At 35.5% G+C, this 72,089-nt stretch overlaps 3 protein-coding genes across 11 annotated transcripts; 1 reads left to right on the top strand and 2 right to left on the bottom strand.

Moving 5' to 3' along the window:
- Positions 1–4,357: 4,357 nt before the first annotated feature.
- On the top strand, positions 4,358–13,939 carry LOC133304998 (SUPPRESSOR OF ABI3-5). Of its 6 annotated transcripts, none has more exons than XM_061505097.1 (16): positions 4,358–4,542; positions 4,896–5,017; positions 5,242–5,282; positions 5,558–6,374; positions 6,457–6,528; positions 6,622–6,714; positions 6,792–6,871; positions 6,987–7,122; positions 7,340–7,427; positions 7,501–7,592; positions 7,707–7,775; positions 8,668–8,838; positions 10,638–10,809; positions 11,573–12,493; positions 13,064–13,242; positions 13,570–13,939. In XM_061505097.1, exons 2-16 carry the CDS (start codon positions 4,970–4,972, stop codon positions 13,753–13,755), a joined length of 3,165 nt encoding a protein of 1,054 aa, XP_061361081.1. In that variant the 5' UTR covers positions 4,358–4,542; positions 4,896–4,969; the 3' UTR covers positions 13,756–13,939. The 6 variants fall into 6 exon arrangements, with proteins under 6 accessions (XP_061361081.1, XP_061361080.1, XP_061361082.1 ...); XM_061505096.1 differs by having other exon boundaries at positions 6,984–7,122; XM_061505098.1 differs by lacking the exon at positions 4,896–5,017 and having other exon boundaries at positions 6,984–7,122.
- Positions 13,940–28,673: 14,734 nt separating this feature from the next.
- On the bottom strand, positions 28,674–32,321 carry LOC133304999 (ubiquitin-conjugating enzyme E2-17 kDa-like). Its single transcript, XM_061505102.1, has 5 exons — positions 32,197–32,321; positions 31,826–31,905; positions 31,009–31,136; positions 29,128–29,232; positions 28,674–29,055 (listed from the first exon to the last, which is right to left on the bottom strand). Exons 2-5 carry the CDS (start codon positions 31,893–31,895, stop codon positions 28,912–28,914), a joined length of 447 nt encoding a protein of 148 aa, XP_061361086.1. The 5' UTR covers positions 31,896–31,905; positions 32,197–32,321; the 3' UTR covers positions 28,674–28,911.
- Positions 32,322–39,134: 6,813 nt separating this feature from the next.
- On the bottom strand, positions 39,135–49,514 carry LOC133305005 (uncharacterized). Of its 4 annotated transcripts, none has more exons than XR_009750711.1 (3): positions 49,331–49,514; positions 47,980–48,053; positions 39,135–39,536 (listed from the first exon to the last, which is right to left on the bottom strand). XR_009750711.1 is itself a non-coding variant. In XM_061505108.1 (3 exons), exon 3 carries the CDS (start codon positions 41,945–41,947, stop codon positions 41,186–41,188), a length of 762 nt encoding a protein of 253 aa, XP_061361092.1. In that variant the 5' UTR covers positions 41,948–42,505; positions 47,980–48,053; positions 49,331–49,514; the 3' UTR covers positions 39,135–41,185. The 4 variants fall into 4 exon arrangements, 2 of the variants coding, with proteins under 2 accessions (XP_061361092.1, XP_061361093.1); XM_061505108.1 differs by having other exon boundaries at positions 39,135–42,505; XR_009750710.1 differs by lacking the exon at positions 39,135–39,536 and adding an exon at positions 47,218–47,407.
- Between the last annotated feature and the right edge of the window lie 22,575 nt (positions 49,515–72,089).

Below are 72,089 nucleotides of genomic sequence, written 5' to 3'. Positions count from 1 at the left end.
CTGGTTCTTTTCATCACCTCTGGGCAATTTTTCTTTTAGTGTCCCTTCAGTCTGCACTTGAAGAACTTGCCTTGCGGCTTTTTCATAGCAACTGGTTTGACAACTGATAACCAAGTTATTTTGTTCTTGTTACCACCCTTGGGTTTAACAAGACTCTTAGCAAAAACTGCACCGACTGCATTCTGTCTACTCCACTCTTAATCATGTACACTTGCTTCTGCAAGTATTTGGAAAGACTGACAATAACATAGCAGCGAACTACCATATATGCCCTTTCCCAATCTGAGAAATGCATCTTAGTTTCCTTAGACGTATCCTCTGCAGGTTGCTATGGCCCTCGCATTGTCAGGACAAATTTTAGCTTCCATGTTTTAGAACAATATCAAAAATTTTCTTTTCACTTATTCATAGTTGGTACCATCTAGAGGTTTTCGACTCAAAATCATTTCTAAAATATTTTCTGAAAAACATATAAAGCACACAATTACAAACAAATAATGCAATAAACAAACGAAGTGCAAGTAGATTCTCATAACTACTCTTGTTTATTGTTAACAATCCTTCAGTTTATCTTTACAAGGCTTACGATGGGCAAGTCACTTGTAAAAACCAAAATTATTATTTGGGCCTTCAGTGCCATTGCCAGAGCCTCGATGGGAGGGTTAACAATTTTACCAAAGTTGAATGTAATTAACCATTGTTTAATTTCAAAATTATCCTTAGTGTCTAAGCATTGCCGACGATGGGCCGTACAATACTTTACTAAAATTTTGAAATTGTTAAGATTTAATCTAGTGAAATCTGATTATCCTTATCCGATGGGGCTTCAGCGATAACCATTTCACTAATAAACCCATAAATGGAGCCCGCAGGTTTTAAAATTAATTAATTTTTAAAACCTTCACCCATTCAATATTTTTGTTTGAGAATTTTCATAAGCCCTGTCGAATTCATTGTTTAATTTCAAAATTATCTTTAATAACTTAGTATTATCGACGATGAGCCGTACAATACTTTATTAAAATTTTGAAATTATTAAGGCCTAATAAAATCTAATCATGCTAATCCGTTGGGGCCTCACATGATTATTTTATTGATAGGCCCACAATGCGCCTGGAGGTTAAATTAATTTCATAATTTAAATCTCCTCCCATAATTATTTAGGTCCAATCTAATAAAATCCAATCATGCTTATTCGATGGGACTTCACATGATTATTTTATTAATGGTCTTTATAATGCGCTTGAAAGTTAAATTAATTTCTTAATTTAAATCTCCTTCCATTCAACATAAGCAATATTTTCCAATTTCCAAGAATTATTTAATTGAGAGTATCCTTTGTTTGATTTCAAAAAACTATGTAAGAAAGAGTGCCGATGAACGTGCATCACTTAGCTTATCTGAATTTTGAAATCATTGAGGTCCTAAAATCCGGTCATGATAGGCAGCGTAGCTTATCTGAATTTTGAAATCATTGAGGTCCTAAAATCCGGTCATGATAGGCAGCGTGTGCTTCACGCAATCATGATACATGATTGTAGTATGCAGCGTGTGTTTAACACATGACCATTTTAGTAGACTCACAAATTACTCGCAAAATAAAAGAATTCTCTTAGGAAATTTTCTTACTAATTGTCTTGATTTTAAACTCCAAAAATTAATCAATTTGATTATTGTAGATTTTACCAAAATCATAATAATTAAATTAATTTTCAAAATTAATATAACCATTAATCTAGATTTTGTTTCCAAAATCATAATAATCATAATTTTATTTTACCGGAATATTTAAAATCAAAAACTACGCGCATAAACTATCATACTAGTCGGTAATGACATAATAGTAAATATGCACGTATGACATGTGATCATGCAGCAATATGGCACCTTCCTATCCTATATGACATGTTATCGCAAATATCATGTTAATCGCACATATAATTCATATCACTCAATAAAAGCATTAAATAATAAATCCTAATTACTTTAATCCACGACCTTCCTATTTTTTTTTTAAAAATAAAATAACAATAAAATATTACAACTTTGGAATTCAACTTTCGCCTAGCCCATAGTATCTGTCTCAAGCCCCTTTAGGGTTTCCATGGGCCCAAAAGCTCAAAGACCCAATCCTTTGGCGAGAAACCCTAGGACGCGAAAAAGGAACCCTAGCCATCAGGTCTGCCGCGCCGTCACCCAAAATCAAATCAGGCCGAAACTCCAGGGGAAGGACCGCCATATAGAGATGAGTGCACCGCCGCCGGAACCACCCAAAAAGGTTGTCGGACGCTCCCTCACTCTCCCATTCTTTTCCGGAGAGTGGCAGCCACTCTCAGACACTTGTGGAGGCGCGTGGAGGAGCGTTCAGACTCCGATGGCGGCGATCTACCCACCGTTGCGTTCGTCTTTCCGTCCTCTTTCCAACCATATATAGATCTCCCCATTCCGAGATCGGGAATTCCTCGAAAAGTCTTCGACAGTACTGACTGCGCATTCTTACTCGCGGTTTCTCGATCTTGAACTTTTACAAAATATTGGAAAAATACACAGAAATTCCGAAAATAAATAAAAACAGCAAGGAGGAAACCTAATCATATGGGATTAGGGTCCTTGTTACAAATCGAGAAATACACGAGAGACCCTAACCATGAATTAAAGTATTTTTACCGATTAAAATTTAAACTTTTATGAAAAAGAACTATAAACAATCAACATGAATTTAAATAACAGATACAGAATAAAGGTGCCATATTTTCATAAATCACATAAAAAAAATGAATAAATCAAAACTGATCTTAATCCACATCACAATCCGGCTCTGATACTAATTGAAGGTATATCATCAGAAACGCGGAAGCGCATCGTACCGATGTGATGAGGAATGAAGAACACCGCTTTGATTACCTGAGATGAAGCAGCGAGCGTGACAATTTCTCACGTTCTGTTCTCCTCCTCAAGCCTCACGATCTGCAGCAACGCACCACGAACGGACGGTCGCAATTCCGCTCTACGGTTGATCTTCCAGGCTATGACTCAAGGGGATCAGGTGGTCGTGTGGGCAACCATTCAGATGATGAACGTCTGCCTCTTTGTGTTTCTGATGTCTGTAACCCTTGGAGGCACTAGAGAGAAAAGAGAGTTTATATACTCTGCCCAATCCAAGACTAACCCTAAGCTTCATGGGTTGAAATTAGTCTTTTTGGGCTCACTCTCACTAAAGCTATTGGGCTTAAGTAAAAGAGCATATTAAACCCAACACTGCCAACTATGCCGGGCTTTGTTGGTCATTATTTTTTTCAAACACTTGGTAGAAATATATATTTTAATATGACATTAAATATCCTTATTTATAGATGGACTAATCCACTTTAGTGCCATCTTTAATAGTACCATTGTTGCAAATTTGAATTGTGTTTATGAGAGATAAAATATGTCAAATGCGATATCATTGAGTAGATCTTGAAAAGTTATGCGGAATAAAAAAAATTACTTGATTCGGATACTCGAGTCAAAAGTTATGACCTTATGAAATTTTGCGGTTAAACTATTAATTTTTTGTGCCACGTGTCAACATCAGACGAGTCACGTCTAAATTAGGCGTGAATGTCACGCCCAACTTAGGCGTTAATGGTTACGCCCAATTTGGACATGAATGAATGTAGTATATTCGTAATTAGGTTCAAAACAATAATTTATTGGTAATTATTTATTAAAAAAACAATATTTTAATATTTTTCCCCTATCCTCTCATCTATCTTGAAAATTTAGACTTTTCTTGAGAAAATATAAATTATACACTTTTTTTTTGGTGAGGATAAATTATACACTTTAGTTCATTTTAATGTGAACCTCTAGTTAAAAATAACTTTTCTTTGAAAAAGAAAATAACTTTTATTGACGAGAAATTTTGAGTTCATGATGATCATTAATGATTGTCCATTAATGTTAATTTACACATTTTTTTTATTTACAATGATAAGTAGTTTTTAATTTATATATCTAAAATTACATGAATTTAGAAAAGTATCTAATGCCCTATATATACAGAATCATACCTGTATGGATATGGTATTATGGTAACACTCGTATTAATGGTTAGGCAAAATCAGATATTAAAACAAGTGGCGTTTACGTCTTGACTCTTGACTTTCATCACACCGCATTTGAAGACTGCGAACGGGTTTGTAATTTTAAATAAGATAAGTTATGTTATTTTAAAAAAAAAATAGACACGAAAAATAAAAATCTGATCAAGAACAAATGAGTAACTTTTTAATTTAAAATTTAAATAAAAAAATTATTCTGTGTCTATTTATCTCTCGAAATGAAATGAGATAACTTAAACACTGCTATTAATCTCTTCCTTCTCGTTTGTTCCAATTCTATTTTTTCTTCTTCTTACTCTCTTTCTCTCTCTCTCCATAGTCCTATTGTCTTTCTTCTCTATTCTTTGAATCTGCGAGCGACCAAAACCCTAGATCTCTGTTCTGGACACGTCAATCGCGATATCCGACACAATCCTGTGCGGTCTCCAAATCATCGGTAAAATCCCTTCTGTTGTGTCCTTTGGTTTTCGTGAAGCATTTGTATGCAAATTGAAACTCTATTTATATGTTGAGATTATGGCCGTTTGTTTGCGATGTTTGAGATTTGCAAATTGATAAATTTTACTTTTTATTTTTTGTTTTTAAATCATTTGCAAAAATTTAGTTATAGGGCTGATGGATATGTTGTGTGTACAAAGAGAAGATTTGGAAGACGGTATTTATGTTTTTGAGGATTCCATTCGAGTTATGAAAAGGAGAGGCCAAAACACGGTCCAAAAAGTCATGGGAGTTATTGGTTGTTGGTTCATGGTGGATAACTCTATCTATCTGTTTGTGCATATATTACAGGGAGAGGTTTTGAGACCATTTTGCTTCTGAATTCGAAATCTAGAGAGCAACGGGGGGCTATTGCTTGGCAAGAAATGGATCCTGGTCGCTATGCTCTGCATCAAGGCTGGGATAATAACAGCGTAATTGTGGTTTCCTCCTTAAATAATTCACCTATATAGGGATGATTAATCAAAGAAACTATTAGGGTTTCAATGTGATTTTTTACCTGGGGGATTGTCATCCCTTAGAGAATTATGAAAGAAAGCTAGCTGTGGGGGCAGTGAGGATATGGACTGGATTTGCCTAACCTCGTCTCATCATTGATTATTTGTTGCTGACATAGCTTATTCTCTTGAATCCACAGGCTCTGGAGGGTTATGGTGCGGTCCATGAGCCAAATTTTCGGTGAGTGCAACTGCTTGTTGCTTATCATCATCACTACGGTAATATAATGCCTATGGGTAAAAATTTGTGCCTTTGAGGATTTTGTTTTCTTGTAGTTTGGTGGTAGTGTGGTACCTATCTCATCTCATTAAGATTTTGTACAATTAAGATCTTACTTTTGTTTTTTTGTTTTGCATAATGTTTGCTTTAGAATTATAAGGATAATATGTTCATTTTTATGCATAGTATCAAATTTTATCTTTTCTTTCCTCCCATTTTACCCCTTTTTTTGGCAGGGTTGGTGGTTCTTATGATGAAAGACGGTTTATGGATGAAAGGTATCCAAGGGATGCTGTATACCAGAGAAACACTTTCCCCCGCGACATTTTGGATAGGGAGGCCTATCTGCCACCAGGACCTGCTGTTGGCCATTGGAGTCAATCCAAGCGGAGAGGTTATGATGAAGATTATCCAATTGATCGGGATTCTAGACGTTTTCAGAGGCCATATCACGATTCATATAATCAGATTGATCCTTTTGGGGATCATGAGATTGACACATACCCAGAATATGATAAGTTTCGGGATGGCTATACCAGCATTGAAAATTATGGTGATCGAGGATATGATAAACCTGCAAGGTTTGTAGGACATGACCGTGATGATTATGCATATGATGATTATGTCTACAAGTCCCGTGTTTCTCATCATCGTAGGGAGGATAGCCGTGAGAGAGATTATGATCATGGTCGGCATAGTTATGATTCTGATTATGAAAGAGGTAGTAGAAGAGATAGTAGTAGGAGGCGGCATGAATCACATGATCGGGAACGAGATAAGAGATGTCTTAGTCGGGAAGGAGATCTAAGTCCACATAGGAGGCATGAGCGTTCCCGTTCTCGTTCCCGATCCAGATCCCGGTCCCAATCCCGGTCCCATTCTCGTTCCCGTTCCCAATCTCATGGATATGATGATCATCCAAGGTCTGGGTCCCCTCGAGGTCGCAGTCATGGTCGAAGCTATCGAGAAGACAGCTATCCTGACAGTCGATATGATAGAAGTGAAAGACGCAGGGAACGTGAGGATAAACGTCAGCGTGAGCATTATTCTGTGGTATGTGTTGAATGGTGATTTTATTTTAAAGGTGATTATCTTACTACTGCTGGAGAATTTGATGTTAAAGCTATTTTCCTAGGCTCCATCTGCTACTGTTGTTGTTAAAGGTCTTTCACAGAAGACAACTGAAGAAGATCTATATCAAATCCTTGTATGTGCTCCTTAATTTATTTTGTTGTGTTATCATTTACTCGTGTAGGTTTTGATAACTCTTTTTTTACTATCATAATTTATATATTTTTAGGCGGAATGGGGGCCTCTTCGTCATGTTCGCGTTATAAAGGAGAGAAATTCTGGCATCTCTCGTGGATTTGCATTTATTGATTTTCCTTCCGTGGTATTAATCATGTTTATTTCCAATGGTATATATTTTTGTTTCAAAAATGTTATATTGAGAATAGTATTGTGGATTAGGGAGCTGCACAAGGAATGATGGACAAGCTAGGAGATGATGGTCTTGTCGTGGATGGCAGAAAGCTATTCTTTGAATATAGGTAATTTTTACTTTTAGGGATTTGTTAACTATCTTGTGTTTATGTTCCAATGCTGTAAAATCCTGCTCTTACAAGCATCTCTATTGCAATTATGAGTTATATTTTGTTGCAGTAGTAAGCCAACTGGAGGTCCAGGTCCAGATGGTGCTATGAAATCAGGTCATAATCATAAAAGCATTACAGTACCATCTGATTGGATATGCACTGTATGTGACTACATCAATTTTGCGCGCCGGACTTCCTGCTATCAGGTTCATATTTTTCCCTGCGTCATTTGTGTATCTGTATTGCTATTATTGAATTGTAGTGTTTCTTCATGCCTATTGCTTTGAACTATCATGTCTAAATTTGTTTAGGGTAGTCTGTCATTTTCAGTTAAGTTTTAAGCACTTATATTATATGTACATGTGCATGTGTATGTGTGTGCATATATTGAATTGGTTTGATGTTCTATTCTCATTATTGCAGTGTAATGAGCCACGGACCGATGATGCTCCTGCGGCAGATATTTCAATGTCAAATTCAGCAGCCTTAGGAAAGAAAGGTTTGGAGGCAGGTCGGTATAACTCCTTTATATAACATTGATGTTTTACTAATGTACTGCAAATAACAAGTTTATATGTAATCAGGTCCAACTCATGTTTTGGTTGTTCGTGGATTGGATGAAAATGCTGATGAAGAAATGCTCCGCTATGAGTTTTCCAAACATGCTCCAATTAAGGTTTGATTACTAAAATAGTTGAGCAAAATTATTCCTTTTGTTAGGTTGGGGTGGGGTTGATTCTGTTTGTGTTGCCAGTTATGTGCTAAAAATTGTTGTTATTATCAATTACAGGATCTGCGTCTTGTGAGAGACAAGTTCACTCATGTCTCAAGGGGATTTGCATTTGTACACTTTTATTCGGTAGGTACATCTTATGATTAATGATTGAGTGATTCTTGTTGCATACTTTTCTGCTCCTTTTATTTCTGAAGTTTAAAGGTTTATATTTATGTCATGCATTGGCCAATAAGAACTTAAAATTTGTAAAATGCATTTCAACTGCTTTTAATCATTGTTTAGTTAAAGGGCTTGTTTTACATCATTGGATGATATCATCTTCCTGAATATAAATTGGTGCATTTATAAAGTGATTTGAAGAGTGAAGACATAAATTTCTTTTTTGTGGTGACATTGTTGGTTTCTTTGATGGACATTGTTTAGAATCCCGTAATTAAAGGATTTCTTTGGATTTTTTTGTTTAAGTGATACTTTGAAAGTGAATGATATATACATATTATGAGTGCGTTTGGATTGCCTTTAAAAAAAAGTTACTTTTATGCCTTACTTATTTTAAAAGTGTTTTTTATTAAAGTTAAAACTATTTAGATTTTTTTAAAAATATTTATTCTTTGAAAAAAAAAATTAGCTTTTGACTTTTGCTTTTTTAAGAAGCTAAAATTTTTAGCTTATGAAAAAAGTAAGTTTTTGACTTTTTTTTATGACGTTTGCTTTTTTTAGAAGCAGCATCCAAACACACTTTAAAATAAAAGTGCTTCTTTTTGGGAAAAAAAAGTAACTTCCGACTGAAAAAAAGCTCATCCAAACGGACCCTATATTTGTTTATATTCACTGTTAGCTATCTGTTTGTGTTTGCTATTGGGATCATTTGCAAATGATGCTTTTCATTTTAACATTTTTGGTTATTTGCTTTCTTGAAAACGGGGTGGGTAGTAAGGGGGGAGCCTGGCATGGAATAGTTGCCTGTTAGAAGGTGTTTAGGTAGGTATTGACTTGGCAAGACTTTTATCTTTAGGTGGAGGATGCTACCAAAGCTCTCGAGGCAACAAATAGAACAACACTTGAGAAGAATGGGCAGATTCTAAGAGTAGCATATGCTAAAAGTATTCTGGGCCCTGGATCAGGAATTTCCCAATCAAGCAGTCTTGCAGCTGCTGCTATTGAGGCTGCAGCTTTTTCTCAACAGGTGTTTTATTCTCTTTCTTATATATTATGAATTTGTCTCGTAGTTTATATGTATGGTTAAAGATAAACTTAGCCATGTTGTCACTTTTGTTGTCTGTACATAACTTCAGCTCCAACTTCCTGGCATGACAGTTGAACTAAGGGCATGTTTGGTGCATAGTATAGGATAAGGCCTGATAGTATAAGACCTGATAGTATAAGGCCTGATTGTATAAGACTTGATTGAATATTAATACTATCCAGCGTTTGGCACGGTATTGTATAAAGTAATATATTGTATAAGATAATATCATCTGATATTTGGTAACGCATTGTATAATACTATATAGGATAAAAATAAATATTTTTATTAAAAATATCCTTTAATAAAGAATTTATATAATTCTTCAAAAAATGTCATGATATTTTATAAAAATTTATTGATCAGTGTGTCCAAAACATAAATTAATTTTTATAAAAATAAAAATATTCAATGTTTCAAAAATTAATATATTGAAAAATTAATTTTTATTTTAATATATTAATATTAAAGTAATATATTAATTTTTGAGAATTACACTGGTCAACGATGTTAATACACCAATTTCTTATCAGGCCTTATCCCTCCCCCTTAGGCCGGATTAAGTTATACATCATTTTGATGTATTATAGGATCCTGCTGTATAAATTTATACTATACGATGGTCACACCAAACAACTGAAAATTTCATAACGTATAGTATAAGCTTATACTATCAGGCCTTATACGTCACACCAAAAAATAAATTGTAATAAGTAGAGGGAATCTGGTGGAAAATAGCAGGGATTCTGCCTCGGATATTTCACCAGAAAAATGCATTGCGAAGATTGTGAAAAAATATTTGCTTCATAATAAATGTGTTAAGCAAGACTTAAAATTGCTCAAAAGCTAAAGCATCTATTTCTCAAATTTAAGAACAAAAAGAGTGACTTGTTCCAATTTTCTGAAGCAGAAAAGATGCGTGGCATTATGATGGAACCCAAAATTACAGCCCTGACTTTATTATCAATGGAGGCATAGCCTCTTTTTTACACCAATTGACACTAAAAGACACTAAAAATACCCTTCCCAAGCTCACCCTCAGAATCAATAACCCTGAATCAATAACCCTAGGTTCTAAAAGATACCCAAATCCCCAATATTCACTCAATACATGCATACCCCACTCCACACATTCTCTCCTTTTATTCCCTCCTCTAAGAATATTCTAGAAGATTTCCCTATCAAACTAACCAACCTACTCATCACTTTCAAGCCCATCACATTATCGAAGATCTCCTTATTTGACAATTTTTAAGTAAATAATTGTTTAATAAATTCAACATGTTTTTAATCTAATTATTTTTTGGATACAAAGCTTTCATATTTTCTCCTCTACTCAGTTTGAAATTTCAAGGAAAAAAAAAGGAGATTTGTAAAACAATACGGTATTAATAATTGAAAATCAGATTATATGCAATCTAAGCATATTTCTTAACCTGTTCAAGTCAATATGGGTTTATGTATTATATTTAGTTTAAATAGTTCTTAGCTGGTTTTCTGGTTTGACAAACAGCTCCTAGGCGATTTATTTTTCCCTTGTGTTGGGAGTTTCACTATGTGTATTTTCTCACTGATTCTATTTGATTGTATTTTCTCACTGATTCTTAATGAATATATGCCTTATTAATCTTATGTATTTCTTAATGAAGTTGTGTGTTCTTATTCTTAGTTGTAGTTTTGATATACTGTCAAGTTATCCTAAATGTGATAGATGTCTTGTGCTTTTCCCTGATCTTCAGTATGATTCTGTGGGATGGACTCCAAAAGAATACAATCCAGATGACAAACAATCTAAAGGTTCAGAGCAAACTGGCACAGAAGCTGGTGCTCCACAATCAGGCTTTGTTTGGGATGAAGCCTCGGGTTATTATTATGATGCTGCTTCTGGGTTTTACTATGATGGGAATACTGGTATGTATCGTGGTTGAGTTGATCGGAAAAGCCTATATCATGGAACATCTTTAAAGTTTCTTAAAAGAACTTTTTGCTACTATTTAAATAATTCTTGAGTTACTTTTAGATTGTGTTAGTTCCTTTATTCAGACCCCTTTTTTTAATGAGCTGAAAGCAAGTTTAGAGATTACCCAAAACATGCATGTTGAAGTTAATTAAGCTTCTGCGCTTACATTTACTGGTGTGGTAGTGCCAGTAAATTTTCAGGCTATTTCTTTTCTTGCATTCATTCCCCTTTTCTCCCTTTTTGCCTTCATGTGGTTGGGTTCTGTTAGAAGGCAGAAGGCCAATCTCCATGTCTGCCTAGTATGTGTGGGTGTTTGGTGTCAACCAATACATGCGAGCTACCATAAATAAAATTTCCCAGTGCATAACATTTATGTGTTATTTAACATGAACATGTCATGTGGGAGAATCCTAACCATACAATGGTGTATCAATGAGAGAAAAAAACATTGGGATAGGAAGTTACAAAATCATCACCATTGATTTGTTGATTGATGGTTAAGCTCCTCTCACATGACATGGTCATGTTAAATAACACATGAGAGGATCTATTTCCCACTGCACACACTTTATATGCTAGTGTCATGCTGTAGCTCGCATTTATTGGTTGAGCCTATCTTTTGACTGGCATAATGACTTGGAAACACTATTATACTTGTCAAAAAGTTGTTTTATTCTCTCATTTTATTTTTATTTTCTACATTGTGATATGTAGGTCTTTACTATGATGGTAATAATGGGATTTGGTATTCATATGACTACCAAACTCAGCAATACATTCCTTGCACTGATCAAGATCAGAATAAAACAACTAATAACCAGTCTGAACCATCTAAGGCATCTGAAGGTTCGAGCATTAAAAAGGTGGTGATTTCTGCACCAGCTATTACTGTTGCATCAGTTGAGAAGCCAGCTTCGTTGGCAGATGCTGTCCAGGCTGCTGCAGCAGCTGCTTTGGCTGCAGAAAAGAAAGAAAAAGAAAAATCAAAGGAGATAAAACTTGCCTCTAAAAGCAGTATTCTGGCAAACAAGAAAAAAATGAACAATGTGTTGACAATGTGGAAGCAGAGGAGCCATGAGGGGCAGGCTACTCGAGTGGCTCTTGAGGACAATCAACAATCTGTTTCTGCTGATGATAGGTCATATTCTTCTGGACATTCTGTAAAGAACAAGTTAAAAAATGAGACTACAGTAAGGGAAACTAATGCATCTAATCTGGGAACTCACACAACGCTTGCCCAGTCTACTGCTATTGATTCTCTGTCACAGCCACGTCCTGTTAGTAATAGCCTTGGAGGCACTGTGATGGGGGTTATAAGGGGCTCAGGAAGAGGGATTGTTAAATCCGATACTTCATATTCAGGTTCTACAGCTGCTGCATCATCTTCAGCAAATGTTGATATGCAGATGATTGCTACTCCCTTTAGAACAGATGTCTCTGCCCTGAGTTCATATACACCGTCTGTGGCTGTTGGAAGTGGCAGAAGACGGTTTTCAGAAATGCCTCATTCTGCTTCAACTCACAAGGAACAACCTCAAACAACCTACAGGGATCGTGCGGCTGAGAGGAGAAGTTTGTATGGCTCATCATCTTCAGTTGGGAATGATTTGGCTGACCTTGAAATTGGGGATTCAAGTAAGACTGCTTAATTTGTATTGGGTTTCATTGCTTTTGACTTCAAGAACTTTTGAAAAACTGCTGAGGTGAAGAGAAAGTATTTGCTTGACATTAATTAGTTATTCATATTTCAAAACATTGTCTGGTGCCTGATGAAAAGGCACCGGGAGTATAGGAAACTTTAGTTTTACATTAGGTGTTAAGTAAGACACTAGTAAGACATTAGTTATACTTGGGGAAAGTGTATTTGGTGATTGGAGGTGTGAAGAATATTTTTAAGGGAAATTGAAGAAATCTTCACGTAAGGTCATAAGGAAATCAAACTTGATTATGTGTGTGCGCGTGCATGTAAAATTGATATTTTCTATGCTATGTTTCCCCCCCTCTTTCTAAAGACCAAATGCTACTTTTAAAAGTGTTCTTATAGCAAATTATTGATGCTTAGTATCAAATATTACCAAATGTTTGAAAATTTTAAATATCCAAATAGTAAGTTTGCAAAGCCAATAGGTTCACTGGTAAATTTACATCTGATATGTAGATTGACTTTTGAGAAAATATTTGTTTCTACCATATGTATCCTTGAAGATCGAGATTTTGCGTCAAGGAAGGGTGATCCAATGCCTTTTCCTCCTGGGGTTGGTGGAGGACGCATGGTTGGAGATGTCAATCTTGATACTTTTGAGGTGATTGCGGCAGACAAAGCAATTGATGAAAACAATGTTGGTAATCGGATGCTTCGCAACATGGGATGGCAGGAAGGCTTGGTATCATTTCATTCCCTCTGCACCACGAGTTTAAAATTTATTATTGGTATTAATGGGGTTTGGTAGAGCTTGATTAAGTCGTCTGTTTAGATTTGCAATCAGTTGCAGTGCTCCAAATTTCCTCTTTTTGGGGATGTGCTTGTGATTTAATCCTAGAACTAGAAAGTATTTTCCTGTCTTACATATATTTTCTTCTTCAATTTGCACCTCAAGAATTGGATGGGATACCCCTGGACATTTGGTGTTCTCTGACAACATATCTGCTAAATCATTCTAACATTTCCACATTGTGGTTGTTTCTTGTATTATTGTTAATTTAATGCACAGGGACTAGGAAAGGATGGAAGCGGAATGATAGAGCCTGTCCAGGCGCAAGCCATGGAAAATAGAGCAGGACTTGGGAGTCAGCAGAAGAAGTTGGACCCTAGCCTCGAGGTGCAGGCAGGGGATAGTTACAAAATGCTTATTCATAAAAAAGCACTTGCCAGGTTTCGGGAAATGTCAGAGAGTTAAGGTTTGAGCCCAGAATATAGGATTTAGCTTTGAGAATATATTATTTAGGTGTCTTCTGAAATATTCCTACCGTAAAAACTAGCTTGAAATTTAGTCAATATGTCAATTTCTGCTTAAATGAACACTGAAGAGTGTATTGTAATGGCCATTCAATTTATGTTTTGCCTTGATGGGTCGAGTATAAGTGGTCTGGATATTTCTTTTTCTTTTTTTTGGTTCTTTCCTTCTCTTGAATTATTTTGTCCTTTTATTTCTAGGCTATAGGAGATGGTGATTATGGCCATCAACTACGTGCCTGTTTGTTTTGTCTCTCTTATTTACGTTTGTGGCGTGAAAAATGAGGTTATACTGTTAGTTGAGGTGTTGGCTCACAATCAAATTGTAGAATCGAGGAGAGTCAAAAATTTTAAACTTTTTAAACCATAGGATTAACTTTAATGTGGAAACCAAAATTTTGTAAAACTCTTATATTTTACTCTTATTATTTTTTACTTTCTTATCGAAACATTTTTGTTTCAAATTCGTGTTTTTTATAATACAAATTACTTCGTTTAAAATTAATTATAGTGAAATTTTAATTTGAAAGAGACCCTAAACTTGGTCTGTCTCTTAAGTATTCCTGTTAGAAACAGTATGACCGACGACGGGCTTGTGGATAGGGGTGTTCGCAGTTTGGATTAGATCGGTTTTGAAAGTAAAAATTATCCGATCCAATTCTTTCGGTTTGATCATGTAATCATCCATTCGGTTTGGATTTTTTTTTTCAAATTTGATCCGATCCAAATTAATTTTTTTCGGTTTGATTTGGATTGGATCGATTTTTGATTTTATGAAAATTCTAAAATTTGTTTCATAATTATTGTTCAAATAACATCTTTTGTATATATTAAAATTGTAATTTTTTTTTGAAATACAAAAGTATCATTAAACGATATATATATTTTGGGCATGTGAAGTTCTATACAGATAAAATTTTGTTGATGAGATATGACTAAATTTTTTCTTGGGTTTAGTTGATGGATTAATGGATCTTGGGTTTAGAAATTTTTGGACTATAATTAGGGAAATATCCAACTAGGTAGAAAGAAATTAATATATTGGATAAGTTTGGATTGGATCAGTTTTCATCAACTAATTTGAAAACCGATCTAATCCAATTAAAATTTGCAGTTTTTTTTCGATTTTTAGTTTATTCGATTATCGGTTTTTTGATTCGGTCACTGCGGTTTGAAACGGTTGATGAACACCTCTAATTGTGGACAGGCAACAGTCAGGAAAGGTGGGCTTGTCAAAATTTTCTTTAACATGACGATTTATTTCCGTCAGTAAAAGAATAATAAAAATAAAAAATTGGCAACATGACGGTTCTTTAACATGAAAAATTTTACTAACAAATTAACAAAATTTTAGACTTTGCCATTTTAAATGTAAACAAGATTTGTTTTCATCTTTTACCAATGTTAGAAGATTGTATCAAATTAAACAAATTATAACCAATAAACACAATTAAATTTAAAGTAATTTTTTCCCAATATTATAAATTGAAAATATTTTTATGAGATAAAAAAAAGAGCTAAAATAAAGAGTAAAAAAAAGAACTAAAATAAAGAGTAAAAAAAAGAACTCATGGTTTCTCTTATAATCATTTATTCCTTGTGCTTTTGAAGGAAGATGAGTTTGATTAGTCTTATTGATTCAGAAATAAATACGAGGTAGCATACTTAAGAAAGTTATGATTGAAAAGTTATCATTGAATTGCCTTTGAACTAGGCAGAGTAAGATCCCATGTGGGTCATTAATGATAAGCTAATTAGGTTAGCTCACTTTCTAAAATGAAAGTGAATACTCTACATAAAAAGTGCACTAGATTAAAATGAATGGGATGAGACTGGCAGACTTTATAAAAATGCTTGAGGTGGTGTTTGGTTGGGAGCTTTTTAGGGGATATCTATCTTTCTCAAGTATGGCTTTTAGAAACACCATGTTTGTTTCAACGTTTTTCCACCAAAAACCCATCTATCCAATTTGTCTGGATTTATGAGAAACATAGATATCCGCACTGTTTAGAAATCCAATTTGAAGGTGGGATTTTTCGGAAAACCGGTTATCTGGCTTTTAATGTACTGTTGATTTCATAAAGTTACCTAATTTTCCCCATAAAGTTTTTCCCCACCAAACAACTTTTTTTTACATTTTTCTACCTATCTCACTTTATCTATCTTTCCAATCATTTCTCTATCTATCTCATTTTCCTACTATTCCAAAAAAAATTCTTCAACCAAACGCCCTCTGAGGGTCTTAAGTAATGGTGACTGAAGCACTTCTTGAGGTTGCCGAGTTCTACGGATTATTGTTAGTTGCTCAGTCAAAACTTAACATAGCTTATAATCCACGGATAAATGGTCAAGCTAAGCAGACCTCCAAATAATATAGTTGACGTTGAGGGTTACATCTAATAACAAGGTATTAAATGACAAGAGGAAGCAACTTGGGAGTGGGAGGACGAGATTCTCCAGCTATATGTTGGGTTAGTGGACATGTATGTGTTTGATTTTGAGGTTAAACTCTTTGAAAAAATGATGTGAATATAATAACCCACATTATTAAATTGGATAATTGGAAGGTGTAACACCCCGCCGGCCACCAGTTTGTTAACATGCAAAATGGTATAACAACACGTCCTACTTGATTAAAATAGTGAAAAACTTATTAAAAGTATCACAATAGTTCTCTGGAAACTATGTGACTTAACTTTTTCCTTTATGTTTAATTCTTACATATTACCATGTATACTTTTTTTTTTTGCAATTATTATAAACTATACAGTCTCATACTTGCACAGAATCCATACTTAACAAACATGTGGTGAGCATATCTCATGATCAAATCATTATCTAAAGATAATGATAGAAACTATGTCAGATAGAATTCACCAACAACATATCCCACAATGATCTTAAACCTGGAATCCAGAAAAGTCCAATACACAAAAAATCCATATCAATAATTATAGAATCACTCCATGGATTCTTACACAATTTGGCTCCGTGCCAATTCTTAACAAACTTAAATTTACAAATATACCTACATGTACATATGAAATCCAAACATATAACTGTATAACCTCATATACAAATATGTCTCCCAAAGCATATATACATAACATGTCCATCATACATGGACATATATCCTCATACGAAATATATACAAATGTACTAAATTTGCACCTGCCTCTCAAACTACATATCCTACTAAACATATATGCATGACAATAACATATTACGCTCTCAGAACCATATAATCATCACTGCTCATAACACAAAGCATATACATATATGTACATATCCCAAATACTAACTAGCTAACTGATCTTGCTGTGTCTGCTAACCATCCTGAACATGTCTCTTACCCTTTGAAGACTCACCATCCATTGGAGTACCTGAAAATATGACCCCAAACGGGGTGAGATATGAAATCTCAGTAAACTTAGGGTTTATGGAAGGATTCTCCGCCCATGAGTTCACTTTCTGCATGAAAGGTTAGAACACATATTATAGCAGAAAACATATAGCTTGTTTCACATAAATACTAAATACACAACTTGATACACATGAATCCTGAATACACAACTATTCTAAATATCCTTTAAAATTTGACAAAATTCTAATTCATTTCCTCATCATATAACTTAACTTATATATTCCTGAATCTATTATAGGTTATCCCATAAGATAATAACCTGAAGTTGAACCTAGTTTATAGTACACTAAATATAAAAAAGTGATATTTGAGAAATCTCCTGTAAGGTAATCAAGCTTAGGAAGTAATTATAAAGAGGTGATATTTGAGTAAAGAGCAATGGATATATATATATATATATATATATATATATATATATATATATATATTTATGAATTCCACGTACGAGACCATTGAGTACATTGGTCGTACTAGATGAGTGCATCCGGATACTTTGTGTATCAGAAATATATGATATTATGATGTGTTTTGATAATTGTGATTGTGTGATTTTGGCAGTTCTGATTAAAGTGAGTTTCTGATTAATTTGATTAGCATGAATGTCTAATCTTTCTGATTGTTAAAAGTACATGATGTTGCTGATAATCTTGATAGGAGTTCTGAATAAATTTTGAATTAATCAAAGGAACTCTAAATTATCAGAGAAAGAAAGTAAAAGATTTTGTATGTAAATATGTTTGTGTAAAATACTTAATTAAATAATTAAGAGACTGTATGGTGTGGTCTATGTTTTGTGTCTGACATGTTCTGCAAAAAGTGAACTTGTGGGTGGAGACAGCTCTATAAACCCCGAGCTTATTGAGATTCATTCTCATCCCGCGTTATGGGGATATATTTCAGGTACAGTAGCCGCTGGAGAAGGATCCTTAGGCAAGGAACCAGTGCGTGGAGAGTAGAGTCTTGCATGGAGCAGTAGGCTGATAGATGTTTGTTTTGGTACTATCTGTAAATATGTTTTACTGTAAACATCTTGGAGAGGCTTATGTATATATTTATACAGTAGAAGCCGAGATGTATTCTTATTTACTGATTAAGATGTATTGAACTGTTGTCCATTAGGTATAAAGAAATCATGGGAACATAATCCCTAGAAACGTTCAGTTTACAACCGTTATGCTGTTCGTGGTTTCTGTCGGAAATAATACTCATTATTATATTCGGGCAGAGATTTGATAATTGGTTATAATGTTGTTAGTTAAATAAATTTCTATATGGTTATGGGACTCTATAGAATTAAAGTTTAAAATAATAAATGAACCCAAGTAATCACATAAAAGGAAATTAAAAAGAAAAAGTTAAGTCACGTAGTTAATATAAGCTATTGTGATACTTTTAATAAGTCTTTCGCTTATTTAATTCAATGTGTAGCGCTTTTATTACCAAAAAGTAAGTTAACATACTGGCTCGAGACGAGGTGTTACACTTGCCACAAGGCAAGGCGCTGCATCGGATCCTGGGTGCAATGATAAATGGGCTAAGGTCCTTGCCCTAAGGCAAGGCGCAACATCTTCACTCGGATTTGGTGAGAAGTATGTCAGGGTTCCAACATGCAGAGGGGCGAGCGTGGAGGGCAAGAAATACCCAGGGGTCAAGGATGCGGTTGGGAAGCTGGAACATAGGGACCTTATCGATTAAAGTCCTCACCCAGATTAAATGCATTAATGATGAAAATCAAAAACTCTTAATAAGAGAAACAGAGGTAAAAGAAAGGTGGATGAACTACTTTAAAAATATTTTTAATGGGGACGACGATAAAATCGAGGTAGATTTGGAGGACGCTTTTGATGATTTGAATAGAAGATTTTTGCATAGAATCAAAGCACATGAAGTTAAGGATGGTTTAAAGAAGATGAAGACTAGTAAAGCTTTGAGACCCGATGGTGTCCCTATTGAAGTGTGGAGAGGCTTGGAGGATGTGGCAATAAATTAGTTGACCAATCTTTTCAATAAGATTCTTCAAACAAATAAGATACCTGGAGTATGAAGGAAAAGTATGCTTATGTTATCTTTACAAAAATAAGGAAGATATTCATAATTGTTCTAAGTATGGAGGCATTTATTTTATGAGCCATACTATGAAGTTGTGAGAAAGAGTTATTAAACATCGCTTGAGGAGAGAGATAATGGTCTCTATAAATCAATTTGGATTTATGCCAAGAAGATATACCATGGAAGCCATTTTCTTGATGCGACAATTAATGGAAATATATTGAGAAAAAGGAGAAAGATTTACATATAGTGTTTATAGATCTTGAGAAGACATACGATAGGGTTCCAAGAAAGGTTCTATGGTGGGTTCTTAAGAAGAAAAAAGAACCATCAAAGTATGTAGATGCAATCAAGGATATGTATGATAGTGCTACTACATGTATGAAAGCTTGTAATGAAACCTCAAGTTATTTTCCTATCACGGTAGGTGTACACCAAGATTTAGCTCTAAGTCCTTACCTCTTTCCCTAGTTATGAATGAACTAACAAAATATATTTAAGAGAAAGTTCCATGGTGTCTTCTTTTTGAAGATGATATTGTACTTATTGATGAGACCAAGGCTGGTGTTAATAGAAAACTCAAATTATGGAGAAACGTGTTGAGCAAGACTAAGTATATGAAGTGTGAGTTTTCTCTGGAAAGAGATGAAGATCAAAATTTCGTCAATTTGCTTAGATAAGCGGTACTCAAGAAAGATACTTTTAGATATCTAGGATCAATTTTGTAAAAAGTTGAAGAGATTGATGAGGATGTAAATCGTTGAATCAAAGCAGGATAGATACAATAAGAAATTAAGATATTCGAAGAAAGGTAGTAGTAGTACCGGTGGCTGAAAAGATGAGAGAACATAGATTAAAGTAGTTTGGACATGTAATAAGAAGACCCTTGAATACTCCCATAAGAACAAAAATATGTTACCAAGAGCTTGACACAAGAAAGGAAGAGGTAAACCGAAACTTACTTGGGGGAAGGTAGTAAAACAAGATTTAATGAAGTGAGATATAGATTGGCGGACGGTGTGTCTTAGGATGGATTGGAGAAAAGTTATTAGCATGGTGGAGGGTTAGACTCATTTTTCTTCCTATATTTCTAAGGTCCATTTTTAGTTTTTTCCTCTTTATCTCTCTCTTTCTTTCTCTGCCTCTTTTTTTTTTAATTTCTTTTTTCTTTTCAATCTTTTTTTATTTATTTTTTATGTATTTTTTTATTTTACTCTTTTTTTGTCCCTCTATTTTTTTATATTCTTATAATTTTTGTCCTTTTATATATCTTTATTTTCATTTTATTTTAATTTATTTTTTCTTTTAATTGTTTACTGCAATTTTTTATGGATGATGTTATATATATATATATATATATATATATATATATATATATATATGAAAATGTTATACTTACAACCTAAATTGTTTAGAAACTCTAACAACCAAATCTTAAATTTTGATTTCCGTGAATCTAACAGTTATACTTGATTGAAAATTAATAATTAATTAATAAATGTGATCCAATAAATTATAACCGTTATATTGACGAAAATTAATGGTTAAAATTTGATTGTAAGAGTTTGTAAATATAACTCTCCTCATATATATATATATATATATATATATATATATATATATATATATATATATATCGAAAAATATATCTCCGGCAACTTGAGATAAGTTTATCTCCGACCACCCTAAAACTACGTCGTTTTGTTTATCTGTTTCCGTATATTAATTGATTCACCTTTGAATGGTTGTGGTTTCCTTTTTCTCCCTCTTCCTTCATTACCATTGATCCATCTTTGTACGATTATGATTTAGTAGCTGGAGATCAAATTAGGCTTTTTGACCCTTTTGCCCCTAATTAATTAATTAATAACCAATTTGCCCCTGATCAAGAACTATCCACCAACCTGCCCCCTTTTAGTCGACTACCTTGCTGTTTTAGTCGAGCAAATGGTCAATCTTCAGAAAGTGGACTACCGCAAATTTAGTCGACTAAAAAATCATCTTAATCAACTACATTTTTGGGATATTTAGTCGACTAAGTAACGATATTTAGTCGACTAAATATCGACGGATTTGTTTTTTAAAAACCCCCCATTCGGCAGAGGGGGAGTAGGATGACCTAATCGACTAAGGAGGCGGCCCAAACCCCAAATCCGCAGGAGCAGCTGAAGAACGCCCCAAACCCTTCCCTTAGGCGTGTGGATTGCCCCCAAATTTGGTCCAAATCGTGAAATCTGAAGGATAGGTAAGGTTTCTTAACTTGCATTGTGTTTTAGGTTTAGGAATTTTTTGTATTTTTTTGTTGTCCGAATTTGTGAACTGTAATCAAAGCGTTTGTTGTAGGTTTTGTAACCCTAATCTACTAAGGTTTATTTTTTTGCATTGTGTCAATTTTTTTGTTTTAAAAGTTTGTATGTGGCAAAAGTTTGCTTTTGGTTTACAGCGCTTATGTTGCAAGTTTTCATTATCATCATGACATGTTTCATATAGTTAAATGCTGACATGTTTCATTGTAGGTACCCTAAACAAATGACGAGCCGCAGAAGACCAAGCGATGAGGGCAATGAGTCACTTGAGAGACGCACCAAGCATAGGCAAGAGCGACCTTCTTCGTCAAGGCGACAAGACGAAGAGCCTGATACTGTTGACCTCCCGTATGGGTATCTGTTTGAGGACGACCCTGCCGTCCACGCTTCATTCGTACGTGACCATTTGAACCGGCCGTTATGTGCTCCAAAATCTTTGGATACAGCCTTTTTTGATAAGGAGGGATTTGAAATTGTGGGGGTGTTGGAGGCGGCACATCTGAGGGTGTTGGCTGAGACCCTATGTCCGTATTCAGAGCTTATGGTGCGGGCCTTCTAGTCGACTAAATTTGCTTTTAGTCGACTAAATTTGCGGTAGTCCACTTTCTGAAGATTGACCATTTGCTCGACTAAAACAGCAAGGTAGTCTACTAAAAGGGGGCAGGTTGGTGGATAGTTCTTGATCAGGGGCAAATTGGTTATTAATTAATTAATGAGGGGCAAAAGGGTCAAAAAGCCGATCAAATTATCTCAAGCAGCTTGAGAAATGATAAGCCCATATATATATATATATATATATATATATATATATTGAATTTTATTTTAATTTTTTTTCTCAATCTTTTCATAGTTTTCATTTGGGTCTGTCTACACCGACCTGAACTAGTTTTGATTTTAGTTTCTTGTATTGGTTGCTGCTACCTGCTCATAATATGACTGCATAAAATTTATAGGCAGAACCAATTTGGATCGACCCATTTAGTCTAAATAAATGTTCATATACAAACTCCAATTTATTTTCATTCTAAAGTGTCTGACTCTCTAGGTTCATAATAAATTTTATATATGTTATGTTCATGTAAATTTGCTTATTTCTTGATCTTAATATTTGGATGAACCTGATGCTTTGGAAGGATTCTTGAGAAAAAAAGTGTTTGATAACATGTTCTATTTTTATTTCGAGAATGAGAATTGCATTTGATAACAACAAATAATAGAATAAAAAAATATTCCTATTAAGCATAAAAAATTTTTAGATCATCACTTTGGTGGTGTTAGTAGCGATGGTGGCATGGTGGTGATAATAGTGGCGATGATGATGGTGATACGTGATGGGTACGCGAAAAATGGAAAATACTCTCTGTAAATAAATGGGATAGATAAGAGTCCACCACAATTGAGATTAAAGGCTAAGCCACCCTCCCAACTGATAAAGAACTCACTTGCCTCACCACTAACCCAAGGTTAGATAAAGATAACAAGATTTAAGACAAGTTAGAGAACTTGCAACACACTTTTTTCATTTATCAAATCTGTCCTCTGCATTACAAAATATCCTATATTTATAGAATGAATAAAAACATAAGAATACAAAGAGACATATAACTCCAAGAGTTGTGTTGCTTAGGAAATAAAAATAACAATAACTAAACCCAACTTTCAAGAGTTAATAAAAACAAAAAACTCTTTATTGCACTTTAAATGCTAAAACTTTTGATCTTCCTTCATAGTTGACCCATTAAGGCAGCCAACTAATCATAATTTGACCCAAAATAACTTTTGAACCCAATTGAAATTTTGCCTTGAAATCAGAAGACAAATTTTCATATCCTGGACTTAACATTTTAGCTTTTCTAATCAAATGTAACATTCTTACTTCTGTATCATCCTCCCCTTCTTGATTGGGATTTGTCCTCAAATCCTCATGGTCTTCATTACTCTTGGAATAAACCAAGATATCATCAAAATACACCACAACAAAATTCCCAATGAAAGGACGAAGCATTTCATTCATAAGTCTCATAAAGGTGCTTGGAGCATTAGAAAGCCCAAAGGGCATGACTCTCCATTCATTTAACCCTCCTTTAGTCTTAAATGCAATCTTCTACTCATCTCCTTCCTTCATTCTAATTTGGTGATATCCACTGTGAAGATCAATCTTAGAGAAAATATTAGAACCATATAATTCATCAAGCATATCATCAAGGCGAGGGATTGGATACCTATACTTGATGGTGATGTTGTTTATGGCCCTACTATCAACACATATACGCATAGTACCATCCTTTTTAGGAACAAGTAAAGCTGGAACAGAACAAGGACTTATACTTTCTCTAACAAATCCTCTAGCCATCAACTCCTCCACTTGTCTTTGTATTTCTTTTGTTTCTTCAGGATTACACCTATAGGCAACCCTATTTTGTAATGGAGCGCCAGGTCTGAGGTCAATTTGATGTTCTATTCCCCTAATTGGTGGCAAACCAGGGGGCAAGTCATTCGGAAACACATCTTGAAATTTCTCAATTAAAGGCTTAACATCACTATTCATGCTTAGCCATTGTAATTTGTAAGGATGAGGGTGAGGAGTGGTAAGTAATTGAAGCTTCTGAATGAGTAACATAGAAGCAACATTAGCACAACTGCCACTATCCATAATGAGATTGCATACCCTTCCTTTGATAGTGCACCTTGTGTAGAAGATTTGTTCTCTTTGGCTTTTCTCTTTAGGTGCTTCTTTAGCGTGGAGGACTCTTCGTAACATAAGCAGATGCCCCCTTGGTCTGCTCCTAAGATAACTTCTTCACCCGAGATTTCATCATGTTCAGCATGCCAAACTGAACCGTGTTCATATTCATGCTCATTTTCTTCAATTTCTTTAAGTGTCATGACCCGCCTTTTAGGACAATCAGCTTGAAAATGGCCATAGCCTTGGCATTTAAAACATTTCTTTCCATCCAATTTCTTTTTAAATTCTTTCGGAGCTTCCTTGACCGTCTCCTTCTCCTTCTTCTTCTCCTTAATAATTTGTGATGAGGAGGAGTCACCCTTAGAAGAGTAATTATTAAAGAAACTTGATGGCTTGTTGGTTTCCTTCTTTGATTTTGTATGTTTCTGCACTTTAATGGCTAACTTGCACATATCTTCAAAAGTCCAAAAAGGTTGTAGTTCCCCCTTCTCAGCAATATCGATATTTAATCCGCCAATAAAACGAGCAATTTTTTGTTCTTGAACTTCTTGAAGGCCACTAGTCGTAAGGAGTTGTTCATACTCCTAAATATACTCTTCACCACTCAGATCTTCTTATTTGAGAGAAGCAATTTTGAGATACAAGTCTTGTTTGTAACTGACAGGAAGAAATCTTTTATCCATGAGCCTCTTCAGTTTAGCCCAAGATTTGAGCCTTCTCTTGCCTTCTAGGTTCATCTCCATATTCAAGTTCTCAAACCATATTGATGCATACTTTTTGAGTTTGATGCTTGCAATTTTGAAGCACTTCTCATCATCAAAGTCTTTAGCTTCAAAAATTCGCTCAATAGAACGAACCTATTCCAAATAAATATCGGGATTCAAGCTGCCATCAAACTCTGGGGGTTCGATCTTCACATCTCTAAAGTCATCTTAAAATTTTCTCCTTCTTCTATCATGAGGTGTTGACTCATTTGAAGAAGCACTTGAGTCACTAGTAGAAGAATCATGATTGGAGGGGCTATGAGTGCTTCTGGAATGTCTCCAACGTCCATGATGATTTCCTTGGACAAGATTAGCAAGAGTTTGGCGTATTTCTTCAATCTGATTTTCAAAATTTGCAAGTTGTTGGTCACGCCTTATGTTCTGATTTTGCTCACGAGTTCTGTACCTTGGACCTTTGTCTTCCATGTAAACTGGTGCTCTGATACCAAGTTGATACGTGACGGGTACGAGAAAAAGGGAAAATACACTCTGTAAATAAATGGGATTGATAAGAGTCCACCACAATTGAGGTTAAAGGCTAAGCCACCCTTTCAATTGATAAAGAACCCACTTGCCTCACCACTAACCCAAGGTTAGATAAAGATAACAAGATTCAAGACAAGTTAGAGAACTTGCAACACACTTTTTTCATGTATCAAATCTGTCCTCTGCATTACACAATATCCTATATTTATAGAATAACTAAAAGTATAAGAATACAAAGAGACATATAACTCTAAGAGTTGTGTTTCTTAGGAAATAGAAATAAAAATAACTAAACTCAACTTCCAAGAGTTAATAACAACAAAAAACTCTTTATTGTACTTTAAATGCTAAAACTTTTGATCTTCCTTCATAGTTGACACATTAAGGCAGCGAACTAATCATAATTTGACCCAAAATAACTTCTGAACCCAATTGAAATTGAGCCTTGAAATAAGAAGACAAATTTGTATATACTGGACTTAACATTTTAGCTTCTCTTATCAAATGTAACATTCTTACTTCCGTATCAGATGGCATGATGGTGGTAGTGACGGTAGTGGCTGTGACGATGGTGGTGATAATGGTGGCGGTGGCATGATGATAATGGTGGTGGTGGTAGTGATGGCATGTTGGTTCTGACGACAGTGGATGCTGTTGTTTGGTCAAAAGTTGTTGGGTGAAAAATATATTATGATGAAGACGTTCCTCAGTTCACTAAGAAAGAACACAATTGCTCTCTTAGTTTCAACCCAAGTGCGCAAGTGCACACATCAGGTAATAAATGAGAGTGTTAATGCCTAGATTATCGTTCCCACGAGGATAGAACTCTAATTAATGTCTTATACTATTTTACAAAGAATTAAAATGAAAGGAAACGTTAGTAATTAACCTGTCTGGTCAGACGTTCCCTACTATCTTGACAACGTTCCTCAAGGATAGTAGGTTCAATCTGACAGCAAACAGTTCATCACTTCGTTATGTATGATGCCCTTCTTGTTGAGAGAAGGAAAATCAATATTCATGGGAGAGTTATAGATACAAGATCGAACAAATAACAGAAAAATAGTAATAACAGTAATTAAGAGACAACAGGATGGATGGTGTAAAACAGTTTAACAGAAGGAACAGATCCACTGTTCCATTCTTAAATACTTATTCTTTCTTAAATACTTAGTCTCAAGTGGGTGATACAGATGAAGAAGAAGTGTTGTCACTTAACTAAAGTTAAAACTGTACAAAAATACAAAGAAAACTATAAACTAAACTAAGTGATCTCTTCTTAAGGAATTCGATGGTTGTCTTCGTACTGGAACATCCTATTTATAGACAGAAGAGTGAAGGGCAAAGTGGGTAATTCTCTTGGAGTTGTTTTCTTGACTGCATGGAAGGGGCGGTGTGAACAGTGCTTTGAGGGGCGCAAGTGGCTGGATGGGACAATTATTGTTGAGATTTGTCTTTCCTTCTGAACGTCCTATGCCTTGCTTTCCTCCTTAGCCAATAGGAACCGTTTATTCTCTGCTGCGCACGTTTTCTCTTGCTTGATTGCTGCACCGTTTATGCTTTATGGAAACTTCTTTCCAACGTTTCCTACAAAGTGGTCAGAAATATTAAATGAGTGGAGCAGGTATATTTAATGTTCCAAATTCGTTCCCCTTTTGTATATTTTCCAAAGTCTTACATCACCACCTGTTCCCCACTGTGTTTTTGTCAAAAAGATATTAAACATATGCTTTTAATGCTAAAGTTGATCATCAGGTGAGGGCACAGATGACATTTTTCAATCAAAATGGGCTTAGATGGGCACAATTGCTGCTACGATAGTGGTGGTAATGGTGACAACAGTGGATGCTGCTACGATGGTGGTGACATTTCACATTTTGCACCTGAAAATGAAAAAGCAAAAAAAAAATTATTTTATTTTTTTGTTCCCCAACACAGAAATTAAGTCAGTTCATTCCCGAGAACAAAAGAATAAATCAATTTTATCAAACAGAACAAAAGAATAAATCAATTTTATCAAACATTATTTCTATTGCCAAGAACAAAAATTGAAAAAATAACTGAAAAATATTATCATGCAAAGTAATTAATAAGGGTATGCAGGATAACCTTCTAGGAAGCATTTTGTTTTTTAAAATTTCTATTCCGTAGAACAAAAATGAAAGAAAAACTTGTTTGGTAAAACTAATTTATTTTTTTGTTTCCTGATGAACCGATTAATTTTTGCAGTGTGGAACAAAAAAAAAAATCAAATTTTATTTATTTATTCCTGGGCACAAAATGAGACACTTGTCTCTTTCAATCACTCACCACCATCACCATCATCTCGACATTACCATCGCCACCATTGTCGTCACAGTCGCTGTACCACCAGAGTCGTCGTCACCATCACCATCACCACCACGATGCCCCCCCCCCCCCCACCATTATCACCACCTCCACCAATCGCCACCACCACCATCACCACCATCATTACTGTTACTATCTCCACCCCCACCACCATCATCGCAGCCATTGTCACCACCACCACCACCACTACTACCATCATCGTCATCACTACCACCACCACTACCATCGCCGCAGCCACTGTCATCACTACCGCCGCCGCCACCACCACCACACTATATTGAAAGAAAAGTAATGATCCAAAAAATATTTATATTTAATAAGAATTATTTTTTATTATATTATTTGTTATGTTATCAAACACAATTCTCATTCTCGAAATAAAAATAAAACATATTATCAAACAATTTTTTTTCCTCAGAAACTGTTCCCAAGCACAGAAAAAAAAAAGAAAAATTCTTTCTTTTCAGAAACAGTACAAAAGAATATAATAGTCATGCACACTCTAAAATTTAACAAGATATCCTTACGAACTTGCAACCAAGGCCGCATGTACAACTCGTGATTTAACATCACCAAGCTTTGTTATTTTGTATCTCTATTTATACCACATACTAAATTATCTAAGATCTTATACCGGTCTACGCTCGAATCACAAGATCAATAACAGCAATTATTGAAACAGAACTTCAAGATGTTGGACCAAAAAGCCAGACATAGTTAGATCGGTTGCCTTGCCAAGCTTTGCCCCAACAATTGACAATCCAAACATAGAAAAAATAAATAAATGTGAACCATATAAGATTCACACGGATATTCATTTGAAGAGAATTCAATGGAAACCATGCAAAATAGATGTAAGAACATACAGCGACTTCCGCCATAAACTTCATATAGTACGAAACTGCTTCTCCAATATTACAGTTCAAAGTGACAGAAAGGAGAGCAGAGTTTCATATTTGTTTAGATCAATTCGACATTATTTATTTACTACTATGGTAGAGAATATGCAAAACATCTTGAACATCAACTAGTTACCCTAGCCCATTGCATATTTCTGAGTCCATGACCGAGCAGTAGCCTCGTACTTGGCTCTGTCAGTCTTGTACATATGAGCAATCTCTGGGACCAGAGGATCATCTGGGTTGGGATCTGTCAGCAGAGAGCATATAGACAGGAGGACCTGCAAAATTATAACATTTCAGTTTCTCTGACAAGAAAATTCAAAAGGAAAAGAAAAACATTATCAGATTACCTTGGATATTGTGAGGGCAGGGCTCCATTGCTCTTTGAGGATGTCAAGGCAGATACTACCATTACTGTTGATATTAGGATGGAAAACCTTTGTACGGAATGAAACCTGAACGTAATGATAATGAATGTCATACAAACCACCCCCACAAGGTGGAATTATTAAGTACGTTATTACTCAAATCAAATGCCAAATCTAACCAACATCACGAATGAAAAAAATTGGCAGCAATTATTTCTCCAATCCTTAAATATTGAAGGGCTTGAAAGTGGTGAGTGGGTTAATTAGTTAAGGAATTCTTCCATAATATTCTGTGAGGATAGGATAAAAGGAGGGGGAAAAGGTGGAGTGAGGTATGCATGTATTGAGTGAATACTGGGGAATTGGGGATATCTTAGAGTCTAGGTTTGTTGGCTCTGAGGGTGCGTTGGGGTCTTTTTTTTGTTTTGTCAATAGTGTTTGTAAGGAGCTTGGCTCCATTACTGTTTTCATCAATTTCAGTTTAATAAGATTGGGTTCCATCAAATATTCTCGAATCTCTTAGTTTCTTAAGCTTGAAAGATAACGAACTAGCCACCTGTGATTTGGGTGGATAGAGAATTGGGGATTTCTATGGGTCAAAGATATAAAATATCACAAGTTCACAACAAAATATACACACTACAAATGAAAAGGGAATAGTGCTGGGTGGTTGTTTGGTTGCTCGAAACCATGATCCTTTGTGTTCTTTGGTCTAGCACTATACCCAGCCTCTATATTAGCCAAAACAATGGCTTCAATCATGATTAAGCCATCTAAAACAACACCTCAGGGGTTCGAAGGTGTCCCGCCTCGACCTTTGTCCTAATTGTGCTTTGGCCACAGTCTATTAAGACTTTGCTTCTGCGCAATCTTAGCCTGGCTTCATGGCAGCCTTGTGAGAGTTGCCTTCATTGCAGCCAACCCTGGTAGCTTTAATTGCAGCCGAGCACCTTATATGTCTGCACCTTTATTGAACCAAGGACAGCACCTTCATCGCGCTTGCACCACTGGTGAATTTCTCCAATCTCACTAATGGGTCATATCAGCTATAAATTCTCCATAGTTGATGCACACCAACCTCAATTTAACTATTTTAGATCTCCTAAGTTTTCCTTTGGAGCTTCCAAATACTATTCTTGGATGAAAAATACTATTATAAGTGAACTTGGACGAAAATTTTTAGTTCCTGTTGAGTATAATTGCTTCCCAGGATATTTCCGCTGATGATCATTACAATGAAGTCTCTTCTTCCTTGGTCAAACAACATTTCAACCAACTCTTTAGGCAGATGATCATTCCAGCCATATTGCTCAGTTGTCGTTCAAGCAATTGTCATCTCTGCAAAGTCTCTAGCATCCCTAGGAGCCTTCCAGCAATCAACCTTCACTGCTAGACTCTAGGTACCTTCATCGCATGGTTTTTCAACCAGCCGTCATTGCCAGACTTTCCAGCCATATTTTGTGGAGCCCACATTATAAGGTTTGTTTATTTTTCACTCTTAAAAGACTTCAATTAGCTTATGTGAGGGAATTCCCACAAAGACGAGATTTTTAAAAGGGGGGGAGGGGGGGTTGTTATAATTACTTCAAAGGTGGTTGAGCCACCACCAACTATCATTTGTACATGAATAAACAAGGAAGAATAGTAAGATTCAGAATTCTAAGTTTGAACAAAAAAATCTAATAAAAGGATGCCTGCGATGCTAGTGTTGGAAAATATATATATATATATATATATATATATATATATATATATATCATAGTTAACACAAAGCAAAGAGGTAAAGGAAGCTGTCCCATAAAGTGTGCACTTAGATATAGTTAGACACGTCATAAGTTTTCATAAAGAAGGCTTTTGATTTACCTTGGGTGGTTTGAAAGGATAATCTGGAGGGAAGTGAATTGACACAAGAAACACACCTCCAGCAAATGGGCTATCAGCAGGGCCCATAATCGTAGCTTGCCAATGGAACATGTCATCAGCGACTGGGCCTGAACATAAAAATTCAATTCATGCACTGAACAGTCCAAAAGTGCCGACAGGTTCTAAGCAAACGAAAATTATTAAAGATCTTACCACAAATTTTTTTTTAATTATATTTTACCGAAAAAATTAAGAATTATGGACTGCATAATCTGGGGTGCAACCCACATCTAAATTTCAAATGGAAAAAAACACTTCTAATTTTCTACTACCAGAGGAGGGGATTACTCCGGGCACCCATATATTTTATTGTTCACCACACCTTACAGATTTACAATCATTTATTGTGAGACCAAACAACCAACAAATGTTCAAACACAGTAAATTAATTAATCCATGACAAACATACCTACATATGCATCATCGTGTATAAGCATACATGCATATGCATGCAAGAGTGACAAAGTAATGATAAAAAACTTTGTCAAACGTTCGAAAAAAGAAAACTTGAAAAAAGAAAAAGAAAAAAAAAAAAGACTACCAAGTTCATTCTAATGCAGTACAAATCATCATTATTGCAGTGCCTTCAATGTTTAGATCCTCTAAATACATGCCTTAGTTACCACAGTATCTGGGCTCTAATCAGATTTTTTTTTTTTCAATAAAACTACGTCGTCTTAAATCATCCAATGTAAGTGAAAATTTATTGATCAATTGAAAGCACAAAAATCACGCCAAAAAGAGAAGAGAAACATACCAGCACTGCAAGATGCAGGAGGATCTTTCTGCAGGTCCTTCAATTCCTTGTTGATGCGTTTCGAGGCCATCTGATCAACGCTGTTCACAATTTTTCCTTTTTTATTTTCGCAATTATATTTGTTTATCTATATACAAGTATGCATAAATTTATACAACTATATACAAGTATGTAAATATGTATGTATACGGAGATAATTATTACTATAAAAATGACCTCTTGTTCCATTAATTGTGTATATTATATGGTATATGAACACACCCATAGCATTAAAATTTATAAAATAAATAAAAACATGGAAGCAGATGATGGGTGAAATCTGAAACCATAAGAGTAAGAGTTGGAATAGAGAGAGAAAGTGTTTCACTGACCTTGTCTAGGGTTTGGGGTTTGATCGAACTCGTTCGGTGTTTAGCAGAGTCGAAACGCTGAATGGAAAGAAGAAAAGAAATACGCGTTTGGGGAGAGAGAGAGGAATGAGTGAGTGAGGGCGTTTATATCTGAAAAAATATGGGCTCGGTGTGTGGCCTTCACTTCTTGCCACGCAATGGGTTACCTGGCACGCACTCGTTTTGCAATTCAATTATTCTCTTTTCTTCTTAAAAGTAAAACATAAATAAATCAGTTACTGTATTTGTGATGACGAATAAATTTATTTATTTTTATTATGAACAGTTCTTATTAGAGATTATATTTAATTTGATGGATGATACACCGTGGCAATACCTGTAAAAGATATTTCAAGATTGAATAAATTAATGTGATAGAATCTGGAAGATTGGATTTTATTGATTTGATATTCCTAAAAACATTATCAACTTAATTTTTAAATATGACTTGGATTTTTTTTTTTTATTTACTTATTTATTGAAAATCCATATAAACCAATAATTATTAATGATAATTTTTTGTGAATAAAAACTACAGGGTATAAATGAGCCTGGTCAAGTTAGACTTTAACCTAAATAAGTTAAGTAAAATATTTCAAGCTTAATTTGATTTATTAACTTAATACAAGATAAATTATAACTTTTGGTCTGTTTAGTTTTAAAAAAACACAAAGCATGGTTTGATATATCAAGCTTACCAATACTATAAAAATGATATATTTCACACTGTAAATTATAGACTATTATTGCTTTATTTATTTTGTATATTTAAGTTAATCGAGATATAATTTAAAATATTGATAATTTAATTACATTGCTAAAATATTAAAAGAAAATAGTGATAAGTGTAATATTCAAATATAATAAATAATAATAATAATAATATATTTTAGCATCTTTAAAAATATTTTTAAAATGGCATCTTTGACTAAATGATGACTTTAAAAGATATTTGTATCTATACAAAATATCTTAGATATTTAAGATAAGTAATGATTAAGTTTTAGATTTTTATAAAAGTAATGATTAGATTCCTTAAATTTTTATAAATATAATGATTAAGTTCTTTATATATATATATATATAGAGGTTTACATTTCTGCAGCTGCTGTACGTGCAACAATCAAATACTTGCCATATATATACTTGAAAGCATTAAATGATGGTAATCATAACCATACAAAGGATGAAAGCATTAAATGTGGGAAATCATAACCATACACTTGTCGTTGTTGTACGTAAAGCGGCTGCAGAAATGATTTTACCATATATATATATATATATATATATATATATATATATAAGAAGAGATCGCTTTTTCTGCAGTTACTGCAGATAAGTTATCAGCAGTAAGCTCAATAGACATCTTTTTGGGACGAAAATCATGGTGCTTTTATAAATTTGATTTATTTCAGGATTATAATAGTCTTTATATTTATAATTTTTTAAGATTTCAATACCAAAACAACGTTGTTTTGAGAATAAATGCAGATAATTTATCTGCAGTAACTGTAGAAATATTTTTCCCATATAAGAAACACCCCACCCCACCCCCCAAAAAAAAGTTAAAGTCATTTAGAAAAGAAAGAGAGAGATAAGGAAAGAAAGAGAAAAGAGGAAGACAAGAAAACGAAGAAAAAGGAGAAAGAAGAAGAAAGGAAGGGAAAAATAAAATTTGGAGTAAAATCTCATTCTCCTAATTTTATTCTTGTCATTTATTTTATATGTAGAGTTATTTTGAAGTTATATTTTTTAAAAAGCTATGAAGGTGTCGTTACTCTGTCCAAATATTTTCTTAGGAATCTTTTCCACTCTTTTGATTTATCTTTTATGTTTGAATTTATGATATGTATCTTAGGTACCATCAAAGTATGTAAAGGCAATCAAGGATATGTATGATGAGGCTACTACATGTGTGAAAGCTTGTAACGTTACATCAAGTTATTTCTCTATCACGGTAGGTGTACACCAATGGTCGACTCTAAGTCCTTATCTCTTTGCCTTAGTTATGGATGAACTAACAAAAGATATTCAAGAGGAAGTTCTTTGGTATATGTTTTTTGCAGATGATATTGTGCTTATTGATGAGAGCAAGGAATATGTTAATAGAAAACTTGAATTGTGGAGAAGCACATTGGAATCTAAAGGATTCACATTAAGTCGAAGCAAGACTGAGTATCTGAAGTGTGAGTTTTCTCTGGTAAGAGATATAGACCAAGATCTCGTGCATCTAAGTGGTCAAGAGGTACCTAAGAAAGACGCTTTTAAATACCTGGGCTCCATTTTGCAAAAAGGTGGAGAGATTGATGGGGATGTAAATCATAAAATCAGAGCAGAGTGGATGAAATGGCGCAGTGCATATGAGTTTTTGTGTGACCGCAAAATCCCCCTTAAGTTAAAAGGAAAATTCTATAAAATAGCAGTAAGACCTGCAATGCTATATAGAGCTGAATGCTGGCCAGCACATAGGCAACATGAGCATAAAAGGGGAGTAGCAGAGATGAAGATGTTAAGGTGGATGTGTGGTTATACGATGATGGGTAAGATAAGAAATGAAGATATTCGACGAAAGGTAAGAGTACTACCGGTGGCTGAGAAGATGAGAGAACATAGATTGAGGTGGTTTGGGCACGTAATGAGAAGGCCCCTGGATGCTCCCGTAAGAATAGAAGTTTGTTACCAAGAGCTCAACACAATAAGAGGTAGAGGTAGACCGAAACTTACTTGGGGGAAGGTAGTAAAATAAGATTTAATGATGTGGGATATAGATTGGCAGACGGTATGCCTTAGAACGGAATGGAGAAAAGCTATAAGTATGATGACCCGTTGTTATTCCTATGTTCCAGATGGTCCTTTTTTAGTCCTTTTCCCCTTCGTTTCCCCCTCATCTTCTTTTCCCTTTCTTTTTTACTTATATATATATATATTATTACTATTCTATTTATTAATTATTATTTTTACATGTTTCTTTTTTTTCAACCTTTTTGTATCTTTTATTTGGGTTCATCTACTACCGACCCCAATTAATTTGGGATAAAGGTGTTGTTGATGTTGATGTTGATGTTGTTTGAATTTATGAATTTGATGAATTTATTAATATTAGTTATGAGAATGATTTAGAAACAATAATATAGAATTAAGGAATTCCTTTGGTACCAAATGAATATTACGGAATATGTTACTGGCTCACAAGGAGATCAAATGGTTATAGGGTAAGAGACGTCTTATCATGACTTGAGCTCCACCATACAAAACCTTTCACATATAGAACCCACAAAAGTTTGAACTTTAGTCATTTTAGTTTAAGAGTACACATTTCTTTATATGTTTGTATGTAGAAACCCACAAAGGTTTGGGTAGAACCTACAAAGGATTGAGTATGTTTGTATGTAGAAACTCACAAAGGTCTTCACTTATATTTATGATCTTATTTTCTTATTATAAATATGATCTGTGAGAATGATATTTTCTGCTAAAACGGCTGGATTGATTATAGTTCGAAAACTCCAATATTACTGAAATTTATCTCATGTGTATTTATGTTTAAGCTAACCTTTCAAAAAAGAAAAAATCTCTTGTCTATGGTTGATAGTGAAGGTTTGGGAATAACAATGTACTTTTATGAGGATCGTACAGAGGTTTACATCATGGTTGGTGAAGAATGAGTGACTGCTATTTTCTACCTTGACAAAACAGAGACTTTTACTCATAGAGAAGACTAATGAGACTTGAGATACCTACTTGTGGGTCTTATATAGTTTAGATGCTTACTACCTCCGCTGATGTAATCTAGTTTAATTCAGATAAACTAGTAAATTTGACTTTTTTGTTAATGTATAATTAAATTTTAAGAACATTTTATCATATGCCTTATTTTATATCCGCGGGTTAGAATCTCATATTCTTTAATATTTTATAATTCTAATTCTTTCATTCAAAATAAGATTTAAGAAGTGATGTGATATCCTCTATGCTAGCCAGTTATAGGGTATGTTACAATAAGAATACAAAAAGCTTAATTAAATTTTAAAATAAAGAAACATATTCACTCACTCATTTATTATATAATTTCACTCAAAAAATATATATTACAACCACACAATTTATTATAATATATATAATAGATCGTTAATAACATTGTCTTATTCCATTAAAACCAAATTCATAGGAGGAAGGTTAGAAAAGATAAAAATAAAGTATAATATAATATTATTTTATTAAAAAACATAGATCAGGCCTAAAGGCTTACAAATCAAGTCTTTTAGAATAGGCATGTTATAACCGCCCTCGCAACCAAGTTAGGTCAAATAATAAAATCAAGCAAGTGTTCAAGAGATCAAGTTTTGTTCAAGAAAATTGTGACAAGTAATGGTTCATTGATCATGAAATACAAGTATACAATTCATGTCAAGTAAGTCAAATTGGATTAAATTAAATGTATGAAAAGAATTCAAGACGTATATGTCATTATAGTGAAAGTTGTGGACTATTTGGTAAATAGACAAAAAGTGGTCAAAACTTGAATTGGATGTTATAATAAAATTGTTTAATGAATTTAGTGGGTTAAAAGTTATCTTCGTTTATTCTAATTATGATTAGAATAATTTAATTAATTAGGTCAAGGTTGGTTTAATTATAGACCAATAGTATTAATTTAATTTAAGCAATTTAGATTATGTAATTAAATTTTATAGCAAATTCTATGCGTTTTAAGTGGTCTTAATTTTATCTATTTATGTTTAGAAAAATTAAAAGAAATGAGCAAAAGTGTTAGAAATTAGTAGTCAATAGGATTCTTTATAATTGTATAAGGTCAAAGTTAGTAGAAAATTTATAAGACTAAGTTATATTTCTTTTGTACAAGTCGGTTGCCTTTTCTTGTGCCACTTCCACGATGCTTTTCTTCTTCCTCTCTTCTTTGAAGGCTGTGAGCCATTTTTAAGCAAAGGGCAAGCTTGAACATCAATTTCCATTTAGTTCTTAACAAAACTTGTAGAACTTGGTCTTGTGAGTAAATCCCAAGTGATAGAACCTTGTAAGAAGCCTTATTTTGATAGATATTCCTCTATCTATTCAGCGACTACATGCTGCCCAAGAAGCCATGATGGGTTGTTTTGCTTGTCTACATTATGAAGAATGATCTAAAGCTTCTAGAGAAGCTATTCAAGGTAAGAAACCCCAACTATGCTGGCTGTTTTTAAGGCCAAAAATTATGTTTTTAACATGTATTTGATGGTTTTTATGAAGATTAAATGATGGATTATGTTGGGGTTTTAGTTGGTTGATGAGTTGTTGTGATTGATTGATGTTTTCTTCTACAAAAAAGAATTGAAATCTAAAAATAGATGAATTTAAAGAACCCTATATTATAATAACTCTAATTTCATAATTTCAAAATTAGAGGATTATTAGGAAGACCTTAGGGTCATAAATGGAATGAGGATGAAATTCTAAGAAGTTTGATATCCATATTAAGGGTATTTTACACAAGTGAATTTTCATATGTTATTTTTGACTGTTGACGCAGTAACAGTCAGTAGAATATTTTTAATTGAGCAAATTTGAGTTAGAAAGCTATTTTGATGATATGAATATCATAAATGAGGTTAGTATATGATTTGATGAAGTTTGATATCCATATTGGGATATTTTGGAAAAATCACTTCTGCCAGGTATTTTGTACTGTTGTAGAAGCACTCGATAGAATCCCGGAATGAGAAAAAGATGAGAAAATAGAAAGAAAAACCAATATATGCCTAACAAGTCATAATTAGACCAATAATATTAAAGTTAAGAAGATAATAAAATCTGGGTACAGTTAAGAATACTGGTAAAGACTACAGAGCAATTAAACAACAGTAAGTGGATTTGTGATCTACTAATCAAATTTTTAAGTTAGGAACATGATAATTAGACAAATTTAATATTAATTCTTAAAGTTAGAGTTTTGGGTGTTTCCGGGTAAAAATTTGATAACCGTTCAAAGAAAAATTACACCGGGTGTCACTAAATGACAGAAAGTCACTTAATGACATGGCAAAAACCCTAAAAACATAAGGAGACCCTTCCCCTCATTCTCATCAATAGCCCAAACACTTCTCTCTCTTTACCTTGGAGGTTTTCAAATTTTCTCCTCCTTCTCTCTAGATTTTCGCATCCAAAACTCCATCAAATCACCAAACACCCTTCATGAAACTTGTTCCCCTCATCCTCCTCTTCAAGAACATACCATATTTGTTCTTGAAAACTCGTGGTGAATATTGATGCTCAACGACAAGTGTACCGATCGCACAAGTAATATAGTGAGTAAGTAAAGTATCGTCTCTATAGGGATTGTAAACCAAATACCACAATAACTTGTCCCCTTAAGTTGGAAAATCTGGTTGTTTTCGAAAATGGTGAATTGATAGTGAACTAAAGACAGAAAACTAAAATGTAATTCTTAATTTTCTAGCAATGGTAAAGTTTGGATTTTTGAGAGAATAATAAAGAATAAACATTACAGCTAAGGTACACGCATCATATGATCCCCACTTTAAACTCTGGATTAATTAACAATGCTCATTTATTTTAATAACTCAGACAATTTATCATCTAGAAATAATTAGTTAAATCCCAATTCCTTGGTAATCTAACCCTTTAATCCAATTGAAACCCTAATTCCTTAGCAGTCTTACATGAAATTAAGCATTAACCACGATAAATTAAACGACTGCAATTCACACAAGTCTATTCCTAAAGCATGCATCAATTGTTACTTTACCCCCTTTCAGAATCAAAACCCCAATATTCCTATTGCGAGCCCTAATTCCCAAATTATTATCTCCTATTAGGTTGATCAAGTCTAACAGAAATAATAAACAATACGCACTGGGTAAAATATGTTAAAATAAACGAGCGAAAATAAATCAATCCATCGTGAAAAGGGTTCACATAGGGTTTGTGACCCTAACTACAATAAGAGAAATTATCTAGCCATAGGCTTAGCTGACATACAATTATAAAAGAGAAAAGAAAAGAAAATTACGATGATAACTAAGAACGATGATCTGCTCCCTTGATGTTTTCCTCCTACTGGAACTCTCTGTGCCTTTCTGTCGTAATCCCCCTTTCTTTCCTCGTTACGTCCTTTTAACGTCTTCAGAAATTGATTTCCCGAGAAAGTTCGCGCGGGTTGCGCGGGGTTGGCGCCGCAACCGCGCCAACTCTCTGGAATCTGTATGGCAGACGCATCTCCGCGCGGGTCGCGCCAACATCCATGCGTATCGCGTGGATCCTCTTTTTCTTCTTTTCTTCAATTTCCTATTTCTTCATATTTTAACCTGTAAAACTATAAAAATGTAAGAAATAAACTAAAATGGAAAAACTAAATAATAAAAGCAATTAATATACAGAAAATGCTCTCCTATGACTAAATCTTATTATTTTTGGCTTAGAAAATATCACATGCCAGAGGCACATCAAATCATTCTCAAATTTAAACGTTGTTGTTCGCAACAACGAACAAGACTCAATCCAGGAAATAAACAATTAATCTAGCATAACAATACACAGGCAATCTCAGACACAATATACTAAGCATGACTGATCTAACATCACAAGTTTCCAACAATGCCATCAGCTTCTCAAAGATACAAGTCTACATTAATTACCCCTCACAAAGATAAATAATATTCATTCAACACTTAGTGTTTAGGGTATCATGAGCACTCAATCCAACACAGTTATAACACTACCATAGGCTTGATCATATTCTCAAAGTTCTCAAAAATGAAGAATCAGATACATGCATCAATTGATCAAAAGGACTTCACAAGTTATATCTTGGCCGGGTTAAAGTGTAGGAATATATGGATAGCAACTCAAAACGACAATAAGATTGAAAAACTGATACTCTTACAATTTAGCACATTCATTTCAATGGTCTTGCTCCACTGACATTCCCACAGAATTTCGGGAATTAATTCCTTTCAACCACCTTTTATGCAAATTTTTGGTTTTTTTTTTGGGTATAAATAGAATATACATCCCCTAATCACTTAACCTTTGTGGAGCTTACCTCAATTTCTTTATTTTTTTTATTTAACACATCAGTAATTCAATCTCAATTAGGGTAAGTCACATGGATATAAGCTAAGCCATTAATTTGGCCAACAGGTAATTTATCAATAACATATGTTCAGTCTCAAGGGGCTAGCCATGGAAAAATTTCATACAGGTGGGCTATTTGGCCATAGGCTAACAAGAACAAAATGCCTTAATCATCTCAACCAATGCATGCATCACAGAGAAACAAATCAAGTTTTAGAGTGTTACAACAGTGAGGCTTCTCAACAAGAAAAATCAGTGTTTAAGCTCAAATCTCACAAGCTGTGGTATCAATCTAGACTCATGAAAATTAACCTCAGACATTATCAGAATTTCACAACATCAAATTAGACAAACGAGCAATCATGTAATCTAATTATACCTATGCAATGTCATGCCAGAATGTCATACAAACATGCTTCCCATGATTCAATCAAGCAAGTTAATTGGGTAAGCACATTTAAACCTGAGAATTGCTTCAGAAATATATTTCCAATTTTTTTTATAAGAGCAACACAAACTACCAACTAACTAAAAAAATGTAAAGAGTTTAGAATTTCTCCCCTGATAGAAAAAAATTGCAGTTCCAGAGTGCTTCCCAATGCCTACAATTCCCAGATTTAAAGAATTGCTGTTCCCAACAATATTTAAACCCAAGGATTATCGAAATATCTGCACCATGGAACAAACAACAGTATATAGAATGAACTATAATCCGCACAATAAAGACATCAGAGTGTATGGGACATATACAAACCCACATAATCTAAATGACCCTAACATCAACCTATGGTCATAATAAAACAACAAAAGTACTAAAAAGATAAACTAAAATAATAGACAAAATGGAAATAAAACAATCTCCAGCAGCAAGGAGATGTAATCAATCCTCCATGTCATCTCCCTCAGCAGCATGAGATGACTCAGCAAATGGAGGAACTGGTGGTACTGGATGCATCGGTGCACGAGTAGCGTCGGGTACTGGGTAATATGGAGCTGGGGACACGAACGGATACTGCGGCTGGAATGATGCATAATCCATGCCCCCAGCCTGAGCTAATCCCTCAAGGACGCGAGTCTGGTAAATGTGATGAATGGACATGAACTCCATCTGCATCTGCATGCGCAAGTAACTCGGTGAGTCCTCATAGACTAGCTCATGTGGTGGAATAGGTACCCTGGAAGTTGATGCAGAGGAAGCAGCAACTAGTGGAATCTCAAGAGCACGGGGTGGAAGAGGTACTCGGGGTGCTCTAGGAGATGCAGGAGCATTAAGTCCTATAGTGCCAGTCTTGACCACTAGCTCTTGGTCAGACTTAGCACAAATATTGGCATAAGTAATGAAGTTCATAAGTGCATCAGGAGCAACATCTAAATCTTCCTCTTCAGGGATCTCCAAACCCACCTGGACACAAAAATGAGATATCAAAGAAGCATGTGCCAGAAGTTGCTCCTTCCTGCTACCCCATACCATATGGCAAATACGGTTAGATAAAACAGCTGATATATCCAACCTCTCCAACCCGGTCATAATATATAAGAATGGAGCCCGCTTCATATTAACATCAGTGAGATTAGAAGAGGGAAGGACATTAGAGTTCACAAACTGATGCCAAAACCTACACCCACCAGTCAACTCCTTCATATGTAGCTTGTCAGGAGTTAGCAGACTTAAGCTTCCATTTAGAATAGGGAGTAGTGATCCCTCTCCTAATCATGTTAGCAAGCATAGGCATCTCTTTTTTATATAATAGCCGCCCAGTTGTAGGCATCATCCTATTGAACAGATCAACATATTCACAAGGACCAGCAACATGGTCATAATTAGTTGCAGGAATCTCTCAATAGCCTCAACAAAAAATGACAAATCAATCTCTCTAACCCGGGACATCCTGGTATGATCCAAGTCTTCTAGATTAGCATTAGCACAAAATTCTTTAATAATGGAACTAGAAGCAGACTCAGCATAAGTTACCAGAACTTCCCATTGCCTTCTTCTTATAGTCCTCATGATAAAATTATCCTCAGGCATGCTCACACTGATGTTCCTTTCTCTAATGAATCCTTTGCCCTCATATTTGTCAAAATACCTTTCCTGGGCCTCCGCAGAAACAAACCGAAAATCATCAAAAGATGAAGAAGCAGAAGTCTTGGCTCTTTTAGTATCGCCAATTTTTTTCTTAAACTTTGTACCTTGTGCGCCCTGAAAACCAGAAAAATTTTCCAATGCAAAAAATATGACAATAGAGCAATTAGATCACAAGTAATCAAACTGGAAGTATATAGCAAACCACCATTCCCAGATTTGATTCCAACTTTATCTAAAGAATAAAACAGAACAAACCAACAGTTGAAATCAAAATCAGAAAATAGGGTATCAACACATCTTAGCATACAACTCAGCATTTTATACCAGATAGTCAACATAGCAAGAGGTTCAAGGGAAACAAGTAACTAACTAAAAACCAGGCATTAAATAATACTAACTAACTAGAAAATAAAATAACATAACAGTTAAACAAGTAACTAATTAGAAAACTAACTAAAAGAAAGAAATAAAGGAGACTTACCCGTGAAGCCATGTGAAGAAAAGGAAGAATAACAATTGAAGAGAGTTGGGAAGAAAAGGAAGAGAGAAATGGGAGAAATGAAAGGGATGAGATGCAAAATGAGAGGAGCAACCGCTCGACCCTTTATATCTGGCGCGACTTTCTCCTCTTGGCTTATGTGGCGCGGGTCGTGCCATACTGGTGTGACACTCGCGCAAATTCTCTGGTTTCTTAGATTTTTGGCGCTGCAACCGTGCCATACTAGCGCGGTACTCGAGCAAATTCTCTGTTTTTTACAAACTCTGGTGCTGCAATCGCGCCATACTGGCGCGACTCGCGCGAGTCAATTTTTTTTTTTTAGGATAACATAAAACATTGAATAAAACTCTGAATTAGGTTGCCTCCCAATGAGCATTTTTTTAACGTCACGAGCCTGACAGTTACCTCTTTTAAGTATTGTTTTCTTTGAGAGACAGAGTCTCGGTGTCTCTTATGGCAGGTCCTCCTTGGTAGAACTTGAGTCTAGCTCCGTTGACTTTGAAGGGTCTATCATCATCCAAGGGAGATATCTCAACTGCTCCGTAGGGGAATACTCTCTTTACCACAAATGGACCAGCCCACCTAGACTTGAGCTTGCCAGGAAACAATCTCAGGCGAGAATTGTACATTAACAGTTGTTGGCCTGGCTCAAATTCCTTTGGACTGATCTTTTTATCGTGCCACTTCTTGGTCTTTTCTTTATAAACTCGGGCACTCTTATATGCAGATAATCGAAAATCATCCAGCTCATTCAGTTGCAGCAATCTTTTCTGAAGAGCTTTTGTTGGTTCAAAATTCAAGAACTTAGTAGCCCATAAAGCCTTATGTTCCAACTCCACAGGAAAATGACAAGACTTCCCATACACCAATTGATAAGGAGACATACCTATTGGAGTCTTGAATGCAGTTCTATACGCCCAAAGCGCATCATCAAGCTTTCTTGCCTAATCCTTCAAGGAATTACCAATAGTCTTCTCAAGGATTCTCTTCAACTCTCTATTTGACACTTCAACCTGCCCACTAGTCTGAGGATGGTAAGGTGTAGCCACCCTATGATTCACTCCATACTTTGCAAGCAAACAATCAAACTGCTTATTGCAAAAGTGTGTCCCCCATCACTAATAATAGCTCTAGGGACACCAAACCAAGTGAAGATGTTCTTCCTCAGAAAGTTCACCACCACTTTAGCATCATTAGTGGGAAGAGCAACAACCTCATCCCACTTCGACACATAATCTACAGCCACCAGAATATATTGGTTGGAATAAGATGATGGAAATGGGCCCATAAAATCTATTCCCCACACATAGAAAAGTTCTACCTCCAATATGCTATTCAGAGGCATCTTATCCTTGCGGGAAATATTTCCAGCTCTTTGATACTTGTCACACCTCTCAACATAGTCCCTAGCATCTTTAAACAATGTAGGCCAATAATAACTGCTCTGTAAAACTTTTTGAGCAGTTCTATTACCTCCAAAGTGACCTCCGTAATCTGATGCATGGCAATGCCACAAGATCTTATGCACTTCAAAATCTGGCACACACCTCCGTATAATTCCATCAGAACATTGGAAATACATGTAAGAGTCATCCTAATGAAATCTCATTGCATCTTGCAGAAACTTTTTCTGTTGTTGCCTAGTAAGGTTAGGAGGCAACTCTTTTATCACCTTGTAATTGGAAATATCCGCAAACCAAAGAGGCACAAAAATAGCCATCACCCTCTCATCAGGGAAGGTGTCATTTATTTCTTTTTCAGGACCATCTTGCAATTCCTTCTCCTAAATTCTTGACAAATGATCTGCTACTTTGTTTTCTAGCCCAGACTTATCTCTGATCTCCAAGTCGAACTCTTGAAACAAGAGCATCCACCTTAGGAAATGAGGCTTGGCATCCTGCTTAGTCATGAAATACTTGATAGCAGAATGGTCAGTAAAAACAATTACCTTGGAACCCAACAAATAAGATCTAAATTTGTCCAGTGCATACACTACTGCTAGCATTTCTTTTTCGGTTGTGGCATAATTTACTTGTGCCTAATTTAAATTTTTGCTAGCATAGTATATGACATGTAACAATTTATCCTTACGTTGGCCAAGGACTACACCAATGGCATAAGCACTAGCATCACAAATAAGCTCAAAAGGTAAACTCCAATCAGGAGCTACAAGAATAGGAGTTGTAGTGAGCTTTTATATCAACAAATTAAAAGCTTTCAGACATGCATCATCAAAGTTAAATTCAGAGTCCTTTACTAAGAGTTGGCTTAATGGTTTGGCTATCTTAGAAAAGTCTTTGATAAATCTTCTATAAAATCCAGCATGTCCTAGAAAACTTCTAACAGTAGTCAAATTAACAGGATGGGAGAGTTTTTCAATCAACATGAGTTTTGCCTCATCAACCTCAATTCCTTTCCCAGATATTTTATGGCCTAACACAATCCCCTCTTGTACCATAAAATGACATTTCTCCCAATTAAGTACAAGATTAGTTTCTTGGCATCTTTTTAAAACATTAGTTAGATTATACAAGCATAAATCAAAACAAGAGCCAAATCCTGAAAAGTAATCCATAAATACCTCAAGATTTTTCTCCACCATGTTAGAAAATATGGAGAGCATGCACCTCTGAAACGTAGCAGGTGCGTTGCATAGACCAAACGACATCCGTCGATATGCAAATTGTAACGTCTGGCAACTTGCAAGGATCAACGACTGTCCTCACACACTAACACGAGACTTTTCAGCGTGCTTTGTCCTCACTCGCACACTTCCCGAGAAAACTTCCCAGGAGGTCACCCATCCCTGAATTGCTCCAAGTTAAGCACGCTTAACTGTAGAGTTCTTCCGATCTGGGCTACCGAAAAGTAGATGCATCTTGTTAGTATAGGTAGTACCAATTAATTCTTATAAGCCATTCCCAACTGTACCGTCCCATACCAGCACAGTCTCTGGAATCTCTCTCTTTCGGGTGTTGACTCGATTCATTCATGTACCCCCGTCCCTAGAAGCCTGCCAGGAGCCGCTCCTTGTCCATGCCCTTTCGCACCGGCGATCACTCCCCGCCCTCGTCAGCGCCCGGGATGTTACATGCCCACCAGCTTCCGCCTGGTTCGTCCTCGAACCACACCGTATTGGATGAGAGGCCCTGCTCTGATACCATAAAATGTAACAGCCCGTTGTACACCGGTATTGTTAATATTAATTATGATATTAAGCGCAGTTACAATCACAACAATTCATTTATAAAAATACGAATAAACTTTTTCCAATTATTACGCGAGCATTTAAAACAATAAAAGCGTAATAATTAAAAGCTGTGACTATAACTGTTAACTCTTGCGGAATACTTATTTTAACTATTTTTACATCACACTTTACTTATTATAAGTTACTAAGGGGTTCCCATAAACCCAGTTAGCCAATTTCTCAACTCTACGTTTTTACCTCTTCGAACATGGTTCACTCATTAATTTTCTGCGAACACACCGTTCACAACCAGACCTTCTTCTTAGATTATATTTTTGTCTTACTTAATTCCCTTTCCAACAAGCTATCACACGCTCAATTCGAAGCTCGTTTGCTCCGGTTATCGCTGTTTGAAGTTGGACAAGCAAAACTGCCAACAAATCCCAAAATGACACAAAACATACCTCACTCTCTGAATTACTGCACTGAATCCACTAATCCAATTTCCCTCAAATTTTTACACCATAAACTAGACACCTCAATCTTCAACTTGATATATCATACGCTTAATTTGACCAAGAAACGAAGCGGGAATAAAATTCCCAAAACTGGACCAGAACAGCCCCTGTATCAGAGGTACATGGACAGTCAGTGTTCCACAATTTCTACAGAGCTGTGTGCAGCTCAGAATCTGCCCATATTTTGAAACTATGTAGGGTACATCTCAAGCTTTAAAATGGCGTATGGAACGTCCCTATCGGACCTCTGTGGAGGAAGTTATACTCTCCTGAAGTTCACCTAAAATCTGCCAATTCTACAGAAAATTCGCCAGAGTTTCCTTTGTTTTTCCTTAAATCCCCAAATTTACACAAGCTCACTAATACCTCAATGTACCTAATAAATCAATAATAATCCAATGGGTGGCACACACAAGGTCCAATAATGCCTTGGGGCACTTACAACCCAATTCAGTTTATATTTATTACACAATTTATACTATAATGCTCACTTTAAAATCCTTAACTTGTTTCAATCACAAGATCCATTTACATGCCATTTCTCAACATAAGTATATAATCATCATCCTACAATAGGCTTAAAGCCCTTCCATCATATTACATCAATATTCATGCATACTTACAACATTTTATTTAAATATAACAACGTACATATTCATAACTTGAATTTACAACTTTAAACATAACTTCGAATGAAATAATAACTAACTAGACTCAGGCACAATATATATCATGAACAAGTAATGACAATGACCCCATGACTCATCCTACGGGCCTCTTGCCCGCCACTCCTGTGCCACTGCTACCTCCTGAAATAAATGCCCCGAGACGGGGTGAGATATACGGATATAACTCAGTAACCCAGAGGTTCTGGAGAAAACGCCGCCCAATGGTTCACTTCGATGCATATCAATAGTATAAAGCAACCACTTTCAAAACGGGACAAAGCAAGGGATTTAGAGAAATTGAGGAATATCGGGATATAAAATACGACGAAGCGGGATGGTAGCTACCAATACCACGCAACGTCCTCGGCATATATAAGCCTACGGGTATCATCCAAGGTGTGTTCCAATAACCACAACCATGATGCCCCAACCATCCATATACACCCGAGACATTCCTAGTGTGCTCCTATCCGGATCACACACCACGACCCTAGGTCAACTGGAGCTCCCTCTCGGAGACCTATCCAGTGGAAGTCCGAAACGCCCGAAGGAAAAAACTGTCTACTGGCCAGAGACTCGGTATATAAGTACCCACTGTAATAATGCATGCATGCTCATGCTGTTCTACACTACTCATATACACTTCCTACCATTACCCTCAACGGGTATGGTGGAACAGAAAAAGGGAACAAGCCCTAATACCAAGAGGTTACCTGTAAAAAGCGCAATTCCAACCTTGCTTGAATTTCACGTATTTAATCCAATGCCTCTAAACTTGTTCTTCAACCTACGTACCATCAAATTACGTTCTATCAATTCATGCCACCACACAAGTCAAAGACAATTACCCCAATGTTTTCAAGATTTACTACATATTAACACATCTTTCAAAATCACAAGTTAATACAAGTTTCCAGACTAACCATCTATATAGCATATACTTGAATTTACTTGCTAAATGTAATCAAACACTTATGTGAATTTACTTTCATTCCTCGGTCAATTACTCCTATAGTGGCTGAATTGCACCATTTAGAAATTCCAAGAATTTGACTTGTTTTCTTATTCATATACCTTGGTTAATTCCTTGTTTGATCACTAAGTAGTCTTATATAAATTATTACATAACTTTTTCATCAAAAATCTAACATAAACATAGTCTCATCCTAGACTTAATTAAGATTTCACACTTAAATGTCCTAAGGATCATTGTTTTACATGACTAAGGAATTAAACACTTAATTTACACAATTAATTCTAAAGGGCCAAAATACACACTTTTTTTACAGCATCAACGTCCTGTGCCATTTTAATCACTAAAATTTCATCTTAACTCCGATTCCCCTGAATATTTGATATGTTATAGTAGACACTTAAGGCTTTAATTTGGCGCAAACCACACTCCATTTGGAGTCTTGTAGCTTCAGATATGAATTTTTTTATATAACAGCCCCTATGTTGATCCTACAAGGTCCATAAGGTTCTTTTGAAATTCCTATACTTCATTCTTTTTACAAACCAACTCTAAATCATATGACACTTATATTTCCACATACAAACTTGATTAAACACATCCTTTAACTATTTTATCACATGATGACCAATTTGCCTAGCTTAAGGTTTAATGAATTCTCTTTCAATTTTTCTATCACTTGAACCTTCATCAATGCATATACTATCTTTTATTTCCTTTAGACATATTATCAAACACTTGGTGTGCATATTTTTACACACAAAAACTGAACCATATAGGGTTCATTAAACTCATCCCTTTTGAGATTTCAATCATTCAACCAAAGATTCATCAATTAATCCCACTTAAGAACTTGAAAGCCATCAATATTTCATCATACTTTAACATAATAACATGATATTAACTTCACAAATTCAGCCCCCAATTTCACAAACCTAATAATAAATCCATGTAATTTAACTAGAAAAAGGTAGTTTAGTTACCTTAAACACCAGGCTACTACTTCAAATTTACTTCAAAAAAAGCATGAAAATCTATCATCACACTAAGAAGACAGCTTGATATGTGCATGGAGAAGAGAAGAAAAATACCTTCATATGATCTCTTCAAGAAGGAAAAAGCACAAGGTTTTAATCTCCATTCACTAAGGAATCTTTTTCTCAAAGGAGCTAGATGATTTAAACACTAGAATACCATGTTCTCTCATCACCCTTCCTTCCAAGCATGCCACGGTTTTGAAGAAGACAAGTGCAGGTTTTTTTGTTTGTTCCTTTTCTCTTTTGATGACCGTCCAAGTGATGCACTAAAAAATAAATCCTCTTTATTGACTTACAAGGCTACTTTCCTAAGGTGGTGGGCTCTTATTGGCTAACATAATAGCACTCCAAATCCTCCCCACCTTGTGCGCTAACGAGGGAACATAAAGGGTCAGATTTTTATTTTATTTAATTACTACCAACAAATATTAATAACTTAAAACTAGTTAAATTTTCAAGACTAACACATTAATTTCTTCTACTAATTAATTTAATCTACACTTTATCCTATTTTTAAGAATTAATCTAGACTTATTTAAACAAAACTAAAACCCCTTAAAGTTCTTAAAATTCCCCAAGGAATTTAATTACATCATCTAATTAAAGTTTAGACTAGTTTATGTTTAATTATAATTAAACCTCTAACTTTCTCATAATTACATTTTGACCCTAAACTTATTAATTATTAATATTAAGGTCTTATTAGACTTGCTTGGCATGAATTGTATCCTTGTATATCTTGTCATGATAATTTCATGATCAATGAACCATTACTTGACATAATTCGTCACAATTTCCTTAAACACAACTTAATCTACTAAACTCATGCTTGATTTTCTTAATTAACCTGACTTGATAATGAGAGTTGTTATACAAATACTCCAAAAGGGCAAGTGAGGGCTGTTTTCTCCTGATCCTCCGATGCCACTGGGATTTGATTGTACCCAGAATATCCATCCAGGAAACAGTAATAAGTATGCCCGGCCAATCTCTTTAACATCTGATCCACAAAGGGAAGTGGAAAATGGTCCTTCCTTGTGGAGGCATTCAACCTCCTGTAATCTACACACATCCTCCAACCAGTGATAGTTTTGGTCGGAATTAGTTCATTTTTTCATTGTGGACCACAGTGACGCCTCTCTTCTTTGGAACCGTTTACACTGGACTTACCCAAGCAGTATATGAAATCGGGTAAATCATGCCAGCATCAAGAAGTTTCACACTTCCTTTCTCACCACCTCCTTCATTGTGGGATTAAGCCTCCTTTGAGGTTGCCTCATAGGTTTGACATTATCCTCCATGAGAATTTTGTGAGTACAAAAAGAAGGATTTATACCCTTCAAATCAGAAATGGACCACCCTATGGCAGTCTTGTGTTTCTTTAGCACTTCTATCAATCTCCTTTCCTTCTTAGAAGACAACCCCTTATTAATGATAACAGGGTAAGTCTCCTCATCACCCAAGAAGATGTATTTAAGAGTTTCCGGCAGCTCCTTTAACTCTACTTTTGGGACACCATCTTCTTTGTCAGAATCTTTTTTCTCAAGAACCTCAAACACAACACCTTTTTTTTCCTCAAAGGGAACAATATCACGCGCCTTAAGTTCTTCCTCAAGCTTCTGACTAGGAGATTTCTCTTCTTTAACCACTTCTTCTAAAACATCAAGTCTGAAACAATCGCCTTTGTCAGAAGATTTTGTCACAGAATCAAAGACATTGATGGTAATGGTATCGTCATTCATTCTTAACTAGAGTTTTCCTTGTTCAACATCAATCATAGCTCGAGCAGTAGGCAAGAAAGGTCTACCCAACAAAAGAGGCATTTCAGTTTCCTCTTCCATGTCCAACACCACAAAATCTGCTGGAAAAATGAACTTGTCCACTTTCACAAGTACATCTTCAATTATACCATTGGGTTTCCTCAAAGATCTGTCAGCAAGTTGCAAGGAAACCATAGTAGGCTTAAGCTCATAGATTCCCAAAGATTTACACATAGACAAGGGCATCAAATTTATACTCGCCCTAAGATCACACAAAGCTTTGCCAACATTAGTGTTACCACTAACAATTGGAATATTGAAGCTCCCTGGATTACGAAGCTTAGGAGGAAACTTCTTTTGTATTATTGCACTACACTCCTCACTGAGTGTCACAGTCTGGCATTCTTACAACTTGTGTTTTCATGATAAAAGGTCTTTCATAAACTTGGCATAATTAGGCATATTAGCCAGAGCCTCAACAAAGGGAATATTAATGTGCAACTTTTTGAAAATATCAAGAAACCTGGCATATTGCTGCTTCCGAGCATCTTGCTTGAATCTTTCTGGATAAGGTGCCATAGCTCTCACATAACCAAGACTCATCTCATGCTTCTTCTCAACAATCACACTCTATTCTTTTGCTTTTTCTTTTTCTTTTTCAACTGGCTTCACCACTTCAGCTGGTTTTTCAATTTCTTTTTCAGGCTCAACTGCCTCATCAAGCTTCTCCTCAATCTCAGGAGATGGAAGCACTTTACCACTTCTGGTCATTATAGCCTTGCAATGCTCCTTAGGATTCCCAATAGTGTCACTAGGAAATGTTCTTGGAAGTCTCTCAGAAACTTGCTTGGACAATTAACCAATTTGAACCTCCAGGTTGTGTGCTCTAGCCTCATTGATAAAAGAATTTGTTGTCAGAATGTGGTCATTTGTTGTCTTAGAAAGCTGTAACATAGTTTTCTCAAGCTCAGAAGTCTCCTTTTGAGGAATATGAGGAGGTTGCAGATAGTTGTTGGAACCATAGTCAAGACCACCTCCTTAACCTCTCCTCTAAAAATTGCTCCCAGAAGCAAATTTCTGATTTCTTTGAAAATTTTGTTGGGGCTTCTATTCATACCAAACCCCATTCACTTGCACCTGCTGTGGACTAGAACCATTTAGAGTAGGGCACTTATTAGACTCATGAGCTTCTTTACAATATTCACAAACCATAGAAGTTGATTGAACCTTGGACACTTGCAGTTTCTCAAACTTTTCATTGAGGCTATCAAACTTCTTGGACAACAACTTTTGTTCAGCAAGCATAGCATCTTTGTTCTTCAACTTTATCACTCCTCTTCTTGCTTGAACCGGTAAGCTCTCATTCTCATTTCTGGCCAATTTCTTTATTAAATCAAGAGCTTGCTCAGATGTACACTGCCGAATAGAACCTCCCGCTGCACTATTAAGCACCAATCTTGTTTCGAGAGTGATGCCATTGAAGAAAATTGCCACCTTTCTATCATCGTCTCCCTCATAGTGTGGACATTTTTTGATAAGTTCCTGGAATCTGTTTCAGGTTGCACACAATGATTCTCCTTCAAGTTGGCAAAAGTTGGTGATCTCATTCACCAGCTGGTTGTGCCTCTCCATAGAAAAGAACTCGCCAAAGAATTTGGTCGATAAATCTTCCCATGTGATGATGATACTGTTAGCTGCTTTCCTTTCCACCCATTTGAGAGCCTTTCCCTTAACAGCAAAAGGAAACAATCGCAGTCTGATAACATCATCAGGAATCGATCTATAAACTCATGAGGGTCTTCATTCTCAGCACCAGAAAACTGAGCTCTCACCACCAAAGTAATTAGAGCTGGCTTCAGCTCAAAATTGTTTGCCTGCACCGCCGGCCTGAGTATACTTGAATTTGGCCTATTAAACACCGGAGTCAGAATGGTGTCCAACAATCATGGATGAGGGTTATTTGGATTGTGGCCTCCGCCACCAGGATTGTTACATTCTGGCATATCTTGTATTGATTGTACAGGTACAGTATTGAACTCTTCCCAAATTATTTGCTTGGCAACTTTTCTCTGTCTCCTCTCAGTCCTTGCAATTTCAGGATCAATCACAAAGTCTTTAGGAGCAAGTCTACCTCGCATAAAACTCAGAAAAAAAATGGTTAGTAGCACCTGCAAAACTCAGAACAAGATAAAATAAAAATAAAAATAAAAATCCAGTCTCAAAGATCAACAGTTATTTATAATGTTGGAATTAGCAATCCCAGGCAACGACGCCAAAAACTTGATGTTCGACGGCAAGTGTACCGATTGCACAAGTAATATAGTGAGTAAGTAAAGTATCTTCTCCATAGGGATTGTAAACCAAATACCACAATAACCTGTCCCCTTAAGTTGGAAAATCTGGTTGTTTTCGAAAATGGTGAATTGATAGTGAAATAAAGACAGAAAATTAAAATGTAATTCTTAATTTTTTTAGCAATGGTAAAGTTTGGATTTTTGAGAGAATAATAATGAGTAAACATTGCAACTAAGGTACACGCACTATATGATCCCCATTTTAAACTCTGGATTAATTAACAATGCTCATTTATTTTAATAACTCAGACAATTTATCATCTAGAAATAATTAGTTAAATTTCAATTCCTTGGTAATCTAGCCCTTTAATCCAATTGAAACCCTAATTCCTTAGTAGTCCCGCATGAAATTAAGCATTAACCACGATAAATTAAACGACTGCAATTCACACAAGTCTATTCCTAGAGCATGCATCAATTGTTACTTTACCCCCTTTCAGAATCAAAACCCCAATATTTCTATTGCGAGCCCTAATTCCCAAATTATTATCTCCTATTAGGTTGATCAAGTCTAACAGAAATAATAAACAATACGCACAGGGTAAAAATAAAATATATTAAAATAAACGAGCGAAAATAAATCAATCCATCGTGAAAAGGGTTCACATAGGGTTTGTGACCCTAACTACAATAAGAGAAATTATCTAGCCATAGGCTTAGCTGACATACAATTATAAAAGAGAAAAGAAAAGAAAATTACGATGATAACTAAGAACGATGATCTGCTCCCTTGATGTTCTCCTCCTACTGGAACTCTCTGTGCCTTTCTGTCGTAATCCCCCCTTCTTTCTTCGTTACGTCCTTTTAACGTCTTCAGAAATTGATTTCCCGCAGAAGTTCGCGCGGGTTGCGCGGGGTTGGCGCCGCAACCGCGCCAACTCTCTGGAATCTGTATGGCAGACGCATCTCCGTGCGGATCGCACATATCCTCTTTTTCTTCTTTTCTTCAATTTCCTATTTCTTCATATTTTAACCTGTAAAACTATAAAAATGTGAGAAATAAACTGAAATGGAAAAACTAAATAATAAAAGCAATTAATATACAGAAAATGCTCTCCTATGACTAAATTCTTATTATTTTTGGCTTAGAAAATATCACATGCCAGAGGCACATCAAATATCCCTCCATGCAACAGCAACTTTTGAGTATGTTCAAGCCATGGTGATGGTGTTTTGAGTTCTCTTTGAAGAACACCACTTTGGTGCTTATTCCCTTGAGTTCTAGTGTAAGTCTCTTGAACTTTGTTCTTGAAAAATCCCACCTTTGAGTTGTGTTCTTGAGTTCTAACATAGTGTCTTTCTTAAAGGTGTGTTCTTTGTGGAAAGAAAGCATTTTTTTTCTTGAGAAAGATGGGAGCTTGAAGCCTTGGTGCTCACTTGGAGAAGTAAGCATGAAACCTTGGTGAAATGGTGACCAAATCCTCCCCCATCCACATGCACAATTCAGCCAACATGTGTTCATCATGATGGGGTTGATGTTTTAAATTAATAAAAATTGGTTCTTGATGTTCTAAAGTGTGGATAATCATAAGTGGGACCAAGGGATAGGTTAAAAATGCAACCTTTAATCTTAAGAACACTAATTATGATTAAGGAATGGATTTGAACCATAATAATACTACTTAATCAAATCTACCCCTTGGAGTATGATTAGGATTTTATATTTAAAAATTAATGGACTAATGGATTAGTGAACTAATTAAGTGTAGGACTTAATTAACTAAAGAAATAGGAAAGTTAACAAACTAAAAACCTTGTTTATAGCACTTAAACAATTCGGCCAATTAGGAATCAATTAGGGTTAGTATGTTAAATATTGTTTCAAAACCTAATTAGAATAATAATCTAAGGTTTAAGTGAGGTGGACCATGCATAATGGACTCATTAATTATAAAACCCTAAAATTGGACCTAATTAAGGTTTAGAAACACTAATTATATAATTAGTGAAATTGATGAACTAAGACCTAATGTGACTATGTGTGAATGCTTAAGTGACCTAATAATATAAAAAACCTAAAATTAAAGTAACTAACTTAGGGTTTCCAACTAAACCTAATTAGGAATTGCTAATTAAACACACTTTGGTTAAATGACCAGTTTTTAGGCTAACATTGGGAGAACATATCTTCCTCCATAGAGGACCAATTGGGATGTGCCATACATCATTTTTAATCTTGAGATGTCAGCTATGTTGTGTCAAAATTTAGTACCATTTTAAGACGTGTAGCATTCTGTAGGACCGATTGAGTGAAGACTGCCCAGGGAGGCCATGTGCAGGGGCTGAATGTGTCTGCATCTTCCACGAATTATTTTTCTCTCAGTTCTTACTCAAATTAGGCTCATGACATATCAAATTAAAGCTGAATGCGTGTAGTTTTGTATATAAAAATGTGAGAGCAATTGGTTTATCATATTTTTTGGAATCTCAGAAATGGTGAGGGATGTTTGGGGCTCTATTTGGAGTTGGCAGGCAGTTTTGCTTGTCCAACTTCAATCAGTGATAATCGGAGCTAGAGAACTTCAAATGAGGCATGTGATACCTTGTTGGAATGTTAATTGAGTATATACTAACATACTAAAAGATGATAATGTTATAACAAGTGGGTTGCACATAGTGACTAGAAAACAGAAGCGTGTACAGTTATAGAAAAACCGTAAAAGTGAGATTTAGGCTAAGTGGGTTTATGGAAATTCCTTAGTAACTTATAATAATTAATTTCCAAGGTTATGAATGACATATATTGATGGTAAATGTCTTGATTAGTTGTAAGTTAAGTGAAAAAGGCCTTCATCCAAGAGAGTTTATTAGTGGACTAAGTGTGTAATGAGTTATTATGGACTTAGGGAACAAATGAACACCTTATGTACCCTATGTATGTCACAACAATGAAGGATATTATAACACCTCGTATTTCTAAATGTATAATTATATATGATAAGGTGATTTAAAATGGAAGGATTAGTGAAAATCCTAAAATTAGGGTCAAATTGCTTAAGAAGGGCAAAATGGTAATTTACCAAACACGTAACCCGAGACAAGAAAAATTGAGTAGAAGGTCTCAAATGGTAAAAATAATGCCAAAAATGGATTCAAAACGAAAAATCGAGTGGATAGGCAAGTTTTGGAAAATTTGATGAATAGTGATTTTTCTAGTGTAAAATACTGCGGTATAATGGTACCGATAAGCGTGAAAATATGATCAGTATTTTTAGGAAGTAGAAATATGACGTGAACGAGAAAAATACGTAGGATATGAATTTGTGGGTTAAAATGGATGATTTAAGAAAGTTAAAAGACATGTGGGACCTACTTAAGTGATTTTTTTTTTTGGGTACATTGCCAGGAGGTATCCCCATTCAACCTTCTCCGGGCACCATGCCCTCGGGGTACGGCCCGTTTGGGCTAGCCCCTCATTGTAACAGTGGGTGCACTAAGCTTCGCAACCGGAGAAAGGACGAGACTAATCCACCAACCGAAGATTTTTTGGCTTATCCTCTGGCCCCCAAAGATTTTCCAAGAAACTGCTTGAGGCAGGGTTTGATCCCTGCACCAAGCAATCCCTTGGGAGCTCAGCTACCAACTGAGCTACCCTTGGGGGTTCCCACTTAAGTGATTTAAGTGAGCAAGTGAACCCCTTTAATCTCCAAATCAGTTTCTCTCTCCTCTCTTTCTTCTTCTCCCCGTCGACCTACATCATTGGAGGGCAAGTTTTGGCTCTTTGATTTACAACTCCCTTTTCTAGACACTTTTGATAGAAACTTCCAACTACAAAGTTGTTCCCCTTGAGATTGTGAGTGACTTTAATGTAGAGTACACTTTGTGGGGAGCATTGTGGAGGGAGAAATCCTCCATATACAGCCACGAAAGTAATGTGATTTTGGAGAAATTTTGGTGACTTTTGAGTTGATTCATTGGTTGGAGATCATTCCCTTGGATCCTAGGAAGCTATTGGTGGTAAGTTCTCACTCTTAGGAGTTTTGAGTGAGATCATAAAATTAGTAAAGGTTTTGATGATGTATGTTGAGTTATGGTAGTTAAGAGCATTAAATGGTATGTCTCCTTTGGAATTAAATGCTTAGAATGATAAATGATGATGATTAATGTAATAAAAATTATTGTGATTTGGAATTTTTAACTTAGGAAATTTTATGATGAGATTTCAATACTTTATGAATGGTCATGATGATGGGATTGGATAATTGAGTTGTGGAGCATTGGTATGGATTAATAATGTGATTGTAAGACATGTGAAAGTGTTAAATCGAATTGAAAGCCTTGGTGTAGGCTTCCTTGAAGAATTCGAACCATAAAGGGTTTGGAGGAAAAATGATGTAAAAATTGTGTAGTTGAGGTTGTATGGTTGTAGATGGTGTATAAATGGATGATAGGTTGGTGTGAAGTGTGGATTTGGATGGAAGAGCATTGGATATATATGTGTATGTGGGAATTTGACCTATAAAAGACATTGGAGGAAAATAGTGAGAAAAATATTGTAAAATCAATGGTTGGTGCCTTGGTGCATACATGATTATGATGATGAGTTAGTTCAAGGATTAAAATGATTGAAGAAATGAAAAATAGCCTTTAGGCTTAAGAGGTTATGTTGGTTAATATTATTGTAAAGTAATTGATTATATGCAATTGGTTGTTGATCATTGTTGTTTGATCAATATAGGTTGCCTCCTACGGACGCGATAGAAATGGACTAAGCTTGGAGCTTACGTGTGGAGCATTGCTCTTGGAGTTGAGGTAAACCTTTGGAACTTGGGTTTTAATCCCTTGTGTGCTCCACCACACCTAGTGGAAGGTTGTGGTTGGATTTTGTGCTTTTGACATGGTGTGAATATGTATGTTCATGCATTATTGCTTGATTGTGTGACATGCTTGGAGCATGTTATGTGTGAAATTGTGTGATCTCTGGCCAGTAGATGTGTGTTGGTTTGGACTTCCGCTGGAGATATCCTTTGGGGATTCTGGTCGGGTTTTGCCGTGGGGCCGACTCTGGGAGTGGCACCAGGATGATCCAAACGTGTGACTTCCGCTGGATAGGGCTCATGAGGAGTTCTAGTTGGATTTTGCCATGGGGACGTATCATCCATGGGAGAGGCACCGGGAAGCTTCCCGGGAGTTATATGATAGGGTCCTTGAATGGAATCCCGATGTGGTTGTTTATGGATTTGTGCCCAGTTATTTGTGATGTGTATGTCATGAATTGTTTTACATAATGTTATTTGTTGCACATTGAGTGAGCCATGGGTGGAGTGATCCTCTAGTACCCTTGGTTTACTGAGATATATTTGTATATCTCACCCCGCGTTTAGGGACATCTTTTCAGGATATAGTGAGCATGGAAGAGCTTCGGGCAAGAGGCCCGCTTAATGGAGGTGTTGGACCTTGATGTGCATATGGAGAGCATGGCATTTTGGAGGAGCATATTTGATGCACATGGCATTTTATTTATCATTTTGGACTTAGATCATGAACATATTGCATGATGAGATTCCATGCTTTTGTGTTGTTCATGACTAGATTCTAAGTCTTTTGTAATTGATTTACATTTCATGCCTATTGTTTATATTGATATTTGAGTGAGCATGGGACTTGTCCATGGCCACCTATTTTGTGCTTAGAGGCATTTGGAGATTGGTTTTGTAAATAGACCATTTGATGTTGAAAATGGCTATTGTATTGGAGACCATCATAATTGATATATTTGATAATGAATATGTATGATGGAAGGGCTTTGAGCCTACATTAGGTCTAGTGTAAGTGTTATAATGATTATTAAGGTGTTAGGAAGGGATTACATCACTTCTTTTGTGCTTTAAAATGTTGTTATCTGTCATTTTGCAGTAGGGTAATCAATTACATTTCCTTGGTAATCGATTACCTAAAAACAAGGGACGCAAAATTGAGCCACTGTGATCAAAGTAATCGAGTACCTGAGCATTGGTAATTGATTACCTAGTTCAGTAATCGATTACCTTTTCAGGGTAATCGATTACCTGAAAACAGGGGAGCCCAAATTGAGCTACTGTCTTGTTTTGAACTTTTTGGTAATCGATTACCTCAAGAGTGGTAATCGATTACCACAGTGTAATTTTTGAAAAGAAGTTTTTTTGAAACCTAAAATAAATGGTATTGCTTAGAGAGTTGATAATTAGTATGTTTTATGCTTCTGCGAGTATTGCAATTACAATCACGGCGTTGTTTTAATTAGTTACGAAAATGGTTAATTGTTTAACGATGATGATTTAATAAAAGAAAAAGTTTACCTGTAATTTAATTAACTCAATCATTGTGATTGTAACTGTGCTTTATACCATATATAATGATAACATCATCAGTACGTAACGGGCTGTTACATTTTATGGTATCAGAGAAGTTTCTTAGAGAACTCTGATTGTTGTGTGATTATGGTAAGTGCTGTATAGTTGTACGTAGACTCTTATTGATTACTGCACATGTGATTCCTTAGTGTGGGTCTGATCAGCCCATTATTTCGTGTTATATGTGTGGTCATTATAAGACGCCTTCGTGACAACCCTGGAGCACCTAATGCAAGTCGTAGGATTGAGGTTGTGGCTGCAGTGTTGACTGCTCCACGGACAGAGATGTGGTAAGTAAATTATATGTAGTTGAGGACTTAGTGAGAACAAATTGAGATATTTTGTCTAACCTTTTTAGGTAGAATGCTACCATGGTTGGAATTGTGGTCTTATGGTTAGTAAGTATGATTGAAATGAGTTGATATTATGATGATAGTGTTGGGGAATATTCCCTATATGTATGGAGTAGTTAAATTAATTGAGTATATATGGATTTAGTGGTATAACTTTGACATGGTGGGTGACTTGGAACCCCAATGAATCCTTGAAAATATGAATAAGGTGCTTATATGTAAGCTTAGATACATTAAGGCGAGATAAGAAGGTTATAAGTCCCTTGTGAAGGGCATACACTTGAATGAATTAAGATGTTTGGATGTAGAAATAATTTGAATCTTTGAAATCTGAGTTGAGGAATGTGAGTACCTTGGAAAGACTATGATAATGATGTGTTAGATACTTCAATGTTGGAATATGGAATTTTAGTCCATGATGATTTGATATTGAGTGGACATAAGTGGGAATATCATGATGTATAGAGAGTACAAAGTAAGAAGTTGAGAAAATTGCCATAGATGGCATTGAACAAGGTTCATTGAGAGTATGATTGTCCAAAAGGAAATACTGGTTTAACAGGAAAGATATGCCATGAAGGAAACAAATGTGATATGAGAAAGTATGACTAAATTAGGCACTAAAAGTATTAGTAGGCATTTATAATGTCAGATAGTTTGTGATTTTGTTATGATGTGACCTGATTATATGTGTGCATTAATGTGTGGGATTTTACATGGAAATGGCTCCTTGGTAGAGGTTCAGGTGGTATAATGCATAAGAAAATTGACCTATAATGGATGTCTCTTGGAAATTCCAAGGGATGAATATTGTATTTTGAAATGGCATAATTGCTAGGGGATATTTGTAATGGGTAGTGAATAATACATGATGGCCTGATGGCCTATATATATACTCTGATGAAGAGGTGGATGATAATCCTATGATGGCCTAAGTGCCAATATATATGTATACACTTTGGGATGGCCTGAGCGCCTACATATCCGTGTTGTAATAAATTATTAAATTCTTTGGTAAATGGACAATGATGTCGAATGGAATCCCCTATGATGGGAAGTGTCTGAAGAGATTATCTCTTAGGAGTGTCATTGGACGCTCAACTGGTATAGGATTCATTAAGGAATCCTGTATATGATAGCGTACATGTTTGGTAGTAATATGACAAATGAAATTGTCTTGGGCTTCTCTTTGGGGATTGGATCCTAAGAGGTATGACTCTTGGAAGTCCCAGGCGGACACCGCTCGAAGTTGAGACTCATCTGGTGATCTTTGTGCGCTGACAGCGTGTACTAGTAAATGATGGCATTCTTCGCGATGTATTGAAGTATTGGCAGACAAAGTGGTGGTATTTTCAATGTGATAGATATTCTACAACCACAAAGAGGAGGGGTGACTAAGATAATTGAGGAGTTGCTCTATAGTGTGAGCACATGTTATATGAGCCATAATAGGCAATGGATTAAAACTGTAACAGGATATGAGAACTAATAAGAGTTGTGCCAGGTGTGCAGAATTATGAGAAAGATTATGGAATCATGTGATAATGATTATGTTATGGACTAGGTCTGATGACTAGTCAAGATAAATATGTAGACTATTCGTGGAAAGGAACATACCCAGGAAGTCACAGTGAATTGCGCATATATGAAATATGTTTAGTAGACCACTATTCCTATAATGAGGGTAGCCTCATGTGTTTATACAAAACACATTTTGCCATTATATACGAATATGTTATATTGTTATCTCTGTGCGGCTTATGTGCCCAGAGTGTATGTATAGCTCTGTGCGGCTTATGTGCCCGGAGTGTATGGCTATCTCTGTGCGGATTATGTTCCCGGAGACTCTTGTTATCTCTGCGTGGATTATGTTCCTGGAGACTATTGTTACCTTCTATAAGGACTATGATCCTTGGAAGTACCCTAAATTGATGAGATGACTGGTATAAGAGAAATGTTGTATGTTGTGCACAACTGAGTTTGTGCCATGTGAATAACTCAAGATACGAGGTCATGTACTTGTAAGTGGACAATAATATGTCAAATTGGTTATAAGATGTGAGACATAATGAGGATGAATTTTCTGAGGTGTGATTTTGAAGCACTTTGTAGTGTGTGTTCATAGACAGTTGAGGCATTAATGTATGTGTTAATCAAGCATGATGATATAATTTTTGGCTTCGAGTGATATTGGGAAGTTTGTTGGGATTCTTGTCTTATGTGAAAGAGATAATAGCTTAGTTAAGTGTTGATAGATTGAGTAAATGTCCTTCTAGGAAGGCTTGTGATGATCGAGATTTAAGTTAAGGTAGTGAACCGTTAGCCTTTAATGAAAGGTAAATTGTGTTGAAGCCATCTACGAATGTATGATAATAGCTGGTAACTGGAAAATGTGTTGGTTAAATAAAAGGTTGAGAACATTGCCTTAAGGGTAGAGTGACTTGTGGAATATTGTATATTGCATATGCAACTTATATCGAAAGATGTGTTGAAAATGCACAATGTTGATGTTGTTTTGGCTAGGTACTAATGTTGTATGGTCATGTACTTGAAGTAGTCTTGAATATGTTGAGAGACCGGTATATCCACCAATGTCGAATCTTAAAAGTAATGGAAATGATGGTTTTAGTTTCATATGATAGGATAAGTAAGTTTCGAAATCCCTTTATGATGAGACTTGTAGGTGAGAGATATGATATGGTACTTTCGAATGGTACATCATGGTTAAATGTAATGATTATGAAATTGAGGTATACAGGGATGAAATATATGTGGAAATATATGTGGAAATTGATAGCATAAGTAGGGAACGATATGTAAACATAGTTGTTGGTGGAAATCTTAGGCATTGTGCCTTTAATGTGAAAATCAATGATGAATTGTATGTTAAGCCTTGAGATGGCTAAGTTAAATTGTACGTATGGCCTTGTATGTAGAAATTCATGAGTGGATTCGTGGTCGAAGGCTTTGAAATGGCCAATATGATATATGAACTGTAATGTGTGGTCCATTAGGTAACAGTGAAATGCTTTGAGAAAGTGATTCGCCGAGGTATTTTGCTGGAATTTAGTGAAACTGTAAGGTTAGATGCGATATTAAGGTACATAAAAGGTGCCTGTTCTGTATTGGGTACAGAAGGGAATTGCATGTTCCTGTATTAAAAACATGGGTAGGAATACATGTATGTACAACTTGGGGCTAAAGGTCGTAAATGGGAATTATTCCCTCTGAGAATGAAATTACCATGAGCGTAAACTATATGACTAATCGGTGACATTGCACTGATGAACTGTTGAGATACCGAAATGGTATTTAATGTGGACTAAGATGTTTAGAAAACTTGATTGTATAACAAAGTAAGACCATGTGATAAGTGGTACCAAAAAGGATGTAATGACGAAAGTTCTAGAGTTCGCAGGATTAAAATTCAATTGAAGGATAAGTACGAGATAAAATATGCCAGAGAGTGATAGGTGCCTGTGAGGCACAGATTGAATTGGACTGGATATGATCCTACGTAGATATTGTTGACAAGCTAACTAGGTTAGCACACATTCCAAAATAAATTATGGACTCTATAGGTAATATAACCAACTAGTGAGAATGAATTGGTCAATCAGAGAAAGTTCGCAACTGTGACGTTACGTTCCGGATGATCACATGTGGTGATGCCGGATGATATTGAAATTTGAGAGGACCTGAAAACTCCCATTGGTTCCATTAAAATATTGGACCCCAGTGAAATGAGGCTGAGAAGCAAGAAAATTACAATGTTAAAGAATCAATAGGAAGGATGTACACCTGAAGAGGATACTTGGGAACGGGAGAATGAGATTCTCCGGCTGTATCCTGAGTTAGCGGATATGTATAACTTAATTTTGCGGACAAAATTTTAAAAAGGTGGGGTGAATATAACACCTCGTATTTCTAAATGTACAATTATATATGATAAGGTGATTTAAAATGGAAGGATTAGTGAAAATCCTGAAAATAGGGTCAAATTGCATAAGAAGGGCAAAATGGTAATTTACCAAACACGTAACCCGAGACAAGAAAAATTGAGTAGAAGGTATAAAAAGGTAAAAATAATGCCAAAAATGGATTCAGAACGAAAAATCAAGTGGATAAGCAAGTTTCAAAAATTTTGATGAATAATGATTTTTCTGGTGTAAAATACTGCGGTATAATGGTACCGATAAGCGTGAAAATATGATCAGTATTTTTAGGAAGTAAAAATATGACGTGAATGAGAAAAATACGTACGATATGAACTTGTGGGTTAAAATGGATGATTTAAGAAAGTCAAAAGACATGTGGGACCCACTTAAGTGATTTAAGTGAGCAAGTGAACCCCTTTAATCTCCAAATCAGTTTCTCTCTCCTCTCTTTCTTCTTCTCCCCGTCGACCTACACCATTGGAGGGCAAGTTTTGACTCTTAGATTTACAACTCCCTTTTCTAGACACTTTTGAGAGAAACTTCCAACTACAAAGTTGTTCTCTTTGAGATTGTGAGTGACTTTAATGTAGAGTACACTTTGTGGGGAGCATTGTGGAGGGAGAAATCCTCCATATACAGCCAAAATAATAATAATGTGATTTTGGAGAAATTTTGGTGACTTTTGAGTTGATTCATTGGTTGGAGATCATCCCCATGGATCCTAGGAAGCTATTGGTGGTAAGTTTTCTCACTCTCATGGAGTTTTGAGTGAGATCATAAAATTAGTAAAGGTTTTGATGATGTATGTTGAGTTATGATAGTTAGGAGCATATTAAATGGTATGTCTCCTTTGGAGTTAAATGCTTAGAATGATAAATGATGATGATTGATGTAATAAAAATTATTGTGATTTGGAATTTTTAACTTAGGAAATTTTATGATGAGATTTCAATACTTTATGAATGGTCATGATGATGGGATTGGATAATTGAGTTGTGGGGCATTGGTATGGGTTAATAATGTGATTGTAAGACATGTGAAAGTTTTAAATCGAATTGAAAGCCTTGGTGTAGGCTTCCTTGAAGAATTCGAACCATAAAGGGTTTGGAGGAAAAATGATATAGAAATTGTGTAGTTGAGGTTGTATGGTTGTAGATGGTGTATAAATGGATGGTAGGTTGGTGTGAAGTGTGGATTTGGATGGAAGAGCATTGGATATATATGTGTATGTGGGAATTTGACCTATAAAGAAAATTGGAGGAAAATGGTGAGAAAAATATTGTAAAATCAATGGTTGGTGCCTTGGTGCATACATGATTATGATGATGAGTTAGTTCAAGGATTAAAATGATTGAAATGGTTAAAGAAATGAAAAATAACCTTTAGTTAAGAGGTTATGTTGGTTAATATTATTGTAAAGTAATTGATTATATGCAATTGGTTGTTGATCATTGTTGTTTGATCAATATAGGTTGCCTCCCACGGACGCGATAGAAATGAACAAAGCTTGGAGCTTACGTGTGGAGCATGGCTCTTGGAGTTGAGGTAAACCTTTGGAACTTGGGTTTTAATCACTTGTGTGCTCCACCACACCTAGTGGAAGGTTGTGGTTGGATTTTGTGCTTTTGACATGGTGTGAATATGTATGTTCATGCATTACTGCTTGCTTGTGTGTCATGCTTGGAGCATGTTGTGTGTGAAATTCTGTGATCTCTGGCCAGTAGATGTGTGTTGGTTTGGACTTTCGCTGGAGATATCCTTTGGAGATTCTGGTCGGGGTTTGCCGTGGGGCCGACTCTTGGAGTGGCACCAAGATGATCCAAACGTGTGACTTCCGCTAGATAGGGCTCATGCGGAGTTCTAGTTGGGTTTTGCCATGGGGTCGTCTCATCCATGGAAGAGGCACCGAGAAGCTTCCTGGGAGTTATATGATGAGGTCCTTGAACGGAATCCTGATGTGGATGTTCATGGGTTTGTGCCCAGTTGTTTGTGATGTGTATGTCATGCATTGTTTTACATAATGTTATTTGTTGCACATTGAGTGAGCCATGGCGTGGAGTGATCCTCTAGTACCCTTGGTTTACTGAGATATATTTGTATATCTCACCCCGCATTTGGGGACATCATTTCAGGATATAGTGAGCATAGAGGAGCTTCGGGCAAGAGGCCCGCTTAGTGGAGGTGTTGGACCTTGAAGTGCATATGGAGAGCATGACATTTTGGAGGAGCATATTTGATGCACATGGCATTTTATTTAGCATTTTGGACTTAGATCATGAACATATTGCATGATGAGATTCCATGCTTTTGTGGTGTTCATGACTAGATTCTAAGTCTTTTGTAATTGATTTACATTTCATGCTTATTGTTTATATTGATATTTGAGTGAGCATGAGACTTGTCCATGGCCACCTATTTTGTGCTTAGAGGCATTTGGAGATTGGTTTTGTAAATAGACCATTTGATGTTGAAAATGGCTATTGTATTGGAGACCATCGTAATGGATATATTTGATAATTAATATGTATGATGGAAAGGCTTTGAGCCTACATTAGGTCTAGTGTAAGTGTTATAATGATTATTAAGGTGTTAGGAAGGGATTACATCACTTCTTTTGTGCTTTAAAATGCTGTTATCTGTCATTTTACAGTAGGGTAATTGATTACCTTTCCTTGGTAATTGATTACCTAAAAACAGGGGACGCAAAATTGAGCCACTGTGATCAAAGTAATCGATTACCTGAGCATTGGTAATCGATTACCTAGTTCAGTAATCGATTACCTTTTCAAGGTAATCGATTACCTGAAAACAGGAGAGCCCAAATTGAGCTACTGTCTCGTTTTGAACTTTTTTGGTAATCGATTACCTCAAGAGTGGTAATCGATTACCACAGTGTAATTTTTGAAAAGAATTGTTTTTAAAACCTAAAATAAATGGTATTACTTAGAGAGTTGATAATTAGGATGTTTTATGCTTCCGCGAGTATTGCAATTACAATTACGGCGTTGTTTTAAGTAGTTACAAAAATGGTTAATTGTTTAACGATGATGGTTTAATAAAAGAAAAAGTTTACCCGTAATTTAATTAATTCAATTATTGTGATTGTAACTGTGCTTAATACCATATGTAATGATAACATCACCGGTACGTAATGGGCTGTTACAGATATATATGACTAGGATGAGTTGAAAATAATACAAGTTATCTTAGTTGCCTTAGAGTGTAATTCTAAGTTTATGTAAAGTGCTTAACCTATATGGTTGATTGTGTAACAAGTGAACACTTCATAATGCACTAAAAACATGTAAATATGGAATAAATGGTCTAAACTTGTAATGGGCATGTTATTGGCATATAAGTACGAAATGTGGAATCATTAAATGGTTAAGTATTGTATATGACTTGATTAATTACTATGTAATTAATGATGTGAATGGTTCCCACTCTAGGTGTGCCTAGAGAACCTTGCACTTGAGGATTGATTTGGATCATTCATGTTTATATTGGAGTGTGGGCTTGTACTAAGCTCCTTGAGGTAAGCTCCTGGTTTTGATTGCTTCTCTCTTTTGTGGCCCTACCATGATGGTGGGCATTATGGTTGAATTGTATAAAAGTATGTGATATGTGACATATGTGCATTCATTCATATTCATATAGATATTATATGATTCTTGATACTATGATGATGCACTGATGATGTATGGTATGAGGTTCTTGGCCAGTGAATATGTATGTAGGCTGCCTATGGCTTGACCCTGAGAGTTATTCCATACTACAGTTTATGTTGAGTGCCTATGGCTTGACCCTGTGAGTCACACTAGGCATGTGGGATATGTCAGTTAGCTATTCTTGGGGAGAGCCCTTGAATAGTTAACAAGAGGATGAGTTATGATGCTATGTTTATGATGTATGTTTGTTATATATGCTTTATATCTGACTTGTCATGCAGAAAGTGGGCTCAGGGGATTAGAGGACCCTTTAAGAACCTGAAGCTTACTGAGATGTTGTTATCTCACCCTTTTTTGGGGACATCGTTTTAGGTACCCATGGTTGCAGTGAGACTTCTAGGGGCAAGGGCCCAACTACGGATTAGTGGATTGATGCTGCTGTTTATGTTACGTTGTTATTTGATTATATGGCATGTGTAGTGTTTTGGCATGCCTAGATAGATTATTTTGAGACTATGTTGATGTATGTAATAATGCTCAGGATTGTTATTAGTTGAGCTATTGGATTATGGATGTATTTGTTATGAGTTATGTTATATGCATGTGATGAGGACACATAGACGTGATGTATTGATGTATTAATTTGGGCACGAAACCATTATGTATGCACTGACCCTCTGAGAGGATCGCAGTCCGTGTGGGACTTGTGAGCTGTCTGTTTATTTAATTGCTTATCAGGTTTGATTATGTGTGGGATTGATATCCTTAGTTGTCCGAAAAACAGCCGTTATGCTATCCGCGAGACTCCTTCAGAAATGACACTTGTTGTCATATCTGGTTGGTCAATGGCCACTAGTAATGGCTAATGAGACTTAGTTAGTAGATAACGATGTTAAATTATGCTAATGTAATATATTAGGTGAACACTTTTGGAAACGTTTTCAGAAAATGTTTTGGAAAAAGTTTATTTGTATTTTTACAAGACATTTTATTAATTATTGAATAAAGTCTTCCACTGTATACGCTAAATATCATGTATGTTAACAACTGGAGTACTACAGAGTGTTACATATATGGTTCAACCTAAGTGTGTAAAAATGTGCACACCAAGTGTTTGTGAAATTGTCTAAGAGGAATCATGAAATTAGAATTAAAGCTACGATGAATTAAGTGAGGAAAATGGTTGGTTTATATGTTGTCAACTTAGTTTTTTTTTTCATGAAAAAGGGCTGAACATGGATGAAGTATATAATGTTGTTTTGATGAGTGTGATGTTGGATATTGGTTTTGAGCTGAGCTAAGTTTTGAGAAAGCACAAAAAAGGACAAAAATTGCTTTGGAACCATTGTTCATCCAAGAGCCCATTCGGCCATGTGGTGTTTTATAGGGTGCACCATGTATTCGATCTTATGTTAAGGTGAAATCATGATTTATAGGTCATTTAATGATGATAGGTTGATGAAAAATGGATGTGTAAAGAAAAAAATCAATGGAAGTTGTATAGGTGCATGAACTTTGTTATGAACCAATTAGGACTGCTGTTTTAAAAAACTCATATCTGGAGCTATAGGACTCCAAATGGAGTGTGGTTTGGACCAAATTAAAGCCTTATGTGTCAATTATAATATACCAAAATTTCAGGGTGATCGGAGTTGAAATAAAGTTTTTGTGAATAAAATGGAACAGGATGTCAATGTTGTAAAGAATTGTATATTTCGGCATATAATGAATAATTGTGCAAATTAAGTGTTTAATTCATTTGCTATGTAAAAGAATGATCCATATGAAATTTAATGATGATTAATTAGTATTTGAACCAAATAAAATGTATAAAATTTTATTTGTGTCTTGTAGGTTCAAGGTATTAAAACCTTGTTTTACCTAATTTACATGTTGAGATAGTAATACGTAATAAATCTTGAAAATATTAGGATAATTGTCTTTGACTTGTGTGGTGGCACGAATTTGGTATTAATTGTAATTTGATGGTACAATAGGTTGAAGAACAAGTTTTAGAAGCATTGGATTAATTCGTAAGATTCAAGTAAGCATTGGATTTGAGCTTTTATACTCGGTTTAGGAATTTCCTCCATCTTTATTGTTCCACCATAGTCCATTGCGGATGATGGTTAAGATGTATGTATGATTGGCAGTGAGATATTTGATATATATGTGCACGTTTGCATTCATTTAGACAAGTACATTTTGAGTAATTGGAAATGTCCTATGTGTAGGCATTCTATTGAATAACAAGTTTGGGAAATAAGCTGCTGTGGAGCTAAGTGGAGGAACATATTGAGGTAACCTCTTGGTACTAGGGCTTGTTCCCCTTGTGTGTTACGCCATACCTGTTGAGGGTGATGGTAGGAAGTGTATATGAGTAGTGTAGAATAACATGAGCATGCATGTAGTATTTATGAGGGTACTTATGTACCGAGTCTCTGGCTAGTAGATAGTTAGCCTTCGGGCAGTGCGGACTTCCACTGGATAGGTCTCCGAGAGGGAGTTCCACTTGACCTAGGGTCGTGGTGTGTGATCCAGATAGGAGCACACTAGGAATGTCTCGGGTGTATATGGATGGGAGGGGTACCTTGGTTGATGTTCTAGGAACACGCCTTGGACAAGACCCATAGGCTTATATGCCGAAGACGTTGCGTGGTATTGGTAGCTACCATTCCAGCTTCGTCGTATTTTATATCCCGATATTCCCCAGTTTCTCTAAATCCCTTGCTATATCCCGTTTTGAAAGTGGTTGTTCTATATTATTTATATGCATCAAAGTGAGCTATTGGGCGGAGTTTTCTCCAGAACCTCTGGGTTACTGAGATATATTTGCATATCTCACCCCGTCTTGAGGGCTTTATTTCAGGAGGTAGCAGTGGCAGTGGAGCGGCGGGCAAGAAGCCCGTAGGATGACTAGTTGGAGCATTTTTATTATTTTGCATTTTGGTGGCCACTTGGCCTAGGCTAGACTTAGGGCATGAACATCCCATATGTATGTAGGATGAGTTTCATAGTCATATTTGTTCATGTCGTTTTGCCTAAGTCTAGTGCATATGTCATTTGAAGTTTTATGTTTCAAGTTGTAAATTAAAGTTGTGAATTTGGAAGTTGTCACTTAAAGTTTGAAGTTATAAGTTGTAACATGTAAGTTAAATGTTGTAATTGTACAATGGATGCACGATGTACTATGATGGAAGGGCCTTAGGCCTATTTTAGGTTTATGATTATTTGTATGTTGAGAAATTGCATGAAAATGGACTTTGGTGATTGAAACAAGTTAAGGATTATAAAGTGAGCTATATTGTGTAATAAATATAAACTGAGTTGGGTTGTAAGTGCCCCAAGGCATTGTTGGTCCTTGTGTGTGCCACCCATTGGTTATTAGGTACAATTGAGACATTAGTGAACATTTACAACTTGGGGATTTTAGGAAAAACAAAGGAAACTCTGGCGAATTTTCTGTCGAATTGGCAGATTTTAGATGAACTTTGGGAGAGCATATCTCTCTCCACAAAGGTTCGATAGGGACTTTCCATACGCCATTTTGAAGCTTGAGATGTCCCCTACATGGTGTTAAAATATTAGAATATTCTAGATTTCATGCTGCCCTGTAGAAGCTTGTGAACATGGACTGTCCAGAACGCACCTATGCAAGGGCTGTTTCTGGCAGTTTTTGAGAATTTTATTTCCGCTTCGTTTCTCAGTAAAATTAAGCGTATGATATATCAAATTGAAGGATGATGTGTCTAGTTTGTTTTTTAAAAATTTGGGAGTAATTGGATGAGTGCATTTTCTTCCGTAATTCGTGGAGTGAGAGACGTTTTGAGCTGTTTTGGAGTTGGTTGGTAGTTTTGCTTGTCCAATTTCAAACGACGATATCTGGAGCAAACGAGATCGAAATGACTTGTGTGATGGCTCATTGGAAAGGTATTTAAGTAAGAAAAAAAGATAACTGAAGATGAAGGTCTGGTTTTGTGCGGTGTGTTTGCAGTAAAATAATTACCGAACTATGTTCGGATAGGTAGAAAACGTAAGATTGAGAAATTGGCTAAGTGGGTTTATGGGAACCCCTTAGTGTCTTATAGTAAGTAAAATAAGATATAAAAATAGTTTAATCTAGTATTCTGCAAGAGTTTACAGTTATGATCACAACTTTTATTTATTACGCTTTTTACGGTTTTAAATGCTCGCGTAATAAACGAAAAAAGTTTACTCGCATTTTTATAAATGCACTGCTGTGATTGTAACTGTGCTTAATATCAAATTAATGTTAACAAAACCGGTGTACAACGGACTTTTACAATTATCAGTAAGGAAGTACAAATGTTTCCATAATATTATCAGCAGGGAAGTACAAATGCTTCTGTATTATTATTAAATTGTATATTATAATATTATCAGTACG

Source organism: Gastrolobium bilobum, unplaced genomic scaffold, assembly GCF_033153095.1.
Source record: "Gastrolobium bilobum isolate Gb01-03AN ecotype WA unplaced genomic scaffold, APGP_CSIRO_Gbil_v1 utg66792, whole genome shotgun sequence".
NCBI lineage: Eukaryota > Viridiplantae > Streptophyta > Magnoliopsida > Fabales > Fabaceae > Gastrolobium > Gastrolobium bilobum.
This window is presented reverse-complemented; position numbering and strand designations above follow the sequence as displayed.

What these genes read in the sequence shown, in the direction of transcription:
- LOC133305005 (XM_061505108.1), bottom strand. Translation starts at nt 41,947, where the DNA reads ATGAAGGAGTTGACTGGTGGGTGTAGGTTTTGGCATCAGTTTGTGAAC.
- LOC133304998 (XM_061505096.1), top strand. Translation starts at nt 4,970, where the DNA reads ATGGATCCTGGTCGCTATGCTCTGCATCAAGGCTGGGATAATAACAGC. An exon ending in CTGCAGCTTTTTCTCAACAG is followed by an intron (nt 8,839 to 10,637) that starts GTGTTTTATTCT and finishes CCTGATCTTCAG; the next exon opens with TATGATTCTGTGGGATGGAC. An exon ending in TTACTATGATGGGAATACTG is followed by an intron (nt 10,810 to 11,572) that starts GTATGTATCGTG and finishes TGTGATATGTAG; the next exon opens with GTCTTTACTATGATGGTAAT.
- LOC133304999 (XM_061505102.1), bottom strand. Translation starts at nt 31,895, where the DNA reads ATGGCCTCGAAACGCATCAACAAGGAATTGAAGGACCTGCAGAAAGAT. An exon ending in ATCCTTTCAAACCACCCAAG is followed by an intron (nt 29,233 to 31,008) that starts GTAAATCAAAAG and finishes CATTACGTTCAG; the next exon opens with GTTTCATTCCGTACAAAGGT. An exon ending in CTGCCCTCACAATATCCAAG is followed by an intron (nt 29,056 to 29,127) that starts GTAATCTGATAA and finishes ATAATTTTGCAG; the next exon opens with GTCCTCCTGTCTATATGCTC.